The sequence below is a fragment of the Papaver somniferum genome, chromosome 4, assembly GCF_003573695.1.
Source record: "Papaver somniferum cultivar HN1 chromosome 4, ASM357369v1, whole genome shotgun sequence".
NCBI lineage: Eukaryota > Viridiplantae > Streptophyta > Magnoliopsida > Ranunculales > Papaveraceae > Papaver > Papaver somniferum.
Genome location: NC_039361.1, coordinates 31224648 through 31296736, shown reverse-complemented (window position 1 = coordinate 31296736; position 72089 = coordinate 31224648). Strand labels below are relative to the sequence as shown.

The 72089-nt window shown below is 35.1% G+C and overlaps 4 protein-coding genes and 1 pseudogene across 9 annotated transcripts; 2 read left to right on the top strand and 3 right to left on the bottom strand.

Moving 5' to 3' along the window:
- The first annotated feature begins 19288 nt into the window (after nucleotides 1–19288).
- LOC113273695 (ankyrin-3-like) lies at nucleotides 19289–27433 on the top strand. Of its 2 annotated transcripts, none has more exons than XM_026523332.1 (13): nucleotides 19289–19350; nucleotides 19451–19513; nucleotides 19623–19688; nucleotides 19765–19938; nucleotides 20506–20646; nucleotides 21863–22002; nucleotides 22288–22374; nucleotides 23178–23303; nucleotides 23907–24062; nucleotides 24936–25034; nucleotides 25944–26114; nucleotides 26200–26279; nucleotides 26912–27433. In XM_026523332.1, the coding sequence occupies exons 1-13, from the start codon at nucleotides 19335–19337 to the stop codon at nucleotides 26955–26957; spliced, it is 1365 nt and encodes a 454-aa protein (XP_026379117.1). In that variant the 5' UTR covers nucleotides 19289–19334; the 3' UTR covers nucleotides 26958–27433. The 2 variants fall into 2 exon arrangements, with proteins under 2 accessions (XP_026379117.1, XP_026379116.1); XM_026523331.1 differs by having other exon boundaries at nucleotides 24933–25034.
- A 1351-nt stretch (nucleotides 27434–28784) lies between these two features.
- On the bottom strand, nucleotides 28785–31791 carry LOC113275069 (heat shock protein 83-like). Its single transcript, XM_026524505.1, has 3 exons — nucleotides 31333–31791; nucleotides 30648–30928; nucleotides 28785–30553 (listed from the first exon to the last, which is right to left on the bottom strand). Exons 1-3 carry the CDS (start codon nucleotides 31616–31618, stop codon nucleotides 29000–29002), a joined length of 2121 nt encoding a protein of 706 aa, XP_026380290.1. The 5' UTR covers nucleotides 31619–31791; the 3' UTR covers nucleotides 28785–28999.
- Nucleotides 31792–57996: 26205 nt separating this feature from the next.
- Nucleotides 57997–60248, top strand: LOC113275067 (agamous-like MADS-box protein AGL62). 5 transcript variants are annotated; one of them, XM_026524503.1, is made up of 3 exons: nucleotides 57997–58300; nucleotides 58905–59021; nucleotides 59274–60248. In XM_026524503.1, the coding sequence occupies exon 3, from the start codon at nucleotides 59362–59364 to the stop codon at nucleotides 60112–60114; it is 753 nt and encodes a 250-aa protein (XP_026380288.1). In that variant the 5' UTR covers nucleotides 57997–58300; nucleotides 58905–59021; nucleotides 59274–59361; the 3' UTR covers nucleotides 60115–60248. The 5 variants fall into 5 exon arrangements, with proteins under 5 accessions (XP_026380288.1, XP_026380289.1, XP_026380285.1 ...); XM_026524504.1 differs by lacking the exon at nucleotides 58905–59021; XM_026524500.1 differs by having other exon boundaries at nucleotides 58905–60248.
- A 672-nt stretch (nucleotides 60249–60920) lies between these two features.
- LOC113272277 lies at nucleotides 60921–61491 on the bottom strand (annotated as a pseudogene).
- Nucleotides 61492–61822: 331 nt separating this feature from the next.
- Nucleotides 61823–64808, bottom strand: LOC113275066 (cysteine and histidine-rich domain-containing protein RAR1-like). The gene is made up of 6 exons (XM_026524499.1): nucleotides 64609–64808; nucleotides 64099–64101; nucleotides 63392–63474; nucleotides 62796–62944; nucleotides 62279–62508; nucleotides 61823–62167 (listed from the first exon to the last, which is right to left on the bottom strand). Exons 1-6 carry the CDS (start codon nucleotides 64705–64707, stop codon nucleotides 62072–62074), a joined length of 660 nt encoding a protein of 219 aa, XP_026380284.1. The 5' UTR covers nucleotides 64708–64808; the 3' UTR covers nucleotides 61823–62071.
- Nucleotides 64809–72089: the final 7281 nt, after the last annotated feature.

Sequence of the window (72089 nt, the reverse complement as noted above, 5' to 3'; positions counted from 1 at the left end):
ATTTGTGTGTGAAAAGCTAAGTTTTAGATCTAACGGTTGGGAAATATTAGCTTGAATCTAATCAGGTTTTCATCTAACGGTGAATATTGAATGCTTTGTTACTAAGCTAACATTGATTGCAAACCCTGATTTGAAAGTGTATATAAGGGAGAACTCTAGCAACTGGGAAACCTAATCCCCACACATTCTGTGTGATACTAGTTGTGCTAAGATAGAGTCGATTCTCCTTTAACCTTTGGTTTCTTCTTCTAAACCAGGTTAACGACTTAAAGGCTTCATTAGGATTGTGAAGCCAGACCGATACTACTTTTATCGTAGTTGTGTGATCTGATCTTGCATCTTCTATCGTACGAGTACAATTGAAATAATTGGCTTGAGATTTTATATCTCCGATAGGCAAGATAGAAAAGTAATCACAAACAAACTTCGTCTCATCGTTTGTGATTCCACAATATCTTTTTCCGCTACGTCGATTAAGATTATTGTGAGGTGATTGATAATACTAAGTTGTTCTTCGGGAATATAAGTCTGGTATTATTGGTTGGTTCATGTTCACCTTGATTTATCAAAAGACGGAACAAAACTCGTAGGTATATTCGTGGAAGACGGATTTATCTATTATCGTAAACTTTTCTGTGTGATACAGATTTTTTTATTAAAGTCTTCGACTTTGGGTCGTAGCAACTCTTAGTTGTGGGTGAGATCAGCTAAGGGAATCAAGTGTGCAGTATCCTGCTGGGATCAGAGGCGTAGGAGCATAATTGTACATTGGATCAGTGTGAGATTGATTGGGGTTCAACTACAGTCCATACCGAAGTTAGTTTGGAGTAGGCTAGTGTCTGTAGCGGCTTAATACAATGTGTGTTCAATCTGGACTAGGTCACGGTCTTTTTCTGCATTTGCGGTTTCCTCGTTAACCAAATTCTGGTGTCTGTGTTATTTCTATTCCGCATTATATTTGTTTATATAATTGAAATAATACAGGTTGTGCATTGTTCAATCAATTAGAATATCCGATCTTTTTGTTGTTGATTTAAATTGATTGACCCTTGGATATTGGTCTTTGGTACCATCCAAGTTATCTCTCTTTGATAAAGACTCGCAGATTTCTATTTGCTTGAGTAAATATCAAATCGAGAGATTGAGATATAAACTATTTGATATACTTTTCATTGATTGAATCTAACTGTCTAGTTGATTCTCATAAAAGTATATTGGATTTTGTCCACACAGATTGCTAAGCAAAATATTGGGTGTGGTTGGTAGACCCCCGCTTTTTCAATTGGTATCAGAGCAGGGAAACACGTTCAAGACCTTACAAGTCTGTGTTTGTAGCGATCTGACTCTATGGACAGAGGTGTTATCTCAATTAACGTACCACCAGTCTTCGATGGCTCAGATTACTTATGGTGGAAAATTTCTATGCGAGCTTTTCTTCAAGCGCGTGATTTTCAATCATGGGTATATGTTGTTAATGGCTATGATCCTCCCGTTGTGGCAGTTGGAGATGTAAACGTTCCCAAACCTATTGGTGAATACAGCCCTACTGAGATACTTGATGCAAAGCAAAACTCTGATGATTTAAATGCGATCATACATGCCATTAACCCAAATATTCAGCACCATGTGACTAATTGCACTAAGTCGCAAGAAGCTTGGGATATCTTGGAAACCGTATTCGAAGGTAACTCCAGTGAAAAGGAAGTTAGGCTTCAAAACCTTAATTCCAATTGGGAAAACCTTCGTATGGCAGATGAAGAAACATTTGATGAGTTTAATCACAAAGTGTCTGAAATTGTTAATGCATCTTTTGCATTGGGTAAGACTATTCCTGAAAAGGACATTGTGATGAAAATTCTCAGATCGCTGCCATCTAGATACGATTCTAAGAAGCATGCCATCGTTGAGGGAAATAACCTTGATATACTATCCAGAAATACTCTTGTTGGAAAGTTGAAAATTTTCGACCTTGAACTTGAACAAAGAGGGAAAAGTCATCAGTTTAGCAATCATGTTGCTGCATCTGACCGTAAGTCTCGACGTTCTAAATTGACTGATAAAAGTAATGAGAATTTCTTTAATTCGACTTTGTCACTGTTTATACAACAGCATAAGAAATCCCTTAGACAGAGGCAAAGAAAGTCTCAAAAGAAATCTCAGTCAATCAATAAAAAAGTTCAGAAAAACTATGTCAACAATTCTAGTTTCAAGTGCTATAGAAGTGTCCACAATGCTTATATTCATCCTGATACGGAGAAAAGCGAGATAACTAAATCATGGATGGCTACTCTTGACTACTGTCCTGAGGATGAAATCTATGAAGGTTCTCTTAATCTATTTGCTGATAATCACGTATGTCCTCCTAACAGTCCTGAATATTCCATGATAAACAATCTTACTTCCTCGGAAATACTTTAACTTAAAAAGGAAGTCTTAATTAAAATAATTGAAAATCTGGAATTCCAACTGTATAACTTAAAATTGGAGATGAACAATCGTGATTCTTACAAGACGACCTTGTACTGCCAGCAAATTTCTCCTGATTCTATATCACTCTTAAGTCACCTTGACGACAAGAATTATACAGAAGATCACAAGGATTTATCTAATCTCAAGATTTCCTCATGTGATCATCAGGATCATCCTATAACCTGTGACACTTTGAAACAGGAAAAGTACTCCTCTGTCAAACGTCGTTTGAAGAATAAGAAAAAGAAATCTCGTATAAAGCCCTCATCTTTTGTAAAAGAGATTTCAAAAAGAATGCATAGTTTACGAAAATCAACAATCAAGGTATTCAAATCTGTGTTAAAATAAAGAAAGGATGAAGTACATAACTCTCCTTTCTTAAAAACAAGACAGAAACAAAGTATATCAAATACTTCATCCCCTCGAAAGAAGTTACCCAGTCCTGTAGAGGATTGGAACAATTACAGTTTGTAATGTTGTTTTAATGATTCTTGTCTATCCCTCATAGACAAAAATCATGATCTTCAAGAGGGTTGTGATAAGTTATTTCTGTTATTGTTTTAGCCTAGAATTATTTTTTTTCAAACGGATTTTCTTCTTAAAACTCGTTCTGAGGATAATCATTTAGGGTTTTGGTCAAAGGTTATTTTGGATATTTTTCCCTTATCCTCAGTTCTTGTTTAAATGAAGTTTTTCTCCTTTGCATAAACATTTCATCTATCTCTTCCATCATGTCCTTTTCAAGTCTTTCAAGCAAGGAAAGTGATGTTTGGACTGTTCTCTTTCCATCTAAGAAGATACGTTTGATTCTTCTGATGCGATGAACCCTGATCTTCACGGTTCTTCTCTGGACAGGAACGTCTATGTTTCTCATTTTGATAAGCTCTCTTTAACCATGAATCTCGTTTTGGAACAAGTTCGTGCCCTAAAAAGTGAACTTGAAACTTCTTCCAAGAAACTTGAAGAAAAGATGGATCATCTGGAGTCGAGAATTGATCTGATCGAAGATGAGCTTGATGAATACAGAGAATATGAGAAGAGTATTCAAAGTAAGTGAAATGCTTTATAGGAGTTTATTTGCCTAGTAATTCTTCTATTTTTCTTGTTTTATTTAGAAGAATAACTAGAGGTTGGAATAGCCATTATTGTGATTACACATAGCTATGTCCAACGTTTTTCATCTTCATGTTTTTAGATTTATTGGTTTAAATTATAAATTGTTTGGAAGATGATTTTTGCAGTATTAATCTTTATGGTTTTATATATTGCAATATTGTTATGGGATATGTGTGTTTGCGTCCGTGAACTTGATATCCCATATCTTGTCAAAATAAAGTCGTTCATGAATTGATATGCATGTATTGATGAAAGAATGAATGAACTTTTGACAAATACAAAAGTTAAGCCTATATTGTCAATCTTTGACGGAAGATAGGTTAAAATCTTTTGTTTGCAAGGATTATGTCTATTAAATGTCGTTATGCAAATAGTGATGGAAAATAAAATGAATCCTTGTGTATTCCGCAGTAATTGATCTTCCCTGATCCATATTTTATGTATTACTGTGAGGCTCCGTAAAGTGTCTTATGTTGAGCATTAAACAACCAAGTTGATTATTTTTGATTAGCTATGTTGTTGTTCCGTAAGGTACTTTATGTCGAGCATTTTCAACTAAGTTAATCATCTTGTTTGGTTATTTATTTATGACTCCATAAGTCTTCTTATGTTTGAGCGTTCATGACTGGGTTGATTGTTTTCATGATTAACTTAGTCATTGCTCCATAGACCTTCTTATGTGAGTATGACCAATTAAATTGATTACTTTTGTGATTAGTTTGGTTGTGTATTTCAATTAGATTAATTATGGGTTTACTTGTGATTAATCTAATTTAGCGCTCTTAAGTCTCCATAAGTTTACTTGTGTTGAACATTTTCGGTTAAATTAATCATGAACTTCTTGTGGTTAATTTAATATTTTTGGATTCAAATTCATACTTGTATGTGATTTGTTATGTCCAAAGAAATCCTTCTTTTCTTTCGAAATTAAGGTCGCTCTTGTTGTTCCCTTGGGAATGACATATTATGGGGGAGAGTTCTTTTTGAACTTGCGCTTAATTGCCACATCTTTGTGGGGAGTGCGGCTGTGGAATATTATAGGGGTTATCTTGTATCTTTATAAACTCCTTGATGAATGCATTTAACTTCGGCTTTATGATTGCATTTAAAGAACAAGTTGATATTTTTGCTTTCTTTTGGTCATGAAATGTCTCTTTCGGAAATTTCATTAGGATCCCGTTCTTGTACCTTTGCCAATTTTATTAACAAAAAGGGGGAGAATTAATATGTAGTTCACACTACAAATACATATGGTTTTCAGATCATTATGTAAGGGGGAGTTGTTTCCATGTGAGATGGAGTATTGACTAAGGGGGAGTGATACATATCACCATAGTGTTGTTGTTGAAGTTGTGATACAATTGAACTTTGACGCTATATAATGATACTATGACACTGTATAACAATGATTGAGAACTATTGTTTCTTGTTGTTATAGCTACGGATTTTCAACAACGATGATGCTAAACTTACAACCTTCGGGATCATTGGAGTACTTGGAAGTGACGAAGATTTCGAGTATGTTGAAGATTAGGCATGTGGAATAGGAGCTACAAAAGTTAATTTATTTATTTTTTGTGTTCCATATATATTAATAGTTTTGCCACTAAAATTGACAAAGGGGGAGATTATTAGAGCATTGCTCGGTCGAACTCGCATGCGTTGCTATCTCAAGCATGTTTGTTAATATTAGTGATCAAAACTATAAGTCTTGATTTCTAGCCTACATAGCTAAAGGTCTCGGATTAGGATAGAAAGTGTAGTTGAGATCAAGACTCCATGAAAATCATCATACAAGACGAAGGACTACTCAAGGAACTGGTGGATCTTCATCGACTAAAAGGTATGTGGAGACTTGAACTTATCTGTCACTCAAAAGTTTATGTTTCAGTCACTTTGAAAATTGCTCTGACGAAAAATGGTTTGTGAATAACGGCTAGATAACGTTCTCTGAGAATGTTTCAATGATTGAAATGAGAGTTTAGATTACATAACCATTGGTAGGATATAAGCATTGTTGTGTAAACACATATATGTATAAGTCCTTATTCCTTGAACCAAAGTCTGCGAACTTTGTTGATCAAGAGAAATGGAAGTGGCGTGATCCAAGTCCGCGAACTTGCGGAACTTCTCGGCCTGAGATTTTCTGCTGGAGTTTGTGTACTCCTTCAATGAGCTTAAGTCCGCGAACCCAGTCCGCGAACTTGAGCAGGTTATATCTAAAGTCGGTTGTTCTTGAACTAATGTTTAAATAAACTAGGGAATGCTTTTGCAAAACGTGGCTATAAATTTCATGAACCAATTCGAGTGAATCAAACCGATTTTGCTTCAATTGTGTCTTGTGTAGTTACATAAGATTTCCTTGCAATTGAACAACTCTCTAACTAGTCCATTTGAGTCATTTGAACTAGTTATGGTGAAGAAGAATAAGGTTGACATGAGACTAATCATATGGCTAACCATTTGGTTGACTTGTTGAACCAACAAATGTTAATGTTTGGGTACGGTTCATAAACCCAAAATTGGACATTTCATTTGTGTGTGACAAGCTAAGTTTTCGATCGAACGGTTGAGAAATATTAGCTTGAATCTAATCAGGTTTGCATCTGACGGTAAATATTGAATGTTATGTTACTAAGCTAACATTGATTGCAAACCCTGATTTGAAAGTGTATATAAGGGAGAATCCTAGCAACTGGGAAACCTAATCCCCACACATTCTGTGTGATACTAGTTGTGCTAAGCTAGAGTCGATTCTCCTTTAACTTTAGTTTCTTCTTCTAAACCAGGTTAACGACTTAAAGACTTCATTGGGATTGTGAAGCCAGACCGATACTACTTTTATTGTAGTTGTGTGATCTAATCTTGCATCTTCTATCATACGAGTACAATTGAAATAATTGGCTTGAGATTTTATATCTCCGATAGGCAAGATAGAAAAGTAATCACAAACAAATTTCGTCTCATCTTTTGTGATTCCACAATATCTTTTTTCGTTGCGTCGATTAAGATTATTGTGAGGTGATTGATAATACTAAGTTGTTCTTCGGGAATATAAGTCTGGCATTATTGATTGGTTCTTGTTCACCTTGATTTATCAAAAGAGGGAACAATACGCGTAGGTATATTCGTGGGAGACGGATTTATCTATTATCGTAGACTTTTCTGTGTGATAAATATTTGTTTATTAAAGACTTCGACTTTGTGTCGTAGAAACTCTTAGTTGTGGGTGAGATAAGCTAAGGGAATTAAGTGCGCAGTATCCTGCTGGGATCAAAGGCGTAGGAGAATAACTGTACCTTGGATCAGTGTGAGATTGATTTGGGAACTGAAAAAGCGGGGGTCTAACAACACCACCCAATATTTCGCTTAGCAATCTGTATGGACTAACTCCAAAATACTTTGCTAGAGAATCAACTAGACAGTCAGACTCAATCTAGATAAAAGTATCTCAAGGAGTTAATATCTCTCTCTTGATTTGATTTTTACTCAAGCTAAAAACAATAGCGAGTCTTTATCAAATACAAGGAATAACTTGGACGGTACCAAAGACCAATGTCCAAGTGTTAATCAATGAAATCGACAACCACAAGGTCGGATCTCCAATCGATTAACCTTTAACGCACAACCTGTATTATTTCAATTATAAAGATAAATAATATAATGCGGAAAATGAAATAACACAGACACCAGAAATTTTGTTAACGAGGAAACTGCAAATGCAGAAAACCCCCGGGACCTAGTCCAGATTGAATACACACTGTATTAAGCCGCTACATACACTAGCCTACTCCAAGCTAACTTCGGACTGGACTATAGTTGAATCCTAATCAGTGTCCCACAAATTCACGGTACAGTTGTACTCCTACGCCTCTGATCCCAGCAGGATATTGCGCACTTGATTCCCTTAGTTGATCTCACCCACAACCAAGAGTTGCTGCAACCCAAAATCGCAGACTTGATAATAAACAAATCTATCTCACATAGAAAAGTCTATCAAAGGATAAATCTGTCTCCCACAGAAAACCCCTAGGTTTTTGTTCCGTCTTAAGATATGAAATCAAGGTGAACAGGAACCAATTGATAATCTGGTCTTATATTCCCGAAGAACATTCTAGATTAATCAATCACCTCTCAACAGTCTTACTTGAATACACAAGAGGACGTCGAGGAATCAAAAACAGTGAGACAAAGATGTTTGTGACTTCTTTATCTTGTCTATCAGAGAACTCTCACGATCTCAAGCCAATCAATAAGATTGTACTCGTACGATAGAAGATGCAAGATCAGATCACACAACTACGATAAAAGTAGTATCGGTCTGGCTTCACAATCCCAATGAAGTCTTTAAATCGTTAACCTGGTTTTAGAGAAGAAAACCAAAGGTTAGAGGAGAATCGACTCTAGCGAGCGCACTAGTATCACACGGACGTGTGGGGATTAGTTTTTCCCAATGCTAGATGTCTCCTATATATATTCTTCAAATCAGGGTTTTGCCTTAGTTACAAAGCAACCAATATTCACCGTTAGATGAAAACCTGATTTAGATTCAAGCTAATATTTCTCACCCGTTAGATCGAAAACTTAGCTTGTCACACACACTTGAGATATACGTTTACTGGGTTTGTGAAAACCGTGCCCAAACGTGTACGTGTATGTTGGTTCAACATAGTAACCCAAAAGGTCAACCATATGAGCATTTCATATTAACCTTGTTCTTCTTCACCATAACTAGTTCAATTGACTCAAATGAACTAGTTAGAGAGATGTTCAATTGTTATGAGATCTTATGTAACTACACAAGACATAATTGAAACAAAGATGATTCGATTCGATTAAATCGGCTCATGAACTTTATAGCCACGGTTTGCATATTACATTCCTTAGTAATTTAAGTTTCATGTTCAGAGCACATCTTTAGATCATAACCTACTCAAGTACGCAAAAAATTTCGCGGACTTAAGACAACCGGCAGAGTTTTCCAAACTCAGCAGAAAATCTCGGCAAGGAGACTTCCGCCAGTTCGCGGACTAAACACGCAAACGAGTTTTTGGAAAATCCCAGCAGAAATTCTCGGCAAGAGAACTTCCGTCAGTTCGCAGACTGAATTCGCAAACTGAGTTCGCGGATTTGGCAAAGCAAATTCCTCCGGTTTCTCTCAATCAACAAATTTCGCAAACTTCGAATTAAGGAATAAGACTTATGCACATATGTGTTTCCACACAATGCTTATATCCATCATTAGTTATATAGACCTAAACTCTCATTCCAACCATTGAAACATTCTTAGAGGACGTTATATAGTTGTTACACTATTTCTCGTCAAAGCGATTTTCAAAGTGATTGAAACATTATGACTTTCGTCATTAGGTGAAGATAAACCCGATCAAAGCGAAACACTTTACCAACACATGATTTCAAGATATAGATAGGCGAGATATACTCGGCTCGAAATATCAAATGTGTATGATCCAGTCTATATAGTATACGACTTTTGTCTCATAAAAAGTAGGAGATAGAAGAGATAGACTTTTGAGTGATAGATAAGTTCAAGTCTCCGCATACCTTTTTGTTGATGAAGTTTCACGGTTCCTTGAGTAGATCTTCGTCGTTGTATGATGAATCACCATGAAGTCCTTGAGATCAACTACACTTTTCTATCCTAGTCCGAGACTTAGCTATGTAGACTAGAAATCAAGACTCATAGTTTTGATCACTAACATTGACAAACATGCTTGAGATAGCAACGCATGCGAGGTCGACCGAGCTATGCTCTAACAGGTTCAACTACAGTCCAGACCGAAGTTAGTTTGGAGTAGGCTAGTGTCTGTAGCGGCTTAATACAATGTGTGTTCAATCTGGACTAGGTCCCGGGGTTTTTCTGCATTTGCGGTTTCCTCGTTAACAAAATTCTGGTGTCTGTGTTATTTCTATTCCGCATTATATTTGTTTATATAATTGAAATAATACAGGTTGTGTGTTGTTCAATCAATTAGAATATCCGACCTTTTGGTTGTTGATTTAAATTGATTGACACTTGGATATTGGTCTTTGGTACCATCCATGTTATCTCTCTTTGATAAAGACTCGCAGATTTCTATTTGCTTGAGTAAAGATCAAATCGAGAGATTAAGATATAAACTCTTTGATATACTTTTCATTGATTGAGTCTAAGTGTCTAGTTGATTCTCATTAAAGTATATTGGAGTTTGTCCATACAGATTGCTAAGCGAAATATTGGGTGTGGTTGTTAGACCCCCGCTTTTTCACTATCTCATAATAACACACTCCACTGAGTGGCCAGTGGAATAAAGTGAATTGCATATGCCAAGCCATGACATAAAGTGATGAATTAATTACATAGAAATAAAAAAACTCGCTCTTCAGAGCAAGGGCTATGGAGTAAGTGTTCTCATTCAATATGAATGAGTATCACTGGACTTTCTCAAATTAGGTGCTACTATGGAGTGAGAATACCCACTCATTCATCAATAATCACTCATACACTCATAGGAACGAATGAGTGGGTGAAAGTGGACACTAAGTGGCTGAAAATCAGCCGTTTGGAAGAAAAAAAACACATTGAGCGGCTGAAAATCTGCCTCTCAAACCTATATTTAATGTTTTACTAATTTAAAACTCTTAGAGCAACCACAGTCATGCACGGGACTAAATATTAAAAACCAGACTAAAAGCTAAAAAAAATGTCTTTAGTGGAGGTGTAACGCAATGGTGAAAGATTAAAATGTGATATGGCGGACAATATAACAATGCATGAAGTTAAGCGGGTGTATAAGGTGCGTATGGTAGTGAGGCGTGGGTATTGTGTATGTACACATGAGGCGCAAGTATTACACTCGCCTGGAATGGGGCGAAAGTATTACTCTCGCATGACATGGGTTAGTTATGTAAAGCATGACTGTTTCTATTTTCTTAAAGAGTTATATAACTGGGGCGGAGACTATAACAACGCTTGGTGTGAGGCGTACGTATAGCAACCGTTTCAAAAAGTGGGGGTATAACATACACACCCAATTTTTCGCTTAGCAATCTGTATGGACAAACTCCAATATACTTTCTAGAGAATCAACTAGACAGTCAGACTCAATCTAGACAAAAAGTATATCAAAGAGTTTAAATCTCAATCTCTCGATTTGATATATACTCAAGCAAATAGAAATGTGCGAGTCTTTATCAAATACTAGAGAGATAACTTGGATGGTACCGAAGACCAATATCCAAGTGTCAATAAATTTAAATCAACAACCAAAAGGTCGGATATTCTAATTGATTGAACAACGCACAACCTGTGATATTTCAATTATATAACAAAATATAATACGGAAAAAAAATAACACAGACAACAGAATTTTGTTAACGAGGAAACCGCAAATGCAGAAAAACCCCGGGACCTAGTCCAGATTAAACACACACTGTATTGAGCCGCTACAGACACTAGCCTACTCCAAATTAACTTTGGTCTGGACTGTAGTTGAACCCCAATCAATCTCACACTGATCCAAGGTACAGTTATGCTCCTACGTCTCTGATACCAGCAGGATACTACGTACTTGATTCCCTTAGATGATCTCACCCACAACTAAGAGTTGATACTCCCAAAAGTCGAAGACTTTAATAAACAAATATGTATCACACAGAAAAGTCTACGGTAATAGATAAATCCGTCTCCCACGAATGTACCTACGAGTTTTGTTTCGTCTTTTGATAAATCAAAGTGAACAAGAACCAATTAATAAACCGAAGTTATATTCCCGAAGAACAACCTAGTATTATCAATCACCTCACAATAATCCTAATCGACGCAGCGAAAAAAGATATTGTGGAATCACAAACGATGAGACGAAGTGTTTGTGTTTTCTTTTATATCTTGCCTATCAGAGATATCAATCCCAAGCCAATTATTACAATTGTACTCGTACGATAGAAACAGCAAGATCAGATCATACAACTACAAGAAAAGTAATATCGATCTGGCTTCACAATCCCAACGAAGTCTTTAAGTCGTTAACCTGGTTTTAGAAGAAGAAACCAAAGGTTAAAGGAGAATCGACTCTATCTTAGCACAACTAATATCACACATAAGGTGCGGGGATTAGGTTTCCCAGTTGCTAGAATTCTCCCTTATATAGTCTTTCAAATCAGGGTTTGCAATCAATGTTAGCTTGGTAACAAAGCATTCAATATTCACCGTTAGATGAAAACCTGATTTTGATTCAAGCTAATATCTTTCAACCGTTCATGATCTATATATCCACAGTTTGCAATTTTCATTCCTTAGTTTATATAAACACGAGTTCAAGAACAACCGATTTTAGATATAACTTACTCAAGTTCGCGGACTGGGTTCGCGGTCTTAAGCTCACGGAAAGAGTTCACAAACTCCAGCAGAAATTCTCGGGCCGAGAACTTTCGCCAGTTCGCGGACTTGGTGCACACCACATTCCGTTTCTCTTGATCAACAAAGTTCGTAAACTTTGGTTCAAGGAATAAGGACTTATACATATATGTGTTTCCACAACAATGCTTATATCCTACCAATGGTTATGTAATCTAAACTCTCATTTCAATCATTGAAACATTCTCAGAGGACGTTATATAGTCGTTATTCACATACCATTTTTCGTCAGAGCAATTTCCAAAGTGACTGAAACATAACATGACATTCATCACTAGGTAAAGATGAATTTGGCTAAAGTGAAAGCTTACCAACACATATTTCGAGAAATAGATAGGCGAGTTAAACTCGGCTCGAAATAGCAAATGTGTATAATGAAAGTCTATATATCAAAACGACTTTTGTCTCAATAATAGGAGATAAATAGACTTTTGAGTGATAGATAAGTTCAAGTCTCCACACACCTTTTAGTCGATGAATATCCACCGGTTCCTTGAGTAGTCATTCGTCTTGTATGATGATTGCCATGGAGTTCTTGAGCTCAACTACACTTTCTATCCTAGTCCGAGACCTTTAGCTATATAGGCTAGAAATCAAGACTTATAGTTTTGATCACTAACATTGACAAACATGCTTGAGATAGCAACGCATGCGAGTTCGACCGAGCAATGCTCTAACAATCTCCCCCTTTGTCAATTTTAGTGACAAAACTATTAATATATATGGAATACAAAAAATAAATAAATTAACTTTTGTATCTCCTATTCCATACGCCTAATCTTCAATATTACTTGAAATCTTCGTCACTTCCAAGTACTCCAATGATCCCACAGGTTGTAAGTTCAGCATCATCGTTGTTGAAAATCCATAGCTATAACAACAAGAAAACAATAGTTCTCAATCATTGTTATACAGTGTCATAGTATCATTACACAGCGTCAAAGTTCAATTGTATCACAACTTCAACAACAATACTATGGTGATATGTATCACTCCCCCTTAGTCAATACTCCATCTCACATGGAAACCACTCCCCCTAGTCAATACTCCATCTCACATGGAAACCACTCCCCCTTACATAATGATCCGAAAACCATATGTATTTGTAGTGTGAACTACATATTAATTCTCCCCCTTTTTGTCAATAAAATTGGCAAAGGTACAAGAACGGGATCCTAATGAAATTTCCGAAAGAGACATTTCTTGACCAAAAGAAATCAAAAATATATCATCTTATTTAGATGCAATCATAAATTCGAAGCTAAATGCATTCATCAAGGAGTTTATAAAGATACACGATAACCTCTATAATATTCCACAACCGCACTCCCCACAAAGATTTGGAAATTAAGCGCAAATTCAAAAATAACTCTCCCCCATAATATATCATTCTCGAAAGAACAATAAGAGCGACCTTAATTTCGAAAGAAAATAAGGATTTCTTTGGACATAACAAATCACATACAAGTATGAATTTGAATCCAAAAATATTCAATTAAACTAACCACAAGAGAACCCATGATTAATTTAATCGACAAATGCTCAACATAAGTGAACTCATGGAGACTTAAAAACATACAATTAGATTAATCACAAGAGAACCCATAATTAATCTAGTCGAAATACACAACCAAAATAATCACAAAAGTAATCAATTTAATTGGTCATGCTCAACATAAGAAAACTTACGGAGCAACAACTAAATAACCAAACAAGATGATTAATTTAGTTGAGCATGCTCGACATAAAGTACCTCACGGAACAACAACATAGCTAATCATAAAAATAATCAACTTGGTCGTTCAATGCTCAACATAAGACACTTTACGGAGCCTCACAGTAATACATAAAATATGGATCAAGGAAGATCAATACTGAGGAATACACAAGGATTCATTCTATATTCCATCACTATTTGCATAACGACATTCAATTGACATAATCCTTGCAAACAAAAGATTTTGACCTATCTTCCATCAATAATTGACATAATATATAGGCTTAATTTTCGTATTTGTCAAAAGTCTATTCATTCTTTTATCAATACATGCATATCGACATACGAAAGACTTTACTTTTGACAAGGTATGAGGCAATCATAGTTCACGGACGTAAACACACATATCCCATCACAATATTCCAATATATAAAACCATAAAGATTAATACTGCAAAAATCATCTTCCAAACAAATTTAGAATTTAAACCAATAAATCTAAAAACATGAAGATGAAACCGTTGGACATAGCTATGTGTAATCACAAAAATGGCTATTCCAAACTCTAGTAATCCTTCTCAAAAATAAGAATAAATTCTCATAAGAAGTTTCCCAGGGAACAAGACAAACTTGTAATGCACATAGAAGATGATTTGCGCTTGTAGAGTATAATCAATCTTTTCGCATGGTTTACACCAATAATAGCTACCAAAGTCTATAAAAATATTTTCTTAACAAAGAAGAACATACAAAGTCAATAACGACTATGCACCATAGTTCACAAAGGCTGATTGTGAACATTCAAGAATTCCATAGCACTGCGTACTACTTTCCATTCTTGAACTTCCTTCTTTGTGATTCACCAACAACATTCTTGTAAAAGCTACAAATTAGCTTAGAAGAGTAGTACTTCAAGAATCCAAGTGCCAAATTTCAAGAGAAGTGGAACAAGTGCAACGAAACGGAGCAAAATACTCAAAAACAAGATACAGGACAAATACCAATTTTAACTCATACAAATTCAAGGTTTCTCATCTTCATTTTGAAGAGAATCCAAAGAGAAAGAGATTGAAAAAAGAATGAGGTCAATCCGAGTTCGTACGAAGAAGTTACGGCCAAAACAAGTTTATTGAATATCGACGTCAAGTATGCATACGGGTTTGCAAACGAATTTTCGTATCCTGGAGCAGTATGCAGACGGGGTTTGCGAACTTAAACCCCTGTATTTTGGTTTTAAATGATGTTATGCATACTTGGTAAGTGTACCATGAAGTCCAAACATCCCGAACTAATGTTTTCAAACCTAAACATTTAAGAACCTTAAACACAGATCAAGTTAGATAGAAATGAACGATAAGCAAGGTACATGGATCACTATAAGTACTCAAACAAGTAATAAAAACATAAAACTTGCTCAAATTTATAGACATACCTTTTTAGAAAAGTCCAATTGAATTCTACAGCCTTGTCGAATATAATCTGTGCGCCCCAGTTGTTATGCTTCGCTCACCATATACATAGCAGGGCATTTCTTGGTGAAGATGCACTTTCAACACAAACAAGTTGTGTTGAGGTGAACAATGACTTGCTCACCATGACACCAAGAAAGAGTTTCTTTCCAACAACTCTTAAATCTTGTAGTGTTGAGAAACACCCAAGGAACTGTTTTTATAAGTCTATCAAAGAACTTTAAGAGAACCCAAAAAGATTTGTGTTTCTGATTTCTTGTTTTCTAACTTATAAAAACCAGTTTCTGCAGATAGTTTTTAGTACTATGAAGTGAAACTCTTTTGATAAAAAGAGACGTCCTAGATTCTTCATAAAATAATACAATACCACTATCTTGACATGAAGTATCAGGAATTGAGCAACGAATCAATTCATGTTTTGAGGTGATACACTCAGATAACTAAGATTTAAACTCCTCTTGTAATTCGTTTAGTTGATCACAACTAATTGGATTACGCAGAGGAGGAGCATTGCTCTCACTGATTAGTAAATCAATATAAACCTCACATGAATATTATTCATCATAACTTGATTTAGCCTGTCAAGAGATTCTTGCTCTTTCTGTAGGTATAACTCAACATCAAGAGATAAGCTCTCAAGCTTCTTTTCAAGCCCTGAAAACACTTCAAGGGATTTTAAACCTGGTGCAGGTTTAGATAGAATTTCTTCTACAGATTTTATTAAATCAGTCATGGAAGAGAATTCTGAAATCCCTGGATCTGGTGGTGCATTTATTGAGATAACACTACTGTCCATAGAGTCAGATCGCTACAAACACAGATTTGTAAGGTCCTGAACGTGTTTGCCTGCTCTGATACCAATTGAAAAAGTGGGGGTATAACAACCACACCCAATATTTCCTTAGCAATCTGTATGGAAAAACTCCAATATACTTTATAGAGAATCAACTAGACAATTAGACTCAATCTAGACAAAAAGTATATCAAAGAGTTTATATCTCAATCTCTCGATTTGATATATACTCAAGCAAATAGAAATCTGCGAGTCTTTATTAAATACTAGAGAGATAACTTGGATGGTACCAAAGACCAATATCCAAGTGTCAATCAATTTAAATCAACAACCAAAAGGTCGGATATTCTAATTAATTGAACAACGCACAACTTGTGATATTTCAATTATATAACAAAATATAATGCGGAAAAGAAATAACACAGACACCAGAATTTTGTTAACGAGGAAACTGCAAATGCAGAAAAACCCCAGGACCTAGTCCAGATTGAACACACACTGTATCAAGCCGCTACAGACACTAGCCTACTCCAAATTAACTTCGGTCTGGACTGTAGTTGAACCCCAATAAATCTCACACTGATCCAAGGTACAGTTATGCTCCTACGTCTCTGATCCCAGCAGGACACTACGTACTTGATTCCCTTAGATGATCTCACCCACAACTAAGAGTTGCTACGACCCAAAGTCGAAGACTTTAATAAATAAACCTGTATCACACAGAAAAGTCTACGGTAATAGATAAATCCATCTCCCACGAATATACCTACGAGTTTTGTTCCGTCTTTTGATAAATCAAGGTGAACATGAACCAATTGATAAACCGGACTTATATTCCCGAAGGACAGCATAGTATTATCAATCACCTCACAAAAATCCTAATCGACGCAGCGAAAAAAGATATTGTGGAATCACAAACGATGAGACGAAGTGTTTATGATTTCTTTTATATCTTGCCTATCAGAGATATCAATCTCAAGCCAATTATTACAATTGTACTCGTACAATAGAAACAACAAGATCAGATCACACAACTACAAGAAAAGTAGTATCGGTATGGCTTCACAATCCCAATGAAGTCTTTAAGTCGTTAACCTGGTATTAGAAGAAGAAACCAAAGGTTCAAGGAGAATCGACTCTAGCTTAGCACAACTAGTATCACACAAATGGTGTGGGTATTAGGTTTCCCAGTTGCTAGAGTTCTCCCTTATAGTCTTTCAAATCAGGGTTTGCAATCAATGTTAGCTTGGTAACAAAGCATTCAATATTCACCGTTATATGAAAACCTGATTTAGATTCAAGCTAATATCTGTCAACCGTTAGATCGAAAACTAGCTTGTTAGACACAAATGAAATGCACGTTTCTAGGCTTGTGTAACCGTACCCAAACTTGTAAATTTGTTGGTTCAACAATAGTCAACCAAATGATTAGCCATATGATCACTTTCATATCAATCATATTCTTCTTGACCATAACTAGTTCAAGTGACTCAAATGAACTAGTTAGAGAGTCGTTCAATTACAATGAAATCTTATGTAACTACACAAGACACAATCGAACCAAAAACGATTTTGATTCACTCGAATCGGTTCATGAACTATATAGCCACAGTTTGAAATTTGCATTCCTTAGTTTATATAAACATGAGTTCAAGAACAACCGATTTTAGATATAACCTACTCAAGTTCGTGGACTGGGTTCGCGGACATAAGCTCATGGAAGGAGTTCACAAACTCCAGCAGAAATTCTCGGGTCTAGAACTTCCGCCAGTTCGTGGACTGAGTTCGCGGACTTGGCTCACGCCACATTCCGCTTCTCTTGATCAACAAAGTTCGCAAACTTTGGTTCAAAGAATAAGGACTTATACATATATGTGTTTCCACAACAATGCTTATATCCTACCAATGGTTATGTAATCTAAACTCTCATTTCAATCATTGAAACATTCTCAGAGGATGTTATATAGTCATTATTCACAGACCATTTTTCGTCAGAGCAATTTCCAAAGTGATTGAAACATAACATGACATTCGTCACTAGGTAAAGATGAATTTTGCTAAAGCGAAAGCTTACCAACACATATTTCGAGAAATAGATAGGCGAGTTAAACTCGACTCGAAATAGCAAATGTGTGTAATGAAAGTTTATATATCAAAATGACTTTTGTCTCAAGAATAGGAGATAGATAGACTTTTAAGTGATAGATAAGTTCAAGTCTCCACATACCTTTTATTCGATGAAGATCCACCGGTTCCTTGAGTAGTCCTTCGTCTTATATGATGATTGCCATGGAGTTCTTGAGCTCAACTACACTTTCTAGCCTAGTCCGAGACCTTTAGCTATATAGGCTAGAAATCAAGACTTATAGTTTTGATCACTAACATTGACAAACATGCTTGAGATAGCAACGCATGCGAGTTCGACCGAGCAATGCTCTATCAGGTGTTTATAACCGCGCCCCATTCAAACGCTAATTCTATTAACTCTCCACACTCAGACGCTTATTATACTAACGCCTAATCCCAGACGCTCATTATACTCACGCCTAGCATCACACGCTCTCTATACCTATGCTTCACTATATTTTGATTTGGTCTGGGTTGACGACTACATTTAGTCTCAAACCCTAGTTTTCCAGACTAAATATGACTATGATCCTCTCCATTGCGCTTCACTTTCGGACCAAATTTGGGTATAGTCCCCAAATTTGGTCGTGATTGTGGTTGCTCTTAGATGAGAGACCTACAATTAGATTTTATTATTAAAAAAAAAAGCCGCTTGGAGATAGTTTTTCTCTCCAAACAGATAAATATAAGCCGCTTAGTCCGTTTTTTAAGACTTCCACAATCACAAAACACTCTTTCACTCAGTCTCTTACTCAATTTGCCAGTGTTTTATAACTCTTGTTACGAGGAGAACAGTGACATAAAGTGATTTACATATGTTAAGCCATGACGGAAAAGCATGAGACATTCCTTACGGTGACAGTTGCTCGGTTTTCAAATTATCGGTGCTTTGGGTGGCACAAAGTTAGATAACTTCTGCCTTGTCCACTTATCTGGCAGCATTAGTACCTAAACCTTTCAGGAATACAAACGTTTTCTAGGCCTGTATCCCAACATTTAGAGCCATGCTTTCAATTTTGTGGTGAGTTTTAAACAGCCCAACACTTTTTACCCTTATTTTTGGATGATGTGTCAATTTTATAGGGGTTTAACCGTTTCGTACACTGACATTTCTTGGCGCGTCTTCCAAAAAAAAACAAAGAAGAGAAAATAAAAACTCATTTTATAAGATCTCTCTTTACTCATCACCCTTAGCACACTCACAAATCTCTGCTCCCGAAACCCTAAAATGGAGAGCAATCAATGTTCGTTTTCTTTCTCTGTAAAACTCTAGCTGCTTTCTCTACTTCTGATTTTGAATATTCTTCTTCTGTTTTTTCACATTTTCGTTTTCTGATTTTGCAGCTCTACGAGAACATATGGATGTCAGCCCGGATAGAGATGAGATTCATAGGATTTACTCTCCATGTCTGTACTCTTATTCGAAACCCTTGAGTTCTCCATGTTTTTTCTTTCAACTTTTCAATTTTTTTTTTGTTGTTGCTGATTTTGAGTTTGAGTTCGACTCTTTTTGCAGGCCGTACGTCGGCGTATTTTGATCTTCACAATTCTGCTTACACAGGGGAGCTAGATCTTTTCAAAAGTAAGCTCCAGATAATAGTTTGATTATTTATGGGTTTTTTTTTCCTCTTCTAAATTATGTTTTGGGTGATTTTCAGTGATAGCTTCGTCTTACGATAAGAGAGGGAATGGATTAGCAAAGACCATCCAACGTCTTGTGGATGGAGATGGAAGAGGATCTCTTGCTTTTGCTGCTGCTGGAGGAAGAGTGAATGTTTGTAGTTACTTGCTTGAAGAGTTGAAACTTGATGTTGATGTTAAGGATGACGCAGGTAATGAATTATTTCGGTTGTTCTTCCTGATTTTGTTTTCATAGAGAATAAATGCCTAGAGAGCAGATTTGAAATTTCACTATTAACTATTGTCCAGTTATAGCTTCATCATTACCATGGATTTAGGCATTTAGCTGTTGTTCATTGATTTGGAAAAATTGTTAGGGCGATTCTGTTAAACTATGATACTGGTTGTCAACAAGATGTGGTGGATCTTGCTGAAGTTGTTTGCTTGTACAATACAAATTCAAGCACTTTATCAAAGATCTTAAGTCGCTTATTGTAAATTTTCTGCTAGTTAATATTGTCCTTTTTGGGGTTGATATCACACCATGAGCTATTTGTTCGCCTTTTGATTCGTGGTGGCTTCTTTAGAAGGATGTCACATAACTAGAATACTTTCCATGTTATGCCTGAACAAACATAGTTTAGGGGGCTGAAATGGAACTTGGATTAATTGTTTGATCAGTTATGTTTACTGTTTTTCCCAACTATCTTCAGGAAACATAAAGGGAAACCTCTTCAGCTGAAATAAATATTTATCTTATTGTTGTTTTTGTTTTTCAGGTGTAACTCCCTTATCATATGGAGCTGTTAAGGGATATCTTAACACTGTAGAGTATCTTCTCGAGCAGGGCGCCAATCCTGATGGATCAACTGATCCAGATTGTACAACTAATACTCCTTTGCATTATGCTGTATTGGGAGGTACCTCACATATCTTTAACCTAAGAACATAACTTGTGCATTCTTATAAATCTACCTGTTTTCTGTATATCTATGTATGTCTGTGTGCCTGCACTTGTTTATATTTTCCACTTAATCTTTAGCAAGTGTAAGCAATGGTAGTTTAGATTTTAGACGCAGTGACACTAAATTTTGATATGTGCCGTTAGTGGGATCTGCTATCTATTGCCGTTAGTGGGGTCTGCTATCTATTTATAGACAGCGATGTGCAAAGATTAGATTAGCGGGCAGAGAAAGCCGATTCCTAGCTTATTATTTTAGCATTCAAACTTTCCCTGCTATTTTATTTTACACTCTAATGTTATGCAACCGATATGTATCCAGCAAAACCATCAACAAAGGCGTCCATTCTTTCATTTTTTCCTTAGCTAATGCTATGCTTTCAAGCGATCCATCAAGTGTATTTTTGGGAACATGTAATACTTTAACTGTCTACCTTACTGTCAATCCCAAGGAAATCATTTTTCTGGATAAACCCTTGTAACTGGTTTATGGTTAGCATACAAGTAAAATATGCCTGGTAGGAAAAAATCCATTCTTATCTTTGCCCTTTTAAGCAAAATCTTATGTTAGAACTGACCGATTTCTTTAGAAGGTACTGCATGTAAAGAAAATTTTGTTCCTTATTTTGTGTGTATATCCCGGTTCAATATAAATATTTCTGATCTTTACTGGTAATGTCAATTAGTTTATCCAGATCCTTGGGTTTTAACTTTCTTTGCAAAAAATCTCTTGCTGTGGGGACTTTATTCTGCATTAGATGAGCATGCTTGGTTAAGGCTTAGATGAACTTTCTCGTAGCGTTTTTATCCTCCATAAGTTAGTGTTTTGAGAAATTTTTAATGTTTGGAGTTTTCAGGAGCATTGGAAGATTGAGGCATACAACTTACCTCATGCCACATATAGGCAAACACTACATACATATCTACTTTAAAAAAGTTAGATGTATACTCGAACGCGAATGTGTTGGAACCTCTTATAGTGAACCTTGAGATATAGTAAAATACTTCACCTTGGTGCTTGGTCTAACTAGAGCAGTGTAGACTTCTTCCATGTTGCTACTTCTTTATCCCAAAATTGCATAAAAACGTAGCTCATCTCTTAGATAATCTTTTTTTTTTTTGCATTTGGATTTTCTTGTTTTCTGCATTTGTATCATATGCCACTTTATCTGCAGGAGATAGAGAGATACAGACACTGTTACTATCGAAAGGTATCCGCATTGATGTTGCGACTAGATCCGGTACAGCCCTTTCATATGCTGCTCTCCTTGGCCAGATTGATGCTGTTAAAGTTTTGTTGGATCACCATGCAGATGTATGTTGACTTCCCCTCAACTAAATGAACAGTTATTCTTTTGCAAGTAGTTTATCAGGATAGATAGATAAAACAGGGCATCGTTACAATCTTTCAGTTATGAAGATATAGCTTGCGTTTCAGGAACTTTGTGCAACTCGTTAACTTAGTTTGTAAAGAAATGACTAGATTATCTACTTGAAAACAGTTAAGAGTATCCTGTAGTGCACAAATGATTTTTTTTATCTACTATTGGTTTTCCAACTTGCTGGGGTCTATCAACTAAATCTATGTTCCTATATGCAGCCTAATGTGGTATTGTTCGGTGTGGTTACACCACTAGCATCAACTATTGCGATCAATTCACTGCCAATCATGGATCTTTTACTAAAGGTACAAAAATGTCTCAACCTTTTGGTGGCACAATGTCTTATTAATTATTATCTTCTCAGGGCAGCTAAGAATGTTTTGCGAGTAGTAACTATATTTCACATTGGTTTCATAAAGGAATTTGTACAGTATCTACACTTAGTGGATCTAGATTACAATTCATGCCTATGAAAAGACTCGCCCCTTTATTTATCTGGGTGACCACTTCTGAGTAAAACCACTGGTAGTCTGCTAGTAAATTTTTATAGTTAGATTTGAGTTTGATTCCAAACTTCTTTTGCTTAGTTTATGTCATTTTCATCTGTCGGTGTATAGCTCGTTTTCTAGGTCCAAAGGTAATGGTTAACTTAACATATGAAGACCGTTACACAAGCTGGTGCTGTACACAATTCCAGAATCGGATACCCCAAGTGCCCCAAGTTGTGTTATTATGGTTCACACTTCACATGGATACAACGCCCATAATTTTCCATTTTACCGTATTGAATGTTACGATGTAAAACGATACTGTTTAGCTTGCTGGTCATAAAGTGCACATAACTTACATATGCTTAAAAATAATTTGTCTGGTTCATTAAAATTGAATTCTTGAACCAAAAATAAATAAAAGCATAATAATGTGAAAGATAATTATGGATGTGTGCAAACTCTCAAAACATAATACTTAGGGTCACATGCTAGTGTAATTCTTATCTCAGAATCTTCTCAAAGATGTAGTGCATTGTCTTCCTAAATGTTTAAGTTATTTTTCCGCATATTTCGATAACCAATAAAGTCATACCTTTCTTTTGTCTGCATCTATCTAGGCAGGTGCTGATCCAAATGCCGAATCATGTGGATTTGCCCCTCTGATATTTGCTGTAACTTTTGGGGTGACGGAACTTGTCATGCGCTTACTAGAGGCTGGTGCTGATCCAAATGTTACAGATAATGTATGGATACCTAATACTTAGCCTCCTGATTCATTTCTCTTCAGTTCAAACTTTTTCTGAAATCTATCTGGTCGTCGAAATGATCTTTGGTTTCCATATAAATGACTTTGTGCCCCCCATTACACCCCCCCATCGTGGGCTCAGCTAACCCCTATGGCCACTCTAAGGATGTTCATCTGATAGTTTAATTTGGGTCGCACACCACCCCAGGATTGGATGCTCTAAGAGGCCAACACCCTGGTTCACAAGAACAGGTGAAAGGTAGTGTGTCTATGAGACTATGAAAATGCATTTCTTCATGCATTTAATAAACCTTGTCATACCTGGAGTTATTTGACCCACTTCTATTAAAAATAATGACATTGTCATCTTAGTGTGCTGCACCTCATTTACAATCACTAGGTTTGCCAAGATGCCCCACTTATTGCAAACCTATATTTGAGATTACAAGTTGCAGGCTGGTTGAATGTGACTGATTTTTCACCAGTAGTCAAGAGAATTGGCAAAACCATTTGAGAGAACTGGGTTGACTGGATGTCGGGTTATCCTATTCCTATGATCAAGCTTATGGAATCAAACTTCTCTTCTGTTTTTAAAACACAGGAAGGGGTGACTGCAGTAGAAATGGCTGCTAGAGATGGAAAAAGTGAAATTATTAGGATTCTATTTCCTGTAACTTCTCGCATTCCAACATATCCAAATTGGACCATTGGTGGACTTATGGAGCATGTGCATTCTGAGGTCGCCAAAAAGAAGAAGGTACACTATTTATATCTTACACAATTGATGCATTGGCTTCTATCTGTAATTATGTGATAATTTAGGGTTGGAATTTCTTATTTATTGAGAAACATACGAGGAAATGCTTATGTCTATTTGCACCTGTAGTAACCCTTCACGATCTCGCCTTTTTCCTCCATATGTATATCAACCTCTATTGATTGCCCACCAGTCTATTATTCTACCACACCACCTTAGTGGATAATAAAATTTCTCAACCACTGGTATCATCAAGCTCTAAATTAGTTTATCCACTTCCTAGACCTGCTTTCTGCAATACAGAGTTACGATATTATTGATATACCAATCTATATAGCTGATTCCAATATCAATAAGTAAGGCCAGATGGCTTCGCTTAACATGCACGTCTAGCTATTGTGTCATTTGCGTCATATCAAACGTTGCAGGTGCCTGACAATTATTACTTGTGAACAAGCCCTTATGTTCAGACTAGAGGTACATTTACAACAGTTTGCTATGGGATAGCCACATAACTAAGTAGAGGCCCAAGTTTTATCAAGAATTCTGGACCTTTGTATCTTTTACAAACTTAAGCAGTAAGGATTGGACAAGGGGCTTTAGAGCTCACCTGCACTTCTTGGCTTAAATCAGCAATTTAAGAAGAATATAAGAACATTAAAGGAAGTGAAGGGACGGTGGCATAATGAAGTAAAGTACGCACTCAGTGTATAACATGTGTCGTGTAATGATAAACCAGTGCTATGTATAACTATCATTTCGTACATCTCCTTTTCTTTGTTGCCATCACCACCATTTAATTTTAATTGCCTTCTACTTCCAGTTTGTTTATGAATTCTTTAACAAGATAAAATCCGAACTTTCAAACAGAAGAAACCTGAAGACTTAGAAAGATTTCTTCAAGGAAAAATGAACGGCGCGGAAGCGTTTCAGGAAAAGAAGTATACGTTGGCGAAGCACTGGTACTCAGAGGTATTTGTCTTCACCTTTGAATGACACTTTGGTGGTGATTTGTAAGAGTAAACTTAGTTTGATGAGTTAATTTATATAGCCTATTAGTGTATGCTGAAGGTGAATATGTCTTCAAGCTTTACATGTATATTTCTGATTGGACACAATCAATAAGTATAGTGGTAGATGATTGTAGCCTTAGTTATCTGCTTGTTTGGTATAATATGCAGGTAAAGTTCAATACCTTTATTTGGTGTTTCCTTTTCTTCCAAATCTACCATGTGTGTTTGTAGTTCCGTCTTAAAGGACAACACGATGTACAGTTTTTCAGATGGGGCAACCAAATTGCATTAAACTTAGTTAACCACATGAGAAACTAAGGGGTCATCACATTTCCATCATATAGCAGAATGATTTATGCTCTTGGAGTAGACATAAGACTGAAAGTTGCCATAATTGTGATCTTTAAAAAGAGTAGTAGTTGTTTCAGATTTCTGGGCTTCTGGTAGTGCATAGATCTATGGAAGTTAAGAATTGATTTATGTCATGGGAATATCAATCATATTAGTGATTAAATACTGTATTAATGATCATGGATACTCTCCATTAATTAGGGCACTCATCAAGGGTGTAAAAATACTGTATTAACATTCGTCAACTCCATTTCTGGTTATGGAGGGAAAAAATATTAACAGATTTGCAAAAGACCTCGTGGGATCTTTCCAGCCAGCCAATTTTTACCTGTGTCAGATTTTGTTTCAAGTCTTAGTTGTTTACTGTCTGAATGTTACCTGTGTCAATTTTTACTGTCTGAACTACTTGTTTATTACTTCACGTTTTCATTCTTATAATTTTATTTTTTTGGGTTTCCTCTTGTGTGTTGTGAGTGGTGACTGCTTTAACAATTAAATTTTGGTGATGAAAATATAGGCGTTGGAAGTTGCTCCTACAGATGCCACTCTACTATCCAATAGGAGTGCGTGTTATGCACGTCTGCATGACGGAACTGAAGCATTAAGGGATGCAACTGAATGCATATCTTTAAGGCCTGATTGGCCAAAGGCATACTACAGGGCAGGCATAGCACTCAACATTTTGAAAGTCGGTGTCTTTTCCTCTGCTTTGCTTTTTCGATTTTTCAGAGACAAATCACATTTTAATTTATTTGTTGTATTTGTTATCACAGAGGTACGGCGAAGCAGCAGATGCGTTCTTTAAGGGTTTGACGCTGGATCCTGAAAACAAAGATCTCGTAGATGCATTCAGGTTCAGTTTTATCGACCTTTATTAAGAATTCTATTTCCATTTGTCATAAACATCAAGACATATAATTGAAGTGCTTGAATTCCCATTCAAATTTGGCAACCAATTTGGTTGTCTGAAGGTCCCTTACGTTCTCTAGATGTCAGTGTCTCTACGTTTTCCTAGTGGAAACGCCTTATTCTCTTTCTAAAGAAATTTGTCTAGAATAACCACATTTTCAAGAAATGTGGTTTACAGAATCATTAGACTTAATACAACGTGTTTAGAAGGCTCAAATCTGTACCCACAACTTACATGGTCAGAGTGTTTACTTGTTAAACCCCTTTGAATCGTGTGATTGGGTCTTCATGACCCAATATAGTCATCAATGTTGCACATGATTTAACAACCTTTATTATCCATAAACTCTATCAAGTGGTAGGACTTGGGAGAAATCTCATTTCTATTTTGTCAAATCTATCTGTATCTTGTCTGAAGCAGAATAACTAGTACAATGTGACTTCTCATATTTTGTTTTAATTTCTCTTCTAATAACAAGAAACTTTATCATAATTTTCCTGTTTTACACTCTGGCATATTTCTTGTTTTACACTCTGGCATATTGTCTGTTAACTTTTTCTTGTTGGTGCTTACAGGGATGCTAATGAAGCCAGATTGAAGTTGATCACCCGGCGACCATAGGAACAAGAAGATGGTGATGATAGTAGACTAGCAATATCATCTCGACTAGAAGACGTTGTTGTGACCAACTTTTGTATATGTAGTACTGAAGGGTTTTGCTAACATCATAGCTGTTTGCAACCGACCAGAGGGTTTTTTACTTTACTTAATTAGTACCTTTCTATCACACTTGAATTTTATTAGATGAAGGGATCTCTATTTAACTTCTTCTGCCTTTCAGTTGCTATTTTACTTCCGACATCTTAGGTGTAGTCCCTGCTTACCTCTTCGTTTATTTTGATGGACTTTGTAAGCTTGAATCTTCTTTTGCATTGGACATGTGTTCTTATCACACTTGAATTTTATTAGATGAAGGGATCTCTATTTAACTTCTTCTGCCTTTCAGTTGCTATTTTACTTCCGACATCCTAGGTGTAGTCCCTGCTTACCTCTTCGTTTATTTTGATGGACTTTGTAAGCTTGAATCTTCTTTTGCATTGGACATGTGTTCTTATCACACTTGAATTTTATTAGATGAAGAGATCTCTATTTAACTTCTTCTGCCTTTCAGTTGCTATTTTACTTCCGACATCCTAGGTGTAGTCCCTGCTTACCTCTTCGTTTATTTTGATGGACTTTGTAAGCTTGAATCTTCTTTTGCATTGGACATGTGTTCTTATCACACTTGAATTTTATTAGATGAAGGGATCTCTATTTAACTTCTTCTGCCTTTCAGTTGCTATTTTACTTCCGACATCCTAGGTGTAGTCCCTGCTTACCTCTTCGTTTATTTTGATGGACTTTGTAAGCTTGAATCTTCTTTTGCATTGGACATGTGTTCTTATTTGGTACTGCAATGCTGTGGGATGCTAAGGACCATGATTCAAGGGATTGTTTTTACATTTCTACCCTGCAGTCTGTTTATCTGTTACATTGAGGAGTTCTAAATGTGCTAATACAAATATCAAACACTAGAGTTTCACAGATAAAGAAATGAAACATCAAAGGGTAACTTAAGAGGATGTTTGGTTAAACATTGAGCATCTACAGCTATGCCCTGGGGTGGTGTATCTAAGCTGTAAGATAGGGAAGGTTGCATTAGGAATTGGACGAATGAATTTATCTGAAGATTCAGAACAACCAATGACGCTTCTGCTTAGGTTTAAATGTTTTATTAGAGTAGAAATTCAATTTTGCTCATCATATTGGATTATTATTACTATTATAGCGACATATGTTTGATTAATTTGGTTTTAACATTTGATTTCGTTGTGCGATTAGACTTCAGTGGTCTTGATGTTTCAGGAAATTATAGTTTTCCGAGACATCTTCTCAAACAAAAACGTGACCTTTCAGCGAGTGAAAGGTGGAATGGGTTCTAACCTTAATTTTTCGATTGAAATTTGTAGAGTGGGTTGAGACCAACCACTAGACAATTTGTAAACATGCAGGCATATTTTCAACCTAATTGACACACAAAACTTGACTTCAAAGTAGGCAGAGCATGTCAGGTTTGCTGTTGACTAACTAGAGTGATAAAATGAGAACTGAATCCAGCCTGGTGTGAGGTGTAGTAGGCAGACGACCAGGGCACTTTAAAATCAGTACTCTCAAGATACATTCTGGACTTCAACAGCAACAACACTGTTATGAACCACAATTGGGGGCATTATTTTGCTTGGAAAGGTGTTCTCCTCTGTTGAGGTGGTTCAAGAACACTCTCGCTGGACGTTCATTTCATTAGTGTTGGCCTACATCCTACAGGGAGAGCTCTCTACAAGGAACATGCCATCACAGATTCACTATATGTCAGCAGATGGTCGGATTGAAATTGGAACTTGACACAGCTTGAGCATAGAAAGATTTGAGCATAGAAAGAAACAGTTGTATTACCAAAGACAGTCAAAAAGATAACCATAGATTATCGACACTACTACTTCATGACATAACTAAATACTAAAACCAAAAAAAGAAAAGAGTAAACAGACCCAGTTTTGACAGATAACTGGACCACCAGAAAAGAAGTACCGAATTGACCACTACACCGTCAGACTGTTGAGTCCTTAATCAACTTCCTCCATCTTGCTCTCTTCTGTTGCATCTTCCACAAGCTCAGGCATCTCAGCATCTTCACCAGCAGCTTCCTCCTCTTCCTCTATGCTCAGGCCTAACTTCAACATTCTGTGAATTCTGGCTGCAAAGGTGTTCGGTTCCTCCAGGCTGAAACCTGAAGTTAGCAGAGCAGTCTCAAATAGTAGGATCACCAAATCTTTAACTGACTTGTCATTCTTATCAGCCTCTGCCCTCTTCCTCAACTCCTCCATGATTCCATTGTCAGGATTTATCTCCATGGTTTTCTTGCTCGACATGTAAGAGCCCATGCTGCTATCCCTTAATGCCTGAGCTTTCATTATTCTCTCCATGTTTGCTGTCCACCCATACTCTCCAGTCACCAAGCAGCAAGGAGAGTCCACGATCCTGTCAGAAACCACAACTTTCTCCACTTTGTCACCCAAAATTTCCTTGATGGTCTTGCAAAGAATCTCAAAAGATTTCTTCTTCTCCTCTCTCAGCTTCTTCTCTTCCTCTGTCTCATCATCCAATTTCAGCCCTTCCTTTGTTGCAGAAACAAGTTTCTTTCCATCATACTCTTTCAATTGTCCAACTGCGTATTCGTCGATGGCATCAACCATGAACAGAACTTCGTAGCCTCTCTTCTTGAGTCTCTCTAAGAATGGAGAGTTCTCAACAGCTTTCTTGCTTTCACCAGTGATGTAGTAGATATCCTTCTGTCCCTCCTTCATTCTGGTGACGTAGTCCTTCAAGCTTGTCATCTCATCTCCACTCTTTGTGGAGTAGTATCGGAGCAAGTCAGCAATCTTGGCTCTGTTCTGGCTGTCCTCGTGAATGCCCAACTTTAAGTTCTTCGAAAATGCCTCGTAAAATTTAGCATAGTCCTCCTTGTTCTCAGAGATTTCAGTGAACATCTCAATACATTTCTTCACAATATTCTTCCTGATGACTTTCAAAATCTTGTTCTGCTGAAGCATTTCACGGGAGATGTTAAGTGGCAAATCATCCGAATCAACAACACCCTTCACAAACGAAAGATACTCAGGAATCAACTCCTCACAGTTGTTCATAATGAACACCCTCCTGACGTACAGCTTGATGTTGTTCATCTTCTTCTTTGTATCAAAAAGATCAAAAGGAGCTCTCTTAGGCACAAAGAGAACTGCCTTGAATTCAAGCTGCCCTTCCACAGAGAAATGCTTGACAGCAAGATGTTCTTCCCAGTCATTAGTCAAGCTCTTGTAGAAAGAAGCATACTCATCCTTTGTTATCTCTTCTGGCTTCCTCAACCAAATTGGTTTCTGCTTGTTGATCAATTCCCATTCATGAGAAACTTCCTTCACCTTCTTCTTTTTCTTACCATCCTTCTCTTTCTCCTCATCAACCTCCTCAACAGCTCCTTCTTCCTTCTTTGCCTCATCATCTTCATCATCACTCACTTCCTTCTCAGTTGTCTTCTCAGTCCAGAGATAAATTGGGTAACTGATGAATTCAGAATGCTTCTTCACAAGATCCTTAATCTTCCTCTCTTCCAAGTAATCCAACTGCATAAACAATGCAAACCCACACTCAGACAACCATACAAATAAACAAACACCAAAATACATTGAATACCAGGACAAGCAAAATTTAACATACCTGATCTTCCTTGAGGAAGAGAGTGATTCTAGTTCCTCTACCCAACTGTTCACCATCTACATCTCTGGTAACAGTGAATGATCCACCTGCTTGAGACTCCCAGATGTATTGCTCATCATCATTGTGTTTAGTTGTCACAATAACTTTCTCAGCTACAAGATAAGCAGAGTAAAATCCAACGCCAAATTGTCCAATCATAGTAACATCTGCACCAGCTTGTAATGCCTCCATGAACTCCTTTGTTCCAGATCTTGCTATTGTTCCCAAATTGTTAACCAAATCTGTAAAATCCCAATGGCAGTTACAATCAAAACCCAAGATCACAAATAAAACTATCCAAATAGACATCCCTGTTGTCATAATTCACCTAGAAACTTTCAGGAATTTCAGTGAACCATTCATTAATGAGGTGAGATCAGTCAACTCGGTACTATCTCCTCACTGACTCGGTTTTAGCAAAATTTTGAACAATCAATACGGATTTTTACCGACTCAAAGGTAATCAACAATTTCAAGGTAATCGACAATTTGCAGTATTAATAAACAGTTTCTGATCTACGACCCGTCTCAAAAACAAATTCGACTCAGTAAAACCGATTCATACCGAGTTAACATAAAATTCAAATCAAAATCAAAAATGAAAAAGTACAATCAAAAATCACAGTTAGGGTTTAGTAAATCGTACCTGCTTTAGTCATCCCAACACCACTATCAGTAATGGCGAGAGTCTTTTTAACCTTATCAGGAACAATTCTGATAAACAACTCAGGTTGAGCCTCCAATTTAGTCTTGTCAGTTAAACCCTCGAATCGGATTTTATCCAAAGCATCGGATGAATTACTAATCAACTCTCTTAAGAAGATCTCTTTGTTGCTGTAAAAAGTATTGATGATCAAACTCAGCAACTGATTAATCTCAGCCTGAAACGCAAATGCTTCTGGTGCTTCTCCTGCCATCTCTACTTCCGCCATTAGAATTACTCACAGAGAGGGATTTTTCGTGATCGGGATTTTTAATTTTGTGATTGCGATCAGAGTATAACTTTCTTTTTTTTTCGCTGGTCATGAATCAGATAGTGAGGTTGGGGTTTATAAATGGTGGGATTAGGTTTCGGGAATTTTTACGGAGTATTCGAGAGGGTTCTACTGGTTTCTCGGTTTCTTTATTTTTGGCGGTCTTTTGAAGCGGTTGGTCTTCTGGAATTAGTTGTCGTTTTCTAGAGAATTCTTTATGCTACCGGGCAGGGCCGAAGGGCCCGTTTTGGTCAAAAGTGTACACAATGTCGGGAGGCCTGCTTTACATGTGCCGTCTTAGTTCTGAAGGAGCCCATGAGCACCTGATAGCCCATTAAGGGTTTGTCCGCGCGCCCGATTATTTTAGGTGGACGGACGCAAGGACTTATTCAAATTTCTATGTCTGGCTTGTCCGATGGTCTGTTTATGTTTGGTTATAGATTTTCAACGATAATTTTAATTTATTTTTTTTAGTCGGCAAAGAAAAAAAGATTATTGATTAGAAAAGAGAGGGTATGAAAGGCTTATACCACCCCAAATCATACAAAAATCAGAAAAGGAACACACCGGAATAAAATGAACAATAAAATTTCATATCATAGTAGTAGATGCAGACGAGTGAGACAATTGAGACAATTGCCATACTTGTAAAGCAATAGAGACACCAGACGACATTAAAAAGAACCAATTATGCTTTTCTTGTAATTTAATTCATATATTTCTAGCAAATGTACAATGAAGTATAATATAAGTAATGGTTTCATGCTCGTTTACAAATAAATACAATCCGTTGGTACATCCATACCATTTCTTTCGAAGCATATCTCTAGTCGATAATATACTAACACGCCATGTGCAATAGTCTAAAGAAAGAAGTAATTTTTTGGTAGTAAAGTTTGTTTCCATATAAAGGTGAAAATAGCATCAGTTCTTACTTCGCCTTCTATTGCACCTTCTTCGCCTTCTATTGCGCCTTCTTCGCCTTCTTATTATACATAGTTTTAATCAATGTAGTTAATATCGGTCGTAACGGCCGATAATATCATAATTTACCTTGTATCGACCTTTACATCAACGATACACAAAATATCGGCGACATATGAGTATTCCGAGTATATCGGCCATGTCGAATCGATATATCGGGCGCAGTATTAAGGATACACATGTATTTATTAACAATTTTTTTTTGTCTTTTTGTTTTAACTTTTCTTCCCGTACAAATTCAACAGTAAAACTAGTTTAGTGGATGTTTTATAAATGTCTTTCATTCAAACTTTGAGTAACATACTGCACGTCTACCTATAAATTATAAAATTACAAAGTTAATTGTGTATCGCCGATGAAGTCCGATATAATCTTTTTTCTAGGTGTATCACACCTCGCTGATACGATACCGATACACGATACTAACTACTTTTTTCTTGATAGAAAAAATTTTTTGATGAAGCTAACGACCATTGAGTTTTATCTTCAAAGTCTGAAGTAAAAAGAAAGCGAGATCAAATCAGTAGTAAGCAACATCAACTCGGTGTTTTCAATGGCATTAAGTCTTCTAGGAGTATACAACTTCCAAATAACATCACTATCATCCATAACACCAATCTCAGTAAACATACAACAGGAAACATACAACCATATATCTTCCCAAAATATTGTAAGTAACCATTATTTACTTTAAAGAAAACATGCTTCATGAGAAATGGCTACACTTCATAATGTTCTTACAAAAAGTTCTACCCTGAGAACGTTTAGGAGTTTTAGCAATCCAACTGATCTCATCAGAGCCATATTTTTCTATAATAATTTCTCTCCAAAGAGCACCCTCACCAATGTCATACCTCTAAGACCACTTACACCACAAAGCCCGATTCATCTTTTTGTGACTTTTGATCCCAAAATCACCAAATTTGTTCCTTCTACACAAAGCACTCCACGATCCAAATGAGATTTCTTTCTACCCATATATTACCATGCCAAAGAAAGAAAGTCTCTCTTAATCCTTTTTAACTTCTTACAAACAGAAAGAGGCATCTCATAGAGACACATGTAAATAGACAAGTAGATTAGCAAGAACACTATTAATAAGTGTAATTTTACCATCTCTTTTAAGTAGATGGCTTTTCCCAACTAGCAAGCCTATAATTAAACTTGTATACCACTTTATCCCACTTAGCAATACCTAAACATCTATCTCCCGGCGGAAGACCTAAATAAATAGTTGGTAATACACATGAATAACATCCTCAAATTGTAGAGAATGGAAAAGATCTCCTTCAAAACCCACACCAAGAATCTGATTTTTTTTTTTTTTGAGAAGTTAATCTTCACTTGATCAAATGTCAGCATCAAGAAAAATAAGAATGTCATCCGCAAATTGCAAACGACTAATTATCGTACATGTATTATTGTACAGAAAACCAGAAATAAGTCTTTGTTGTTGAGCTTGCTGTTAGAGCAATGCTCGGTTGAACCTATCGAGCGTTGGTATGCCAAGATTGGTTGTCATATTTTAGTACCAAAACTCAAAGTCGCTTGATTAGATTACTAGAGACAACTTCATTAAGTTTGACTAGGAAGTCTAGAAATGTTGATACATACAAGTATTACTCCGAAGACCTGAAGATTCTGAAGACGTACCGACATCAACGAATACATCATCCTTTTATTTGAGGTTGGTAATACAAGACTTAACTTGTTTCCATTTTTATCTACGTTACTTTCAAGTAGTTAAGATTGAAAACATAACATGCGAAGTTATATATACGAAACTCTAGTATTAGTGCCTTGATCATCTTATTGTGATCAAAGTTTCAAGGAATAATATATACCAAAGTTGTGTATATTGAGTTACGAAGTATAACACTTATATTTTGAACTTCATAATTGAGACATAGACATAATATTTGTAACTTGTTACTAGATGGTGTAATGAAATTATGATTGATTTCATGCCTATAAAAACTATGTTCGATCCTCATGGAAAAACCGATTTCCGATCTCACGTACACTTTAGGGTTTGTATGATTTTGGATGTTGGGATTGCATAATAGGAAAGTTCAATATGTCGAAATGAACATGTGTGCACATTTTATATTTTATTATTCAAAGATATTCCTTGATACTCAAGATGAGATCCCAAACCGAAATATTTGAGAATCTTTTAGTTAAGATTTTCGAATATATATGTTTTGTTTTTCCAGCAAGCAAAACATATCTCTAGAAGATATATTAGTTAAGTATCTTGTATACTAGTTAATATTGAGTTGTAACCTAGAGGAATTTCAGTATGACAGTTGGATATTTGTTGGAATTAGGTAAAACCGAAAATAAGTATTTATTGCATATCTTGAAAATATTTTCGGTTATGGAAATTCCTTGGTCTCCAAACTACCTTGGTATATAAATAATGAATTTTTTTCTTCTTACAAATTTATCCTGAGGCAGGCTGACAACTTCATTTTGTAGTCACTACTGTAGCCAACTAATAATATTACTTGTAATACTATATTAAAGAGGAGAGTAACCTAATTAGGCGAAATCTCTTACTTCCATTAGTTTAAAGACGTATGTGGGATCAAGAAGCGTCTAATAGTACCGTTGGTGGGAAATTAGAATTCTCATTGTTATTTTAGTTGTCGATTATTAGTTTGATTGACTAACGGTGGTTGAATCTTGATTGCGCCTGGTTTGTTTATTCTGAGAACCATCTCTTTTGATAAGGTCACCCTAATTAGATCAATGTTCGACATAGATATGATCTGTTTTTATATCTGTCGATAGGCTTGTGATCATCCATTGTTAATAAACTTCCTTCTGTGCATGATCTATCACAAGGGAATCAATTTTGTTTGTGCAGGTACTTTGAAGACATTGAAGATTTGGAGATAAAAAAAATTCTTATTCGTTTCGTATCCTTGTGATTTAACTTCGTGCACACACTTGATCGACTGGGATCCGACTAGATCTTGTTTATCTTTGATAGACATCTTATTGCTAGTCGTAGTAATTCGAAAACCTATCATCTGGTGGTACTCTCCAGTATCTGAATCCGATAGTTTGTACCTAGATCTGGTTATCTTGATAATCTAGATCTTGTAGTTCTTACCTAACAAAGGAGTTTATTAGATTAAACAGAAGATTTGAACTCACGATACAATATCGAACTTACTTCTTGATATTGGAAGAGTGGTTACCGAACAAATTTGTTCTTTATTGTTTCGAAAGACGATCCAAAGGAGTCGAGTGCTTGACAGCGACTGAAGCAACTTAAGATAAGGGACTTTATCTTAGGATTTTCATGTGTTGGCTAGATTGGTTGTAAGCGGAGGGATACCAAGGAAACTAGGTAACTATATGTATATTACTTGGTCTTAACTATACGAAGTTGGTAGTAGTCTTTTCATAGAGGCTCAATTCTGAGAGTATTCAAAACTGGACTAGGTCCCGGTGTTTTACTGCATTTGCGGCTTCTTCGTTAACAAAATATTGTTGTGTCTTTACTTTTATTTTACGAAATTATAATTATTGTTTTAGTTTAAATTAAAAATGCATTGTACGTTAATCCATACACTTGGTTTGATCTCTTTAATTAGATTCAGTTTCAGACTTATACTATATACCAAGTGTAGACCTTGCTGTTGTCATCTTCTTGCAAACTCTGTCTATATTAGATCACACAAAGTATCCGAATTATAGGTTGATATCAAAAATATTGTGGTGTATTTGGTACCCTCATCATTTCATTGATATCAGAGCAACACGAGCAGATCTAACAATCCATGTTTGGTGCGATATAATCAAGGTTTTTGGTATTTGTCTGTGATGGAAGAAACAAATGAAGAAGTACTGGAATCTCTTCGTTTCAAAGAAATTTCCGACTGTTTCTCAAACTCACAGTAAATCCTTCAGTTATAATCACCAGATTGATTTCCGATTTCAATGAACTTGAACAAAAACTTTCTGATCAGTCAAATGAGATCAAACTTTATGAACAAAAGAGGACGAATCTCTTGCTAGAACTCTAAGGATTCTAGATGACAATAACAAGGTTCAAAATGAAGTGATCTCTTTCTAAAGGAGATAGCTAGAATATTTTTGAAGATTTTAAACAATCTAACTCTAACATCTTCATGAGTATTTAATAAATTACTCTTCACAAATTCCATTTATTCCTTCGAGTAATGAATCTCTTATTCCTGAGAATTCTGAAGTAAAATAATCAACTATCATCTGTTGAAACACATATAACACTCTTGAATGTATTTTTTTTTATTATCCTAAGACAGATATAGCTAAGGGCTGGCATTGCCTCTGTTATAATCCACTTCAGCACAAAAAATGGTTCAGACAAAAATAAGAATGCACCAAAAATTCACTAATGTCAGTAATTCTGACTATATGTCTCTCAATAGATTTAAATAAGCATTATCAAAAGATACTTAGTTATGTCTATATTAACTTTTGTGGGATTATACATATTTAGATACATCCATGGACTCGGTTCATGTCCATTCAGGTGAAAATCTGATACAAGTCATTTCGATTTCGAGAACAAAGTTTTGGTGATAAAAACAAAGGAAACACCTTTGTTCTTCTTCTTATTAATTTCTCATCCGTTCGAAAAAATTCTCTCTATTGTTCGAAAAATCTTATTATTGAATTCTTGTATGTGAGATTTTTCAATAAAGAACAAGTTAATCATCATTTCAAACTCCAGAAAGACAAAGGTAAGACTTTGAATCTCTTTAACAATCATTCGAAGAAAGATTTCATAATTCAACTGACAATTCCGATAGTAAGTGCTCTCTCCTTCCTTGAATTACTACAATGGAAAATATAAATTTTGCTAGTGGTAAAGGGTCTTTTTCTACTTATACTTCCATGGAAATTACTATCAATAAAATGATACACTTATTTTCGATGTTGGTTTCAGTTGGTATTTCATCAATGATGATTGTCAAAACAAGTTCTACGTCCTAATGATGATTATATGAAGTTTGTTAATGACCGAAAATGGGGAATAATTCATAAAGGAATGTTTAAGGCATCATTTGGTAAATGTATCTTCTGAAAATATGGACAATGATCGGTACCAAATAATTTTTGGTCAATCGCCAAGTGATTTCCGAATTCATTGATTATCCTTGGAGAAACATGATACTTCCTCCCTTATGAGATAATAGTCTAGTTCAAACCATCACTTTTGTTCTTGGTGGAACATGGAAAATAATTGTCTCTTGATTAAGAAAGTTCCATTCAATCTCAAATTATTGGAAACGCAAGTCTTTGTCCTAGGACTATGCACAAGATAAAGTGGAACAAAGACATGATTGATTTGATTTATTATCTTGAATGAGGTGTTCTGATTTAATTATCATACAGATGACTGAAATCAGGTTTAAAAACAAAACTTCAGGATTTTCTTGTCTTCTACCTAGAATTTGCATCTTGTTTGGAATTTCTATGGCTCATTGTCCTACTAGGAAGACGACACCTCTTGATGAGATTCTAAACAGAATGAAAAGACAAGGGAGTACATGAACAGGTTTTGCAGGTGCTATCACCTCTTTTAGAACCAATGTTTATGCTCTTCAAACTGAAGTCACGCCTTTCCAGACTGAACTAAGAAGACTTCATAGCTAAAAGAGTTAATTGCTACAAACATCAGCTTGATCTTCCCACAGATGGATATCTAGAATTGGTTGGTGAACTCATAAGCATTGTTGAATACTTCCATGACACTGAGTCTGATGAAGAAATTAACTGGGGTAACTCAGACTAAATCTTGTTTATTATCTTCTAAAAGGAACTTTGAGTACTATTTACTTTGATTTTTATGACCTTTGATTGTATGAATTCACTATGGGTTGTAATAATTATACTGAATATCTACTTCTTGTACTTATGATATATTTGCAAATTTTGGTTTTTACTAACCCTAGTGTTTCAATTTCATATTGGTTATCTCTTATATTTTTGTAACTTTTTGATTTAACAACATTTCGGATCTAACCTATTGGGTTGATTTATCAAGTAATCATGAGTAGATATTGTGCAAACTCATGTGTGAAGTCACGATTATACTATTATCAATTATGTTTCATAAGTTGTGTATTTAATAAACATATGAGTTTCGGTTTAGCTTATTATTACTAGCACATACTAGCTAAGACCTTGTCGACCTTTCTCTAGTAAAGGTTGTCTCTTTTGTTATTATTTTGTCTTGCATGGAATAACAACACACAGGAGGAGAGTTCTATATTGAACTAGTGCTTAAATGTCATATCTTTGTGCGGTTATTGGTTGTGGAAACCGATGGAAGAGTTATTTTGATAATCTCTTTCTTGATATGAAAAATTTGATCGGTTCGGATCCTAGTTTGTCATATTGAAAAACGAGGTAACAATTTATTTGTATTTTTCTATTAACAAAAGTTGATTTAAGTTGCCTACTCTTGCTTTTGCTTAACGAAATACGGTACAATTGTTTTGTTGATACAATTGGTTCCGACTAAGAAAAAATGAGTTTTTTGTTTTTGCTGAACAAAAGGAGGTTCAATTGCTTTAGTAATAAGAAAAACTAAGTTAATTCTGATCTTAGTTTAGGCTTATCAAAATAAGATACTATTATTCAAGTTTAATCGATCATGGTAAGAAAACTAATTATCTAACCTAGTTGTGTCTTGTCTAAATGAGGTAAAATTATTTATAAATAATTGGACCCTAATTGTTAGAGCACTCAAGCTTGTTTGTCAAGTTTAAGTGATCAAAAATATAAGTCTTGATTTCTAGTCTACTTATAGCCATGTTTCGGTTTAGGATAGAATGTGTAGTTGAACTTTAGACTTCATGGCGTTCACCAATTGAAGACGAAGATCTACTAAGGAGAGCTTGGAGAAACTTCATCAACAAAAGGTATGTGGAGACTAAAACTTATCTATCACTCAGAAGTCTATTCTTTTCTATCTTTTAATGAGACTAAGTCGTATAGCTATATAGATTTTATATCATACGCATTTGATATTTTGAGCCGAGTTTATCTCGCTTATCAATTTCTCGAAATATGTGTTGGAAACTTTTTGCTTTAGCCATGTTCATCATATATTCTTGACGAGTTTAGTTGGAGACAATTTATTTGTTGGAAACAAAATATTAAGTCAAAAGATGATCATGTGGAAATTTCCTTGAAACATTTTACATGAGACAATCTCGGAATTATATTGGAGTTAGTCCATACAGATTGTCGAACTAAATATTGGGTGTGGTTGTTAGACCCCCACTTTTTCACAAAAGATATTGAGATCTGAACATGAAACATGATATCAATTACTTATAATAACAATTACCTTCTTTCAAAACATAGTTTTAAACACCACAGGTGGAAATGATCTCAAATAAATAAAATTTTGAACACAACAGATAGAAATGATCTCAAATAAACACAACACAAGAATATCCATAAAGGGATCCATCCATTAGATTAATTGAGCCAACAAAAACATCCATAAAGGCATACAAAAATATGTTAATCTCTCTTTATCATTATATTCTTCCTCTGTCTAGGAATATAGGGTTGAGTCATTGGAACAGATGGTGGTTCAACGTAATAGATGTTCTCCCAAGCATCCAAAATATAGTAACTAGTGAACCAATCACTTAGATCATTGGGTCAATAAATACTTTTGTAGATTTGTATAGATTTAAAAAGAGTCATGAAAAATAACAACTTTTCAGAGAGTTCTACGGAGTTGGGAAAATACTTGTAGAGTTTTGCAGAGTTGACCGAATTCTTAAAGAGATTTGTAGAGTCCTAAAAATTTATGAAAACAAAATTTCTATAGAATTGTATAACAACCTAACACGAGAAATCTACAAAATTATCTAATAAATTTAAAAAATTTCCGACCAAAAATAATTCTTGAGAAACACTGATTGCAAATTAAAATCAGAAATAAGTACATATTTTAATATATAAATTGAGTGGTAATCATAATGTAAAATAAGTACACATTTTTTTTGTTTTACATTGTTGTATACAATTATCATTATATTTATATTTACACGTACATGCGTTTATTTATGGTATGCAATCATATTTTTCACGGGTCAAATATTCAATTAACATACTAGTACCACCAAGGAGGGAAGAATTGATTTTAGTCTAAATGGTAATTTGGGAGTAAGGAGTTAATCACCATGTGTAGTACGTGAGAATAGTATGGTAAGGTAATAACAAATTTGATGGTATACAAATTTATGGCATAAATTAAATATATATATATATATATATATATATATATATATATATATATATATCAAAGAAAAAAAAAGATAGTATATTAAACTTTAAATTTTTTAGAAGTCTTCTAAAATATTTCATATTTTGCAAGACTTTCACCAAGGCAAATATACACATAAAAGTCATTCAAAGTCTTAAAAATTGGCAAGCATGCAAAGTCTTTAAATTTCTAGTTTATAACAAGTAACACAAACTTTGAAAGAGATTTTACAAGTATATAACGAGTAACATATATTCACAAGGAGTTTTCTAAAATATACAACCAGTAATGCAATACTTTGGAATCCATCAAAGTCTTTGGAAATCACAAAAAGGATTTTGCCAATTGTTGGTACGTTGTTTACAAAACCACCAATGACAAACGAGAAAGGTTCTGCACCCGCTAGAAATGGATAACTCTCTACAACATTGACAAGCTGTTGGAGAGTAAGAGTTTCGTCCGACTCAATCTCTTTATTCCAGAGATAAGTCTTATAACCTTCAAAAAACGTTGCATCACCGGAGTAAGCTAAAGTGAAATTACGGAAGATGATCATCTTGTTGTTGTTAAATTTGTGTCTCCAAACACTCCCTTCTGGACCCCGTGTTGATGATACACCATCCGAGCCCATAACCACAAAATCATGTCCTCCGACAACCACGTTTACCGTACCATGCTCCTTAATCCTCATCGGCTTTGACAGTATCGCCATCTAATGAAACCCTAGATGCGAGAAGAAGAGAAGAGGTGCAAGAGTAGTGAACAATATGCAAGATTTTAAAAGAATAAGAACGCTGCTTGTTTTTTGTATTTTCTTTTTCTTTTTCTTTTAATTGATCTTTGATTAAAGATAATAATAATTATAAGGGTACTTAATCGGGATTTCCTAATTGTTTAACTGCCGTCCAAAATCTCCCAAACCTTCTAAAGCCTGCCTCGAAGATTTAAAAAAAGAAAAGAGCGTTGCCTCTTTTTTTTGTATTTTTTTCATTCTTTTTCTTAATTAATCTTTATTAATTCGTGTAAATTAATAAATCCGTTAAAGACAATAAAGGTATAATGCTAAATCGGGACTTTCCAATCATTTAACTGCCGTCCAAAATCTTTCAAACTTTCCAAACTGTCAGACGACAGTATCACAAATTCTACAATTAAATGCACATTATTCTATAATATCGCATTTTGTTTCCTTTTCTGGTCCCTATGGATAGCTAGGAAGGAATTTATTTATCGTCAAAAGCAACCAAACTCGGGAGCGTAGCACATATGGATCTTGGTCTTTCATGGGAATTATTTTGGGAACAAGCAAACCTCCCTCCTGTGTTACTAGGAATGCCAGCTTCCATCAACCCTATAAATGAAGCACGGGCTTTCACAACAATCTTGGTAGTCTGGACAAAATCTAATTTAGGTTGGATCAAGATCAACATGGACGACGCAGCAAGAGGGCATCCCAGAATAGCTGAAGCAGGTTTCATTTGCAGGGATATGTCTGCCAAGACCCTGATAGCGACAACATAACCGTTGGGAATCACTACTGCCTTATACTTCCATGGAAATTACTATCAATAAAATGCTACACTTACTTTCGATGTTGGTTTCACTTGGTATTTCATCAATGATGATTGTCAAAACAAGTTCTACGTCCTAATGATGATTATATGAAGTTTGTTAATGACCGAAAATGGGGAATAATTCATAAAGGCATGTTTAAGGCATCATTTGGTAAATGTATCTTGTTCAAATATGTACAATGATCGGTACCAAATCATTTTCGGTCAATCGCCAAGTGATTTCCGAACTTATTGATTATCCTTGGAGAAACATGATACTTCCTCCCTTATGAGATAATAGTCTAGTTCAAACCATCATTGTTGTTCTTAGTGGAACATGGAAAATAATTGTCTCTTGATTAAGAAAGTTTTATTCAATCTCAAATTATTGGAAAGCTTGCTGACGCAAGTCTTTGTCCTAGGACTATGCACAAGATAAAGTGGAACAAAGACATGATTGATTTGATTTATTATCTTGAATGTGGTGTTGTGGTTTAATTATCATACATATGACTGAAATCAAGTTTAAAAACAAAACTTCAAGATTTTCTTGTCTTCTAACTAGAATTTGCATCTTGTTTGGAATTACTATGGCTAATTGTCCTACTAGGAAGACGACACCTCTTGATGAGATTCTAAACAGAATGAAAGACAAGGGAGTACATGAACATGTTCTGCAGGTGCTATCACCTCTTTTATAACCAATGTTTATGCTCTTCAAACTGAAGTCACGCCCTTCCAGACTGAACTAGGAAGACTTCATAGCTAAAAGAGTTAATTGCTACAAACATCAGCTTGATCTTCCCACAAACGGATATCTAGAATTGGTTGGTGAACTCATAAGCATTGCTGAATACTTCCATGACACTGAGTCTGATGAAGAAATTAACTGGGGTAACTCAGACTAAATGTTGTTTATTATCTTCTAAAAGGAACTTAGAGTACTATTTACTTTGGTTTTTATGAATTTTGTTTGTATGAATTCACTATGGGTTGTAATAATTATATTGAATATCTACTTCTCGTACTTATGATATATTTGCAGTTTTGGTTTTTACTAATCCTCATGTTTCAATCTCATATTGGTTATCTCTTATATTTTTGTAACTTTTTGATTTAACAACATTTCGGATCTAACCTATTGGGTTGATTTATCAAGTAATCATGAGTAGATATTGTGCAAACTCATGTGTGAAGTCACGATTATACTATTATCAATTTATGTTTCATAAGTTGTGTATTTAATAAACATATGAGTCTCGGTTTAGCTTATTACTACTGGCACATAATAGCTAAGACCTTGTCGACCTTTCTCTAGTAAAGGTTGTCTCTTTTGTTATTATTTTGTCTTGCAGGGAATAACAACACATAGGAGGAGAGTTCTATATTGAACTAGTGCTTAAATGTCATATCTTTGTGCGGTGATTGGTTGTGGAAACCGATGGAAGAGTTATTTTGATAATCTCTTTCTTGATATGAAAAACTTGATCGGTTCGGATCCTAGTTTGTCATATTGAAAAACTAGGTAACAATTTATTTGTATTTTTCTATTAACAAAAGTTGATTTAAGTTGCCTACTCTTGCTTTTGCTTAACGAAATATGGTACAATTGTTTTGTTGTTACAATTGGTTCCGACTAAGAAAAAAATGAGTTTTTTGTTTTTGCTGAACAAAAGGAGGTTCAATTTCTTTAGTAATAATAAAAACTAAGTTAATTCTGATCTTAGTTTAGGCTTATCAAAATAAGATACTATTATTCAAGTTTAATCGATCATGGTAAGAAAACTAATTATCTAACCTAGTTGTGTCTTGTCTAAATGAGGTACAATTATTTATAAATAATTGGACCCTAATTGTTAGAGCACTCAAGCTTGTTTGTCAAGTTTACGTGATCAAACCAAAAAGTATTGATTTCTAGTCTACTTATAGCTATGTCTCGGATTATGATAGAATGTGTAGTTGAGCTTTAGACGTCACGACGTTCATCGATTGAAGACGAAGATCTAGTGAAGAGAGCTTTGAGAAACTTCATCAACAAAAGGTATGTGGAGACTAAAACTTATCTATCACTCAGAAATCTATTATATTCTATTTCCTATTGAGACTAAGTCGTATAGCTGTATAAACTTTTACATTATACACATTTGATATTTCGAGATGAGTTTAACGCGCTTATATCTTTCTCGAAATATGTTCATCGTTATTCTTGACGAGTTTAGTTGGAAAAAAAATTATTTGTTGGAAACTAAATAATGACTCAAAGGATGATCATGTGAAAATTGCCTCGAAACATCTTACATGATTTGTGTGAGACAATCATTTGATGTAGACTCAGAATGTTTCGTATTGATCATTCGATCACTTGAAAATTACTTGTAAGCTAATGGTTTGTGTGAGACATCTATTGTCCTTTTGTAAGGATGTTTCAATGATTGAAATGGGAGTTTAGAACAATTATCCATTGTATGGATATAGCACAGTATGCATACTAGTATGCAAAATGTTGTAATATGATTCAGGTCCGGGAACCAAGTTTCCATACCAGTATGCGAACAGTTTTAACTATTAAAGTCCGGGAACCAAGTTTGCATACCAGTATGCGAACGGTTTCACCTGAGTTAGGTCCGGAACGAAAGTATGCATACCGGTTTGCGAACTGTGGACATGACCAAAGTCCGGAACTTAAGTTTGCGTACCCGTTTGCAGACTGAGTTGGTTTAAGTGATAAAATCGGTTAAGTATGATTCCATACTCATGAAAAAATAAATTTAGAAATTAAGGAATGCAATCTTTGCAAACTGTGGCTAAATGTTCATGAATTGATTCTCTTGAATCAAAACCGATTTTGTTTCAATTATGTCTTGTATACTTCTATGAGAATATAAACAATTGAACAACTCTATGAGTAACACAATTAGATTCATTTGATTAACATTTGATTTAGAAGTGTTATATGAATGTGGTTAATACAAAAGTGTTCATATGGCTAACTTCGGTTAATTATTATTGAGTCAACTCAATATACACGTTTAGGTACGGTTACCCATATCTAAATGAAGGTATATTTCGTTTGTGTGTAACAAGCTAAGACCATATAACGGTGGAGAGATATTTATTTGGTTTTAAGCAAACTTAGCTTGAATCTTCTGTGTGATACTAGTTGCAACTAGAGTCGATTCTCCTTTAACCTAGGTTTTTCCTAAAACCATTATAGGTTAATGACTTAAAGACTTCATTGGGATTATGAACCCAGACCCAACTATTTTCTATGTAGTTACGTGTTCTGATCTTACTTGTTCTATCGTATGGCGTACTTTCTTCTCTAAGATTGGCTCGCGATTTATCTCCGATAGGTAAGATATAAAAAGTAATCACAAAGCTTTTCGTCTCATTCTTTGTGATTCCACAATAACTTGTGCTACTACCATATAGTTAAGTTAATGTGAGGTGATTGATATTTCTAGGATTTTCTTCGGGAATGTAAGACCGGATTATCAATTGGTTCCTGTTCACCTTGATTTATCAAAAGACGGAACAAAACTTCGTAGGTATTTCTGTAGGAGACAGATTTATCTATTGGAATAAACTTTTCTGTGGGAGTCAGTTTTGTTTATAAAGTCTTCGTTGGGTCGTATCAACTCTTAGTTGTGGGTGAGATCAGCTAAGGGAATCAAGTGCATAGAGTCCCGTTGGGATTCAGAGACGTAAGGAACGCGACTGTACTATAATCAGTGTGAGACTTGGTTAGGACTCAACTACATTCCAGTACAAAGTTAACATGTAGTAGGCTAGTGTCTGTAGCGGCTTAATACAGTGTGGTGTTCAAATTTGGATTAGGTCCTGGGGTTTTTCTGCATTTGCGGTTTCCTCGTTAACAAAACTTCTGGTGACTGTGTTATTTCTTTTCTGCATTATATTTGTTTATATAATTGAAATATCATAGGTTGTGCGTAGTTCAATCAATTAATAAATCCGACCTTTGGTTGTTGATTGAATTTGATTGACACTTGAATATTGGTCTTTGGTACCGTTCAAGTTATTTCTCATATCAATTAGGCTCACAAATCTCTATCTGTTTGATTGCAGATTGTATTGAGAAATTGAGATATAACTCTTTGATATATTTACTTGTTCGAGTCTGACTGTCTTGTTGATTCTCTTAGAATTATATTGGAGTTAGTCCATACATATTGCCGAACTAAATATTGGGTGTGGTTGTTAGACCCCCGATTTTTTAATTGGTATCAGAGCAGGAAAACACAATAAACCTGATAAGTTTGTGTGTGTTTGATCTTAAGGATTGTTCCTATGGGAAATATCTTTGGGAAACTTGTTCTGCGCATCTGTAACGCACACCAGAAATCCTCAAAGATTGTTCAGAGATTTTTTTTTTAAGACCTCTGGTCTCTCTAAATAATCTCTCATCATCTAAGACACTATAAATCTTAGATGATGGAAAACAATCTAAAGGAAAAATTAAAGATTCCATTAAAAAGGTTCGTTGCAGGAAACGTGTGAACAAAAGCTCAAGGATATGGAACCTCTCTGGATTTCTTATCAATCTTTTTGAGGAATTCTATCGTGATGGATCAATTGAAAAAGATCCATTTATGGCTTTTGAAAACGTTTTTAAATCTCTGGAACGACTAATTTTGATTAAAGAAAAGGTTTGTACTGGTAAAAATTTCGATTTTGTCATTCGTGACGTACATTCGGGTCTTGGCAACAACTTGGTCAAAATCGATAAAAAGATTTTTACTGGTGGTGTTGCAAGTTCCAGTTGTCGGAAAAATCCTTCCTCTAATCATAAGAAAAAGGAGTCAAATTAACCCTGAGTATCATCATTAGTATGAGTATACTTCTGGTACATTTCACAAATATCAACCAGAGAAGGTGCATGAGGGTGCCTCTTCCCATCTAGCCTCTTGGTAATAAGATTGGCTCCACCCCATTTGTAGATAACTTGAAATGGGGTAAGTAACGGTCTAATTAGTTTTGTGTCTTTGTATTATGGGTTAGTTTTATTTTTGAAATTTATTTTTCCTTGAAGAAAAACTCTTTTAATAGATTTTTTTTGTCCACATGAGGTTAAATGATGTTATGTAGTTTTATACTACTTTATTCATAACACTTTTAAATTCTCCTCAGTGTGCGAACCTCATTGCTCAGGATTTGGAATTGGAGTCCTATTCCCTTTGAGTTACCCAACCAGTAAGGGTCCAAGTCCACTATCGGGTTTTTAAGGGTTTCGGTACACGTACCCTTCTTCTTCATCTCTTTGTACGCGTTTGTGAACAAGGGCGTTTCCAGGGTTCACGGGTTTACTCCATTAAATCTCATTATGGAGGTCAAAAAGGGACAAAGTCTTGTCATCATCTTCAAGGACCATATCAAGTAATATTTTATCCTTCTTATTACTCTCAATTTTAGGGTTCATGGGATAATCAATAATTATGATAAGAATTCTAAGAAGATGTCAAAAAATCATATTTCTCCCTCTCTTATGAGTATGAACATACCAAGTAACCAAGATTCTATTAGAATTAGATTCATCAATGATTCTAATAGTAAGACCTTTGAAAAGATTTCTTCTAGTGGTTTCATTCTAGAAAAGAAATTGGTAGAGGAAAGTGGTCATAAAGAAGATTTGGTATGTTTTGAGAAATATAAATTTGGTAACATCTTTAATGGTCTTGCTGAAGGTTTTAACACTCTCACAACAATCTTTTATGGTAACATCCATGATGTTAATCTTGATGACTTAGAATTCAAGACTATGATAAATAGAAAAAGGATTCTTGTTGGTAGAGAGTTGATTTCAAAGATTACCAAAATTCCTTTGGGTAACCTTCGCTTTCCTAGGCCAAGAGGAGAAAGGCCATCATGTGAAACCATTTCTAATGGTCTTTGTCGCAAGAATGTTGATTGGTTTGAAGGGAAATTTCTTACCCATGATCTTAGTCTTGCTTTGATGATTTTCAGAAAACTTGGCATTTCTAATCTTTGTCCCTCCACAATTGAGAAATCTCGGTGGAATCGTGAATTTGCGGAGTTAGTCTATTTTCTTGAATCGGGTGCTCAAGGTCTTGATATTTGTGGATTTATCATTCTTCAAATGGTCTCGATGACGTCCTCCAACAAGAAGTTAGGCTTTCCATGCTTAATTGAGCAAATATGTCGTGCCCATTACATTGCTCCTATTGGAAGCTCTATTGGAACTCCCAAACTTGTTCGGCCTTGTACCTTCAAACGTATGAATATGAATGCTTGCAAGAGACAAATATGTGATTCCCTTAACGGTTCTTGTGATCCTACCACCTTGGGTATTCTTCATCAAATTCGCAAGGGTGTTCGTAAGATCAATTCCAAGGTAAAATGTGTGCAAGAACAATTATGTGTGATTGCTACAAAGTTTCCCGAAATCAAGGAAGAAATGGAAAAGGTCCAATCCTCTTGTATGGAGTTCGATGATGAGGATGATTATTGATTTCTCGAACTCTTATTTTTCATTATGTCTAGGAAACTTCTTATGACAATTTATTCCTGTGTTTTAAAAAGGTTAACTAGGGTTTGGAATAACAATATTGTGATTACACATACCTATTGCCAACGATTTTCATCTTGCAATGTTTTAGATTTATTTATTTAAATTCTAAGTTATTTGGAAGATGATTTTGCAGTATTAATCTTTTTGGTTTTATATATTGCAAAAATATTATGGGATATGTGTGTTTACATCCGTGAACTATGATTATCTCATATGTCAAAAGTTAAGTCTAACTTTTGAATATTCCGCTGTATTGAACTTTCCTTGAACCACTTCTATGTGAAACTACTGTATGGCTCCGTAAGTTTTCTCATGTTGCGCGTTTTCTATTAAATCAATCATTAAGGTCTCTTGTGGTTAATTTATTCGAGTTTTCTGGATACAAATTCATGTTTCATGTGATTTGTTAATGTCCAAATAAATCCTTCTTTTCTTGTAAAAGTAAGGTCGCTCTTGTTGTTCTTTAGTGAATGACATTTTATGGGGGAGAGTTCTTAATTGAACTTGTGCTTAATTTCCAAATCTTTGTGGGGAGTGCGGCCGTGGAATATTGAAGGAGTTATATTGTATCTTTATAAACTCCTTGATGAATACACTAAGTTTCGACTATGTGAAATCGTTAAAACCAAGTTGATATGTTCTCTTTTAGTCATGAATAATCTTTTTGAGAATTTCATTATGATCCCGCTAGTTTTCGTACCTTTGCGAATTTATATTGACAAAAAGGGGGAGAATTATTTTGTAGTTAACACTACATACATATGGTTTACAGATCATTATGTAAGGGGAGTGGTTTTCATTGTGCGATGAAGTATTGACTAAGGGGGAGTGATACATATGACCGTAGTATTATTGTCAAAGTTGTGATACAAATGAACTTTGATGTTGTGTAATAATACTATGACACTGTATAACAATAATTTAGAACACCTGTTTTCTTATTGTTATTGCTACGGATCTTCAACAACAATGATGTTGAGTTAAACACGTTCAGAATCACTGGAGTACTTGGAGTAACGAATAATTCAAGGAATGTTGAAGAACCAAGTAAATCAAACATGTTGGATGAGAAGCTACAAAGTTTATTTATTTTGTAATCCATATGTATTGGTAGTTTTGTCACTAAAATTGACAAAGGGGGAGATTGTTAGAGCATTGCTCGGTCGAACTCGCAAGGCGTTGCTATCTCAAGCTTGTTTATCAAGTTTAGGTAATCAAAACTATAAGTCTTGATTTCTAGTCTAAGTATAGCTATGTCTCGTATTAGGATATAATGTGTAGTTGAGCTTTAGACTTCATGGCATTCATCGATTGAAGACGAAGATCTACTGAGGAGAGCTTGGAGGAACTTCATCAACACAAGGTATATGGAGACTAAAACTTATCTATCACTCAGAAGTATATTCTATTCTATCTCCAATTGATACTAAGTCGTATAGCTACATAGACTTTTACATTATACACATTTAATATTTCTAGCTGAGTTTAACTCGCTTATATCTTTCTAGAAATATGTGTTGGAAGTTTTTTGCTTTAGCTAAGTTCATCATTATTCTTGACGAGTTTAGTTGGAAAACAAAATTATTTGTTGGAAACTAAATAATGAGTCAAAAGATGATCATGTGAAAATTTCCTTGAAACATCTTACATGATTTGTGTGAGACAGTCATTTGATGTAGACTTAGAATGTTTCATATTGATCATTCGATCACTTGAAAATTACTTATAAGCTAATAGTTTGTGTGAGACAGCCATTGTCGTCTTCTAAGGATGTTTCAATGAATGAAATGGGAGTTTAGAACAATTAACCATTATCTGGATATATCATATTATGCATACTAGTATGCAAACTGTTGTAGTATGATTCAGGTCTGGGAACCAAGTTTGCGTACCAGTATACGAACGGTTTTAACTGTTAAGGTCTGGGAACCAAGTCTGCTTACCAGTATGCGAACGATTTCACCTGAGTTAGGCCCGGAATGAAAGTATGCATACCGGTTTGCGAACTGTCAGACATGACCAAAGTCCGGAAACTTAAGTTTGCGTACCCGTTTGCAAACTGAGTTAGTTTAAGTTCTAAAATCGGTTAAGTATGATTCCATACTCATGAACAAATACATCTATAAATTAAGGAATGCAATCTTTGCAAGCCATGGCTAAATGTTCATGAATTAATTCTCTTGAATCAAAGCCGATTTTGTTTCAATTGTGTCTTGTATACTTCTATGAGAATATAAACAATTGAACAACTCTATGAGTAATACAATTAGATTCATTTGATTATCATTTGATCTAAATGTGTGTTAGATGAATGTGGTTAATACAAAAGTGTTCATATGGCTAACTTCGGTTAACTATTGTTGAGCCAACTCAATATACACGTTTAGGTACAGTTACCCATATCTAAATGAAGGTATATTTCGTTTGTGTGTAACAAGCTAAGACCATATAACGGTGGAGAGATATTTATTTGGTTTTAAGAAAACTTAGCTTGAATCTTCTGTGTGATACTAGTTGCAACTAGAGTCGATTCTCCTTTAACCTAGGTTTTTCCTAAAACCATTATAGGTTAACGACTTAAAGACTTCATTGGGATTCTGAAGCCAAACCCAACTATTTTCTCTGTAGTTGCATGTTCTGATCTTACTTGTTCTATCATATTGCGTATTATCTTCTCTAAGATTGGCTCGAGATTTATCTCCGATAGGTAAGATATAAAAATTAATCACAAAGCTCTTCGTCTCATTCTTTGTGATTCCACAATAACTTGTGCTACTACCATATAGTTAAGTTATTGTGAGGTGATTGATATTTCTAGGCTTTTCTTCGGGAATATAAGACCGGATTATCAATTGGTTCCTGTTCACCTTGATTTAGCAAAAGATGGAACAAAACTTCATAGGTATTTCTGTGCGAGAAAAATTTATCTATCAGAATAAACTTTTTTGTGGGAGACAATTTTGTTTATAAAGTCTTCGACTTTGGGTCGTAGCAAATCTTAGTTGTGGGTGAGATCATTTAAGGGAATCAAGTGCCTAGAGTCCTGCTGGGATTCAGAGACGTAAGGAACGCGACTGTACCTTAATCGGTGTGAGACTTGGTTAGGGCTCAACTACATTCCAGTACGATGTTAACTTGTAGTAGGCTAGTGTCTGTAGTGGCTTAATACAGTGTGGTGTTCAAATCTGGACTAGGTCCCGGGGTTTTTCTGCATTTGCGGTTTCCTCGTTAACAAAACTTCTGGTGTCTGTGTTATTTCTTTTCCGCATTATATTTGTTTATATAATTGAAATATCATAGGTTGTGCGTAGTTCAATCAATTAGTAAATCCGACCTTTGGTTGTTGATTGACACTTGAACATTGGTCTTTGGTACCGTTCAAATTATTTCTCATATCAATCAGGCTCACAGATCTCTATATGTTCGATTGCAGATTTTATTGAGAATTTGAGATATAACTCTTTGATATATTTCCTTGATTGAGTTTGATTGTCTAGTTCACTAATAAGTAACTAAGTTAATTCTGATCTTAGTCTGACTTATCAATTCAAAGGGAAAATTCCTTCGGGAAATTGTTTCCTTGATAAAACGCTAAAACAAATTACTTAGGTAGTTTTAGATTTAGTGTTTCTTATCTAAAATTATATGATATACCTTTGTGCTTAACTCTTATAGATTGTATGAGTTCTTATGAACTTGTAAGGTCCTTTCAGTTTGCTTATGTATTTTTTTTTGTTTTTTTTGTCATTTTTGTGACAAAAAGGGTAGAAATATATGGAAGATGCTGTGACTTATAATCACTGAAAAGGATATATGTGCTAAAATGTATATATCTGACGGAGACTAAGGGGGAGAACATTTCATCGTGCTGTGTAATATTACATACTACAAAAAGGGAATAAAAAATATGTTTGGACTGAATATTACCTAGCTTTCCTTTAGGGGGAGTAAAGATTTTGTCATTCAAATGTTTCAACAATGACACTATTTTTAAATATGTGAAGGTTATTGTGACGTTGAAACTTGGAATTAAGCGTATGAAGAATGAGATAAGAGACGGTTATGTAATGTAATACCTTTATCTTTTAATGAGCTCCACATATAATAGAGTTTTGTCACTAAAATTCACAAAGGGGGAGATTGTTAGAGCATTGCTCCGTTGAAACCACCAAGCATTAGTATGTCAAGGTTGGTTGCTATATTTTAGTATCAAAAGAGTCAGCTTCGTTAGGTTAGACTAAGAAGTCTAGAAATGTTGATACATACAAGTATTACTCTGAAGACCTGGAAATTATAAAGACGTATCGACATCAATGGAGACGTCATCCTTCAACTTGAGATCAGTAATAAGAGACTTGACTTGTTTCCATTTCTATCCACGTTACTTTCAAGTCATTTAGATTGAAAATATAACATGCGAAGTTATATATATGAAACTCTAGTATTAGAGATTCGATCATCTTATTGTGATCAAAGTGTCAAGGGAAGAATATACAAGTTGTTTCACAATTTTGTATATATTGAATTACGAAGTATAACGCCTATCTTATGAACTTCATAATTGCGACGTATACACTATCTTTGTAACTTGTTACTAGATTGTGTAATGAACTTAGGATTGATTTCATTCCTAGAAAAATACGTTTGATTACAAGAGTTCAAGGAAGTAGACATGCGAAACTTGTTTCGTAGTTGAAAGAAATCAATGGTTTGGTGGTCCGGTTCTTATTGGGGATCTATAACAAGACTAATCCCTATACATTGGGGATCTCTAACATAGCCGATCCTTTTACTTGAGATCAGTAATACAAGACTTATCTTGTTTCCATTTCTATCTACGTTACTTTCAAGTCATTTAGATTGAAAACATAACATGCGAAGTTATATATATGAAACTCTAGTATCAGAGATTTGATCATCTATTGTGATCAAAGTGTGAAGGGAATAATATACAAGTTGTTTCACAACATTGTATATACTGAATTACGAAGTATAACGCCTATCTTTTAAACTTTATAATTACGACATAAAAACTATCTTTGTAACTTGTTACTAAATTGTGTAATGAACTTAGGATTGATTTCATGCCTAGAAAAATACGTTTGATTACAAGAGTTCAAGGAAGTAGACATACGAAACTTGTTTCGTAGTTGAAAGAAATCAATGGTTTGGTGGTCCGGTTCCTATTGGGGATATATAACAAGACTGATTACTATACATTGGGGATCTCTAACATGGCCGATACTTATTATGGATCTCTAGTAGAACCGATCCCTACCTATTGGGGATCTCTAGTAGAACCGATCCCAATGGAAAAACTGATTTCCGATCTCACATACACTTTAGGGTTTGTGTGATTTTGGTAGTTGAGTTCGCAAAATAGGAAAGTTAAAGATGTCGACATTGTGAGTAATTTGAACATGTGTACAAATATTATATTTTATTGTTCAAAGGTATTCCTTTATACTCAAGGTGAGATCCCAAACCAAAATGTTTGAGACTATTTTTTGTTAATATTTTCAAGCACAGTTTTTCCAGCAAGCAAAACATATCTCTAGAAGATGTATTAATTAGTTAAGTATCTTGTATGCTAGATAATATTGAGTTGTAATCCAAGAGGGATTTTGGTATGACAGTTGGACATTATTTGGAATTAGACAAAACCGAAAATAGGTGTTTATTGCATATCTTGAGAATATTTTCGATTTTGGAAATTCCTTGGTGTCCAAACTACCTTGGTATATAAATGGTGAAGTTTATTGTTCTTACAAACTTATCTTGATGCAGGCCGACAACTTCACTAATTCTGTAGTCGTTGTTGTAGCCGACTAATAGTATTACTTGTAATGCAATATTGGAGAAGAGAGTAACCTAATTAGGTGAAATATCTATGTCTGCTAGTTTAAAGACTTCTTTGGGATCAAGAAGTGTATAGATAGTACCGTCGGCAGGAAACTAGAATTTGTATTGTTATTTTAGTTTTCGATTATTAATTTGACCGACTAACGATGGTTGAACCTTGAATCCACCTAGTTTGTTTATTCTGAGAACCTTATCTTCTGATATAAGGTCACTCGAATTAGATCAAGGATCGACATAGATCAGATATGTTTTACATCTGACGATAGTCTAGTGATCCTCCGTTGTTAACATACTCCGTTATGTGCGTGATCGATTATAAGGGAATCAAGGTTGTTTGTGCAGGTACTTTGAAGACATTGAAGATTTGAAGACAAAAAGATTTCTTATTGGTTTTCGTATCTTTGTGATTTAACTTCGTGCACACACTTGATCGCCTGGGATCTGAATAGATCTTATTTACTATGATATACATCTTATTGCTAGTAGTAGTAGATCGACAATCTATCATTTGGTGGTACTCTTCATTATCAAAATCTGATAGTTTGTGTACCTAGATCTGGTTATCTTGATAATCTAGATCTTGGTAGATCTTAGCCAACAAAGGAGTTTATTAGATTAAACGGAAGAGCCTTTGTTGAACTCGACAATAAAATCTCTGATTTACTTCTTGAGATTGGAATATTGGTTACCGAACAGATTAGTCCTTTACTGTTTCGGAAAACGATCCAAATGAGTTGAGCGCTTGAAGTCTTCACATCGGCCGATGCAACTTAAGATACTGGACTCTATCTTAAAACGCGTGTGCGCTGGCCAGATTGGTTATAAACGCAGGGATACTGAGAAAACTATGTAACTAGGGGTAGTTTACTTTGTCTCAACTATACGAAGTTGGTAGTAGTCTTTGTATAGCGGCTTAATTCCCAGAGTATTCAAAATTGGACTAGGTCCCGGGGTTTTTCTGCATTTGCGGTTTTTCGTTAACAAAATCTTGTTGTGTTTTTATTTTTACTTTCCGCAATTATAATTATTGTTTTAGTTATAATTAAAAGTAAATACATTGTACATTGATACAAACACTTGGATTGATCCCTATAGTTAGGTTCAGTTTCGATACCTAATTTATATACCAAGTGTATACCTTGTTGTTGTCATCTTCTTGACAGTCCCTGTCTATATTTGATCACACAATGGTATCAAACTTATAGGTTGATATCGAAAAGATTGTGGTGTACTTGATACCCTCGTCATTTAACTTGTTTAATCATGAAAGTAAGTAATAAATAAATGGAGATAGAGTGTCTCCTTGTCGAACTCTTTTGCAATTAATAAATATACCAAAAGCACTACCACACAACATTTGACGCAACTTCTCTACTGACCACCAGAACCTATCATCTCCAAAATCTCATCTAAAATATCCAGTTGAGTTGAGAATATCTTTTTCCAAATCAACCATATAAAGAAGACCAGGCTTACGACTTCTTAATCAAGAGTTATCAATTCATTAACCACCAAGACCACATCTAAAATCTGTTTATTTTAATAAAAGCCAACTGCTGAAAAGATATAATAGTTGGTAAAACAGTTTTGAACCTTTCAGCAAGCAATTTTGACACAATTTTGTAAGCACCATGAACCTAGGCCTCAAGTATTTTATTTCTTCAATCGTCTCCCTCTTTGGAATCAACGAAATAAAAGTATTCTTCAATCTTTACACCAAATAGCTTCTATTCTGTTAATCTTTAACCATATCAAGAAAAAAATATGATTATATCCCAAAATAAAAGATGGAAACTAACCGGAAAGTGTTAGAGCATCGCTCGGTCGAACTTACAGGTTTTGCTATCTCAAGCTTGTTGTCAATGTTAGATGTACAAAACTATATCTTGATTTCAAGTCCACTATAGTCAAGTCTCGGACTAGGATTATGGTACGATAATTGAGTATCAGACATCACTGAATAACCCTCGAACATTAAAACTGAAGAACAAACAAAGACATTTTCCAGAACTTCATCAACAAAGAGGTAAGTGAAGACTGATTTATCCTATTTACTCACGAGATTTACCATTATATCTTATGAGACTATGTCGTATGAATTTAGTGCAAAGAGAAAATTTCGAGTTCAAGCTTTTCTGGGTTAACCTCTTGAAATATGATTTTGATTGTATGTTCGGTTGTTACATTACCAATCGTTAATGTTTTTGTATGTTGTTTTTAGCTTTTACGGTTAGGAATTAAAAACATTTAACCGTAAGTGAATCTGCAACCATAATCTTCTTTTCTACGATTTCAACCAATTTAAAAAAAAAAAATTAAAAAAAATGGATTTGTCAAATCTAAAATGATTTGGTTAAAAAGAGAAAAAGGAAAAGAACGTGTACTCTGGCAACCATAATTGAGGTTCGTCGAAGACGATAAAATGGTTTTCAATTGAAAACAAAAACAACTAAGAAGAGGAAGAGGAGAAGAAGAAGCAAAATACAATTCTTTTTCTTTTGATACGCGAAAGCCGGACCCGGGCCCCTACCCGAACCTAGCCAGTTGGACTGGCCCCACTGTCAGACCCAACACCGCTCAACCCACTATACAACTAATCTACCACAAATCTTTACAACGGCGGGGATTGAACCCCTGACTTCCTCCTTATTGAAGTTGATGGGATACCACTGAGCTATGCTCTTGGACCCAGAAGAAGCAAAGTACAATTAAGTTTTGGTTATTGGGTTTTTAAAGATGGATGGGCAATTTAGACTTTCCAAATGCCTTTAGGACATCCCCTAACTAACTAGATAGTGGGATCATGGGATAAGCCCATCTAATGTTTCCATAAGCCCGTACAAAAAGGATCCAACTTGGCGGGGAGAATTATCGGGTTATTTTGTTTTTGGTATTCAGATTTTGTCCAGTTTTTGAGTTTGGTCTAACATTTGTCCAGCTTGGTGTTTGGTATCTGGATTTGACGTTGACTTACATTGATTAGGTTAAATTTAATTTTAATTAGCTGACCCAAATAATTTCAAGTCATTTTTCTCAACCGCTGATCTTATACACGTGGTCGGCAGCTATTATTTCACAATATTGACCAAAAGAACACTTCTTCCTCCCGGAAACAACCACCATCTTCGTCCTCTTTTTCCCTTCCTGATCAGCCACCGAAACAACCAGCACCATTCTTCTTCTTCCCCCTTAAAGAAAACTTAATAATTTTATTCAACTCACTTAACATTTCTTCTTTGTCTCTATGTTTCGTCCTATGAATTAGCTTGAATCAGTAAAAGAATTTCCGTTTCATGTATCAATAATTCTTTGAAAACCCATTTAATATTTCACCGAACCATTAGCTTTGATTGTACCGAAGAAGAGGAGAAAGATGATTCAAACACCAGGAAGAAAATAAGGTAATGATTATGTTGTTGAGACCTTTAAATCTCATGAGATTTTATGGATTTGGGGGTTAAGGTAATTGAGGTTTTCAGTGGAAACAATTTCTTGTTCTGAGTAATTCTTTTTTTATTTTGTTATATTGATGAATCAATGCCCTAAATTGAACTGAATGTGTGAAAATTCATATGTTTGTTTGATATGAATGGTGTTCATTAGTAATTTGAAAATATTGTATATGTGGATTTCAGTTTTGTTTAATTGATGATGATTTCTTATCAAATCGATAAATGGATACTCATCGTTAATGTATAATTATAGTTTTATGAATTCAAATTTATCAATTGAGCCTTTAGGATTTGAGTTGAAATTAGGGTTCATCATCAATTGGGGATTTTGGTAATAACGTGTTTGAAGTCAAAAGAAGGATTGATTTGTTATGTGAAGATGATGAAATCATCTCTGGATTGATTGAGGATGAACATGAAAGATACAAGCTTCGGTCATGAGCGTCGGTTAAGTAAAATATGAAGATGAACACAGAAAGATGAACTCAGGGAAGGGTATTATTGTAAACTCATTTATAACTTTTTTTTTTCTTTTTTTGTATTTTCCTAACAGAAGTCAATATATAACCAAATCAACATAGGTCAACGTCAAAAACAAGTACCAAACACAAATAAACGCAATGGTTCGCCACTCCGACAACCCAGAGATGTATCAGGAGGAGGTCCGCAGGTATGAGCAGGCAAAACTGGGTAGGGTTGTAAATTATGCAACTGCCAAGAGGCTGGCTATTCCTGATGGACCAGCCCCAGCAATTACCACTTCTCCAGTGGACACTTTTGAATCAACTTCTATTCTCAGTTCAACTTCTATTCTCAGTTCTATTAAGGGTTAAAAATTCCCTTTGTTTTTACATTACCGTGTTTTCCTAATTCTAGCAATTCTTAACGGCTATTTTTTGGTTTCCTTTTCTCGGCATATCAGCTTCTATATAAGGTAGCTGCGCCATGTACTACTCCATACTTGTATTTGCTGGTAAACGCTCTGTTCTGTTCTGTTCTGAATTAAGGAGATGATGATGAATCAAGTGATGATGATAGAGATGAAGACACAGAGAAAAGGAGGTGATGGTCGTAAGAGGATTAAGATTGAAAAAATAAAAGACAAATCAAGATTACAAGTTACATTCTCCAAAAGACGAAAGGGTTTGTTCAAGAAGGCGACTGAATTATCTGTTTTAACTGGTGCACAAGTTGCACTGATTGCTTTCTCTCCTGCCGGAAAACCATATGTTTGTGGGAATCCTGATCTCCTAGTCGATCGATTTGTTAATGGTGAACCGTCTGAAGTTCATCAGAAAGATCATGACGATCCCGAACAGAGGAGGTATATGGAAGTTGAGAAAGAATTAGAAGCTGAAAAGAAAAGAGGGGTTTTCTTGGAATCATTGATAAATTGTGATTTGGGGTCTGGTAATGATAAATCTTGGTGGGATACATATGTTGATGGATTGAGTTTGGATGAATTAAAACAGATGAGAAGTGATATGGAACAACTCCAGAAGTGCGTCGCACAGAGATCTAATGACTTAAAGATGAACAGTAACACAGCTTCTTCTTCGTCTTCTTCATACGAAGAAAAGTCACTTGCGTTGATGAAATTACCGGCTGGTAATGATGACATTATTGATGATGATTATCTGAATGAAGAGATGGTGAATGAGTTAGTCTTTGATTTTGATTCTCAAGAGTATGATTTTGGGACTACAACTTCAACTGATCAAGAAATCACCGCCGATATGTTTTCTGATGACTACTGCTACTAGTACTGATTATATTTTGTTTCTAAGGCTCCATTCCATTGTTTTTAAGTTTATGACCAATGTGTAGTGATGGATTTATTTTTGAGGAATTGTATGTGTTCACTTATCTTATTGAATTCAATTAATCCATTTGATTATTCGCCTCTTTGTTGATGGAATTTTCTGATTAAATTCATAACAATCTTTATTTTTATTCATAGTATTTTCGTATGCTGAAATCTGAGGTGTATTGAACTATATTTTAGTCAGATTGATCTTCCGGCAAAATGCTGTTGCTTTTCCGGCAGGTACAGATGACGCGTTTTGTTGCAATTGAGAACATAGCCTAATCAAAGCCCTCCAGAAGGCATTAGCACAATCCTCTATTTATTTGATTGGCACACAGATGTACAGCGACAGATAAGAAATTCAGGGTATCTGTCATGGTATAGGGCGCCTGCTTCACAATTGGGTCTTGATATCATTAGCTATATTCTTGCATCTTCTGCGACGGCAAATAACCCTCTTTCGCCAGTCCCGCACAGTAAAGACCATTTCCCCCCTTCCAACTGTTTTTCATTCAAAATGTATTCCCCATTCTTTAAAATAGAAATAAATTTAGTTTTTCTCCTGAAGATTATGAGACGTTCTTTAAAATGTACAACTGAAATCCAGTTTACATTACCTTGAGCCACTTATTTGCTAATCTCCTAAACCCTGTTGCGAAGTTCTATTACATCAAATTGATGCGATTTCTCATTTGCAAATTCCACGTAGTCTCCGGTTATACGTTTTATCGGTGGCAAAACCTTTAGGATTTGCATAAAAAGTCAGGCAAACACAGAGACTGGCAACTGAATCTGTTCAGACTTGATTTTGCTGAAGGTTCCGACATCCACAACCGGAAATGTTTGGTACTTCTTTTTCATTAGCAGGACACCTTCTTTGGGTCTTGCGTACTTGGTTGTGTCGCCAAATATTACAAGACCGACAAAGAAGAGTAACCTACAGGCGTACTCCTACTAGTCGGATTCCGTATTCCTGACGTTCAAACACCGTTTCTTGGTGGATTCATCAAAAGCTGCAAATTCAACTGCCCGGTTGTACAATGGATTCACCTTGAAACGGGCTGCATAGTTTTCCAAGTAGACGATAAATTGGTCCTTGAACATGTAAGTTGGATAATTGGCAGGAAACGGCATGAAAGGCAACTCTGAGAGGTGTTTGGCTTTATGAAGATGAAGACGATCGTCAGATTTCTTCGCCCACAGTGAAGCTAAACAGTCCTCTCTTTCTAAGACTATGTTTGGTACTGAAAGATGGTTTAAACATAGGGACAGATGTGGCTATTCCTGACGGGCCAGCATCAACAATTATCACTTCTACTTCCGTATTAATCATATCAAGTTGCAGCTTAGCGCTTACATCATGTAACGGAAGTTTGTTAAGTCTGTTGCTTGTCGTAGCATCTTGTGACCTAGTATTTCTTTGAAGTCACATGAATTTCTTCTATTCCACTTTACCACAAGTAGAATTACGCTGAGCGTTTCAGTTATCAAGCTAGACGGAGTAAAGTCCAAAGCTCAAAAGCAACTCATGTCTAGCAGACTTAAGCAGCGCATTTATTCTTCTACTGCACGGCATCTTAAGCTAGACTTGTTCACTCAAAGCCCACTCATTTGTTCAACTCAATTTAAAAGTAATTGTAGTTATCAATTTATTCCTTCTATCGTAGTTTAAAAGTAATTGTCCACATTTCAAATAACCAACCCTTATAATTTTATAACTTTTCTTAGAAACAATTAGAAGATAGTAAGCTCATAAAATACAGTTAGAAACAATTAGACACGACATAGATGGATTATCCTCTCTAAGCGCCAGCAGTAACTGCAAGTCTGCAACTCAACCTATAATTTATCTAAACCAGCAGATAAACTTACAATATCTTCTTGTTCACAAATCATCTATGTGTGACTGCCTGTTATGAAATTGGATCTGAACTGTGCCACCCCTTTGTACATGGAGGTATTTCCATGAACTCGTCGAACTCCTTCACATGAACATCGCAGCATTTCCACTGCAAAATCATGGGTACACAATGTGAGGCATCTGCCAATGCAGCTGAAGTAACCACAAGGTATATGAGAGACAATGAAATTGAAAGGAAAAGAATAAATAGATTTCTTACCCCTCTCATCCTGTCGTGGAAAACGGCAGGACCAGGGTGGTAACTACATGCATCATCACTGTTGTCCTTTTCTTTGAAGGTTCTACCACATCCTTTGTTCCTGCAAGTCTGAGGTTCATTAATGTTGATTATCTTTTTTGCAGGAGGGGGTGTGACTTCCTGAACATCGGTACTGCACTTGGGGAGCACAGGAGAAGTAGGCATAGTTGTGTTTGATTTAGCTTGTGAACCTAATCAAATGAAATACAAGGAAAAAACAATGTTTGAGAGCCAGTTTGGGTTCCGGTATTGGAATATGCGGATCAGAAACGGGAAATTGGCTAATAACAGAGAGAAGGAACTCTTATCAACTAGTGTTGGACCTCAAAGCCCATATTATTGGATGAAATATGGTACTTATTAACCAGAATACCAATTCAAACTATCAGCATAACTACCATATTCTTAACACATGAAAAGCCTTTCATCATTACTGTGGTAAATAAATTAACAAACACTGAATTAGAATTCAGATTACCATGTTCTGAGCAAAAGAAGCCTTGTCGGCATCTTGAACAATCCAGCTTTGATGAGGTAGTGCTTGCTGGAGCAACAAAGGGAACTGGCTTCTTTGGTGCAGCTTTTACAATCACGGGTTTTTCCGTTGTATGCTTACCTGTCTTGCATCTTCATTAATAGAGGAAAATCCTGAGCAGCCTGAATAATCAATTTAACATAATGCTAACTAAAGTTTAAGTAGGCATGCACAGGACTAAGTCGCTTCAGAAGCTCAAATGTAATGGGACTCATGAGAGCCTGGGTGCACACTGGAGAAAGGCACAACCATTGTTTTGTATGGTCATTGTAAGAGGAAGAAAGTCCAGTTAAACTCTATAATGGTGGGGGTATCTAAGGAGACATACATTTATATCTATATTTTCGAAGGAACAACAACAAATCACATATCTCATCATAATTCATAACTATTTGAGAGTTGCAACCATCCACTCCACGTTTGAGATACTTGAATGAAGAGGCGCATCTCATGTGAACAGGCTGTACTATACCAGGTTACACCAAGTGAAATACTAAATTCCAAGTAAAAGCAAATTGTTATCGCCGTATATTCCTTACCCTGGAAGCGCTAAAAATAAGCTGAAATCATGACTCCTTTGCTTGCAGCAGCTCCACTCTTTCGTACCATCGTGAAATATTGGCTACATAACATAATAGCTTTTTAAGATCAAAAAATAAAACATACAAGCAAAATAAAATATTGGCTAGAAAAACTTGCAAACTGATTGAACTTGTTCAAAAGAATTGAATGTATTATAATGTTAACTTACCCCCTTTAGATTGATGCAATAGATTCCGTTGAGGTGACACCAACACATGGGAAAACAAAGTTGAATATCAGTACAACAAACAGAACGGGAAATCATGATAAGAAAGCTCCAAAGTTTCTGTGTGTCCATAATCGGAGCTTGGTAGGGAATTCAATTATACTACAATATGTATTCGAACAGATTCTAAATCAGTTGTGTACCTCCTTAATGCTAGCCAAGAAGCTACTCCATGGAAGTTGAAGAGTATATGGAATAATATTTCAAATCTTAGGGAGAAGTAAGAGTCCTTTCATATATAACACGCATGTGAAGCGAATTATGCAGCGGATTTCATTGCCATTAATACTATGATATCTAGGGAGTTCCAAGTGTTCACTCCAAGCTCGTTTGCGGAGGACTATAAGAAGAAGAATAAAACGAGGAATCATATGTAATGGTCATGTAATTTATTTTCTTTCTCTTTTCTTTTTCATTCTGGTTTGAGGTCTCCTAAACCCCCTCATCTTTGCAAAAAGAGAAAAAAACCCTTCACTACAAGATGCAAAATCAATGAGATAAATTTGGGTACACCCTTTATGTGTAGCAACAATAGTGCTACTCAAAAAAGCAGCATAATCAAACAAACAAACAAACTTGAAAATTCATTCTAAACTGAAACTGATGTAAACAAAAATAAGAAGTTCAATCTTCCCCCTAACATCCAGCTTTACTAACTCATTCATCCCTTACTTAAAATTCCAATTTGTTCACGAAAAAATTTACTGCAAAATCAATGCTATGTAATGTCAATCTTAACTAAAATTGCTCTTTTAGTTTTAAACTTTGGGCCATCCAGTTTCTCATGAAACTACCCTAAAAAGGAAAAAACATCAAAATTATCCTACTGTTTGAATTCCAATTATGGGGCAACGGGTTTAATTAGCTAGGGCAACTAAAAATCACCCAATTTTGAGTCATAACAATAGAAATACAGAGACATGATGATGATAAAAGAAAAATACTTACAGATGCATGATATGTACAAGAATCTTCAGTGTTTTCATCCTCAGTGAACATTGCATCACACCCTATTCTCTGACATCTCACCTTAGATCCCTTCTCCATTCTATCCGTCTCTCTCTCTCTGCTTCTCTACAAAATTCTAGTCTCTTCCTTTTTCTACTTTTTCTGCTTTAAATTTAGGCAACAGTCTTGTGTTTGGGAAAAATAAAGTTATGTACTGTATACCGAGGATTGTTTTTCAACCTTCCAAAAAAAAAAAAAAAAAAAAAAAAAAAAAAAAAAAAAGAAATACTGTTTTTCATGACAGCTATGGGGTCACCAAATTTCAAAAAGGGCTTACCAATCCATGCTTCGTAACCGGGCCATTCATGTAAACAAAGAAAGTGTTTGCTTAATTTTCAAGTTATCTTAACTTGAATTCTATGCAAAAATAGAGAAGCTCTTTCCACTGGGAAATTCAATTCCTGACACTTTGTGTCCTAGTTGATAGGTAGAGTCATTATCTATTGACCCAGGTTTCCTCTGAGAAACATAATTATTTTGCGACTAAAATACTTCGCTTTGGGGATTCGTGAAGTCAGGTATGACAATCTTTACCTTGATAGTTTGTGTATCCTGATCTTGTTTTTCTGTTATCGAGGATCTCGTACTATCTTTCGGGCAAGATAAATAAAAATCGCAAAGTTCTATTTGCCTCGGACTTTGTAATTCCTCAAGATGGATATCTGAAAACTATTTTTTAATTGATAAGTTGAAGATTGTTCTTGAGAGGTGGTAAAAACGGGCTTCTCATCTAAGTGAATGTAAGTGTTCCGGATTATCAGGTTTGCTAGCTTTGTCTATTGAAAACAGATTTCCAAGCACTGATCTTTGGTCTAAAAGAAATCAAATATGCTTATTTGTTAGAGGCAGATTGGTATCAAAAGTCTTTCTTCACTTAGGTTGAAGCAACTCTTAAGCTGTAAAGGACGTTAGCTAAGGAAATCAATTGCGTTAAGCCTTGCGAGGTTCAAGAGAGTAAGAGGCGCGACTGTAAATGAATCACTTGAAGGGTGAATTCGTTCTCAACTACATTCCAGTCTGAAATCTGATAACTAGTATCTATAACGACTTAATACAATTTGGTGTTCAAATCTGGACAAGCTCCTAGGGATTTTCTGCTATTGCGGTTTCCTCGTTAACAAAATTTTTGATGTCTTGTGCTTTTCTTTTTTCGCATTATATTGTTTATCTTTATCATTGAATTTACACAAGTAGTACATAAACAATCTTAATAGATACGCCCATCTAATTATGAATGATTACGAGACTTGTTTCTCGTAGAATTCGTATCTTGAAAGATAGATAACAAGTTTATTACTTGGCAGAATTCTGACTGGGTTATTTGGATACTACTAGATTGATCTAGGATATTGATTTTTGGGGTCGTCCAAGTACTCTTCTTAACAATCAAGTTCACCTTTATCGATGCATACTGATTGAGAAGAGATAGAGATATAAACATGGCCATTGATCATTAAGTTAGTCTGCTTGAAATTATATTGAGTTTTGTCCATACAGGTTGTCAAACGAAAAAGTTAGTGGTGTACTTGGTGCCCTCTCCTTTCAGTATCCTTTTTCTGACCACAATCTATTCCCTGTCTATCTAGCTAGAAATCTGATATATGTCAGCATCAGAAAAATATGAAGCAATAAACTTGATTCTAATATCCAAAACAATTAAATGGCTCAATCCCTCTGGACTCTTTCTCTCAAAATTGATAACTCTTTTATTTCTTTCCTTCTACACATGATAGGAAAGACTATTTAAAAACAACTTCCTCACAGTAGTGACAATTCCAGCACTTAAAAAATTTATATGATACCATAACAACTCTAAAATCCAAGAATCAACATGATCTCTAAATTCTCCAATTTTTAACATAAGCCATCTCAAAATACAATTTGAGTAAGGATATTTCAAGAACAAATGCTCTTCATACCAAAGACCTGTATAATACAACATATAGTTTTCATTCTCAATTACCCGCACCTATGCAGTTTATCTTTAGTTTTCAACCTTCTATGATAAACTAACTAATATATAAAAGAGTGTCTTGGTATATTATGTTTAAACCAAACTAGCTTAGTCAACTCTACATCCACCATAGCTCCATACAAAGCTTTATAAGTATTCTTCTGTGGAAACTCACCAGTATTTCTAGCCTTCCAGATAACCTAATAACCGTAGTTTTCATCATAGTCGTCCACCTGAAGCTGATCAAAGGTATTAAGGTGGTCGGTATGGTAACACTCAAGATTAACCAATCTCCTTTCCACCATGGAATATGCAAATTTCAATTCCTTGTTTGGACAAATACTTTCCAAGCAAACTGCTCCGACCAATAACTTGTTCTCCCATTGGGATGTCAAAACCCATGGTAGAAACTAGTCCCAGCTCCATACCCCAAACAAGTTTCCATAAACTCCTTTGCAGCATCTCTACACTCAAGAATTATTCTCCAACTCCAAGAACAATCTTGGGGAGTATATATAACCCAAAAATCATTGTGCTTAATAGGATTCTTATGAATCCAAATTATTTATTTTCCATAGTTTATATCTCAAACATGTCTTAGGTTTTCTGCAATGTTGAATGATCATTTAATCCACTGAAGTAATGTGACAACCCATCAATTCTGACACTACCTAGTCCAGAATCCCGCGATGCCACTATCATATGTTCATCTTTCCTTTTAAAACAATCGTAATTCAGAATAAATAATATTAGATGATCAAAACATTTACCGAAAAATTTCAAATGGTTACAATCTATAATTAAAATGATTAAAAAAATCGAATAAACAACCATTTTGCGATTTAAATACCGATGCCCAAATCCCCATGATAAGTTATTTTATTTTTTTTCTTCAGCTAGATTCTCTTTTACTCTATAGAAAGAAGAGGAGAAAATGGGTTAGCACAGCTGCCCAGTAGGGGATTTCCGCATAATATAACTAATACTATTTTTAGCATTATGGATTTTTGGTATGTGTCGATGATATATGCATCATTTATTGTATTGTGGATTTCATCAGTCATGGTTCGATTTCATTGGTATGTTGGTTCGATTTCAGTTTGCAAACTTGGTGTACCTTCTTTGCTATGTATCTAACTTCATACTGATGTTTTCCGTTGTGGATGTTCGATATGAGAGGAATCTTAAGCTTCCTTTTTATTTAGTCTTCCCTGTAACAAAGGAAACTTATCTCACTTTTAATGAAAACCTCAAACATAAGGTACTGCTATTTGTACAAGAAATTATAATTATTCACGGAGCTTTGAGCATTGGTATTTCAATATCTTCAGGTTGTTATATACTTGAATTGTTGATTACTTTGTATTATGGATTGTAATCATTTAAAAAAAATAGAAATAAATGTTTCATTTTTTCAATATAATATTTGTTGGGTTTGCTTTCATAAATGTAAATTATTCTTATTTAAAATAAAAAATATCCGGATATAACTTTAACGAAAATGTGATTTATGTGGTAAAAACATATGTTTTACTAGATATATATAAATAAATAATGGTTTTTTCTCCGACAAGAAATGTATATCAAGCATATATACTTATAATGTATCTGTCCTACGCTTATGGGTCCACGAGTAATTGGGAAGAGCAGTGTCTATCTCTCTTCAGAGAGGCATACATTATAAGAACCTCCAAAATATACTAATATAGCGTGAACACATAACCTGTTAGACAGATGCAAAGGTTATTCATATCCAAGCTTTGATATTTTATAACCCTTCAATACACAATTTCTTTTTCTAATAGAAAATTGACTTAGGAGAGTTTTCCAGGGTTGCGAAATCTGTGTTGAATCTTGATTTACTAGTATATATTGATTATGCATGTGCAACTCTTCTTATTTTCATGGAACATATCTTTAAACATGATAATGTATTGGTTATTCATTTACTTAGAGAAAAAGAGAATCTATGCAGATTATTTTTTTTTTAAATTGACATTTGAAGGTTCCACATCACTTTTCTTTCTACTTCTTTCCAGCTTTTACGGTGTCCCGCGGCTGAAGAATTTCGTCAATGCACTGACAACACTCCAGGTAGCACAAAAGAGATGGAATTTGAGCGTAGGGTTACTTGGTACGCAGTCTCTCTCTGGTACAAGGTGTGACCTTCTTAGGTCTCGCCTTCATGGACTTCGTTCAGATCCTCCCGGGTCCTGTGATCCTTCTTATGTTCATGACTTTGGGATTTCATTTTTGTATGGAGTTATTTGTTTCCTACTACTCCTATCAATGTGTTTGTCGGTTTTTTTTTCGTATTGTGTCGTAGTTATATATTTATATTTATTTTATCTGTTCATAAAATAATTAAGATTTAGAATTAGCTAAATTTAATAACTAATTTAAGAACTTCTTCCTTTAATAATATAATGTCAAATTCTAATAGTTGAAAAAACTTGTCGCAGATTTTCTATTACTGAATCTATATATCTCTTTTGTGGGTAATGGTTTTTGGATTGTGTGAACTTCTCCCCACATCAAAACCTAACTTAAATTTTTGGCTTTTTAACAAAATATTTGTCATCGTTGACCAGATCCATTGATTTTGATTGGGGTAGCCGCTTCCTTTGACCAAAATTTGACAGAAACAATTTTGTTTTGTTTTCCTTTTCATTTAAACATGGATCACTTAATTTCTTAAGATATTTTTAAAAATGTTTGACATTCCTTTTTATTTTTGTCTCTAATTACACAAAGTGGCATTGGGGGTTCAAATATGAATCTGACTCATTACATCTTGAATCACATAGCCGGGTTATTGATTCTTTTTGAATCTAGACGTATAGATGACTTAAATACCTCTAAGTCAGTTGTATGAGCTGAACTAGACCTCGAGCCAGTCATTTGAAAACTAAAAAAGTAAATGATATGATTTGATTCGGTGCGAGTCGACATCAGATATTGTGTAGAATCCTACATAACAAAGTCCTAGTCAATACTTTGACTGGTCACTATTAGAACAGTTTCATTATCACATATCACAAGAATAAAGTATCAAAGCTATCTTAAGATGAAATATATAGTAACTGTAAATACTAATTTTTGGCGTTGGCCGTAGTCGAGGAGTTATTATCCTATTGTGATCGGGGATTATAACATCGTCAATTTAAAACAATATCTAAGAAGTGTTTGTAATATTTCCTAGAGTTACAAGGTATTTCAGGTTTAGAAGCTTGGGGTTTGAAACATTTCTTAACTCTTAAGATATGATTTAATATCAGTACAAAGTATAAAAATTCGTAAAAGCGGAACTTCAAAGTCCAAAAGATTATTAGATTTGGCACGGAGTTAAAAAAATATGTCAACTATAACAATTCCTAAACATAAATGATAATTATACCGGTCATTTTACCATATATAACATATTTAACAATATACCTTACCCACCGCCGATCCAATATTACATATTTAACATTTTAAATTTCACATTATGGATGCTCATATTACATTAATTTAATTATGGGTGAATGGATGTGACCGTCCGATTAGAGCCAAGAAAAAATGATCCAACCCGAGATAAATATATATATGTATTTTAACAACCGAAGAGGATCCTTAATCATAACCAAATATGCTATGTATGGATACAAATGGAAGCACAATGGGACTTGTTCAAAAGGAATAAATCTAAAAATACAAAATAGGCAAGCCAAATTCGACCAGGTGCAAATGAAAACCAGGTTTAGTATCAAGAAAAGTTTATAGACTATAATGACAAGGGTACCAAATACACCACAATCTTTTTGTATCAACCTACTATGAACACTTCTTGTATATAATCTTATATAAATAGTAATAATTGTTAAAAGATTACTTCAACAAGATGTAAATTGGTAAGCTTAAGTTCGTGGCCGAACCAATCTATGGGATCGTACCAAGTTTGATTAACGTATAAGTGTATTTACTTTAATTATAGACACACGCAACATAATGTGAAAAAATTAGATCATGGGGGACACACAAGATATTTTTAACGAGGAAAATTACAAGCCAGAAAAACCACGAGACTTAGTCCAGTTTTGAATACTCCCATAGTTAGCCGCTATACATATTGACTACCGCAACTTCATATAGTTGAAATCAAGTAAACTACTCCTAGTTCCTTCAGTATCCCTGTGCCTACAACCAGTCTGATTTACAAACGTGAATCCCAAGATATAGTCCATTATCTCAAGTTGATCCACCATCAGTAAGACTTCGTGTATCTCAACTCCTTTGGATCGTAACCCGAAACAGTAAAAGGACTAACCCGCTTCAGTAACCACCTCACTGTGTATCGTCCAAACCTGAGTAGGTCAGAGATATAATTGAGTATAAAGGATTATCAGTTTAATAAATATAAATTCCTTTGGTCAAAATATATATACCAAAATAATTATTATATAAATAATCTATTTTAGTCGACAAGCTCTAGTCAGCAATTCTCAAGGAAAAGCCACTAGCCAGTTTGCATGATCTTTTAAACTAGTATGACGTTTATGAAATAAAGTGCTTGTTAGATACATGATAATCAAGTATGCAAGATCAGAATATCAAAAATAAAAACTTCATGTATTCAATCTTCAAAGTACCTGCACAAACAACTTGATTCATACTAATTATTAATATCACATGCAGAATGGAGTCTGTTAATGTTGGATGATCACTAGTGTTATCTTCAGATATAAAATCAATCAATAAATATGAGATAATAAATCCCGATACAAACTTAAGTGGCCTCATATCATAAGAGAAAGACCATAGAACAATCAAGTTTGATCTATAAATGACAACTATGCCATTAGTCAATCAAATAAATAATTGAAGACTAAATAACAATAGGATTTAGTTTCTCAACAACGGTACTACTAAAAGCTTCTTGATCCAAAAAAAATAAAACTTTGAACAAAGGTCACACAAGAAATTTCACCTGATTAGATTACTTTCTTCTATCAACCAGTAGGCTTCCCATATAAACAGTTAGGCAGTGTGTCACGGGATGAGTTTGTAAGAATACAAACTCCACTACTTATAGTTGAAATAACCTACACAGACACACCTTGTATAATCTTGTATAGACAAAATAATCTCAAAAGATTATTCTAACAAGATGTACACTTGGTATGTAGCGTAAGTTCACAACCGAACAAACCTATGAGATCGTACCAAGTATTTGATTAACGTACAAGTATATTTACTTTAATTATAAATAAAAAGAAATATAATGCAGAAATAAAGTAAATCACATGACACACAATATTTTGTTAACGAGAAAAATTGCAAGGCAGGAAAACCCTGTGACCTAGTACAGTTTTTGAATACTCTAAGAATTAAGCCGTTATACAAATTGACTACCGAAACTTCATATAGTTGAGACCAATTAACTACCCCTAGTTACTCAATCCCTTCAATATCCATATGCCTACAACCA

Coding starts and splice junctions, on each gene's coding strand:
- LOC113273695 (XM_026523331.1), top strand. Junction 24,063..24,932: donor AGGTCGCCAAAAAGAAGAAG/GTACACTATTTA, acceptor ACTTTCAAACAG/AAGAAACCTGAAGACTTAGA. Junction 25,035..25,943: donor CGAAGCACTGGTACTCAGAG/GTATTTGTCTTC, acceptor ATGAAAATATAG/GCGTTGGAAGTTGCTCCTAC.
- LOC113275069 (XM_026524505.1), bottom strand. CDS start 31,618: ATGGCGGAAGTAGAGATGGCAGGAGAAGCACCAGAAGCATTTGCGTTT. Junction 30,929..31,332: donor TGTTGGGATGACTAAAGCAG/GTACGATTTACT, acceptor GGGATTTTACAG/ATTTGGTTAACAATTTGGGA. Junction 30,554..30,647: donor TCTTCCTCAAGGAAGATCAG/GTATGTTAAATT, acceptor TTGTTTATGCAG/TTGGATTACTTGGAAGAGAG.
- LOC113275067 (XM_026524504.1), top strand. CDS start 59,362: ATGATGATGAATCAAGTGATGATGATAGAGATGAAGACACAGAGAAAA.
- LOC113275066 (XM_026524499.1), bottom strand. CDS start 64,707: ATGGAGAAGGGATCTAAGGTGAGATGTCAGAGAATAGGGTGTGATGCA. Junction 62,509..62,795: donor CTTCTTTTGCTCAGAACATG/GTAATCTGAATT, acceptor TCATTTGATTAG/GTTCACAAGCTAAATCAAAC. Junction 62,168..62,278: donor TCCACGACAGGATGAGAGGG/GTAAGAAATCTA, acceptor ATGATTTTGCAG/TGGAAATGCTGCGATGTTCA.